This window comes from Ambystoma mexicanum, chromosome 11 (genome assembly GCF_040938575.1).
Source record: "Ambystoma mexicanum isolate Mex_15411 chromosome 11, UKY_AmexF1_1, whole genome shotgun sequence".
NCBI classification, from domain to species: Eukaryota; Metazoa; Chordata; class Amphibia; order Caudata; family Ambystomatidae; genus Ambystoma; species Ambystoma mexicanum.
Genome location: NC_090934.1, coordinates 777,872,086 through 777,944,174, shown reverse-complemented (window position 1 = coordinate 777,944,174; position 72,089 = coordinate 777,872,086).

The following is a 72,089-nucleotide window of genomic DNA, read 5'->3' as shown; positions in this document are numbered from 1 at the left end:
CGCGCCTCGGGCACCAGAAATACGTAGGATGCCATTGAGCAACCTCAGAAAGTCGAAGGCTGGGAGACACCAGGCACTTTGGAATTTGGTGACCATCTGCAGAATGTCTTGAGCCCTCACCACTAGTAATGGCAAGACCTTTCCCAGGGGTGCATCTAGGACCGCTCCAATGAATTGGAGCCTTTCAGATGGTATCATGTGGGACTTCTTGAAGTTGAGGGAGAAGGCCAGTCCGTGTAGAGAATGACAGGTGTAGCTGAGATGTTCCAGGGCCTGTTAGGGGGAACTGGCCCTGATCAGCCAATCGTCCAGGTAGGGGTAGATGTGAATTCCCCCTTCTCCTGAGACTCGCTGCCACCACTGCCATCAACTTGGTGAAAACCCTTGGGGCGGAGGTCAGCCCACATGGCAGACCTCGAAACTGATAATGAGAACCGCCAACAATGAACCTAAGGTACTGCCTGTGCTTGTGATGGATTGGCACATGAAAGTAAGCATCCCGAAGGTTCAATGATACCATCCAGTCCTGAAGCTGGAGGGCCTGAAGTATCTGAGAAAGGGTAACCATCTTGAATTTGTCCTTCCTGAGGAATTTGTTTGTCTCTTAAATCCAAAATGGGTCTCAATCCTCTGTCCTTCTTGGGAATTAGGAAGTACGGCGAATACCAACCCTTCTTCCACTCCACTACAGGTACTGGTTCTATAGCACCTTTCTCTAGCTGGGTCAAGATTTCCTGCATAAGGGGCAGATCTGGAACTTTGAAAGAGCTGTTCCCCCGGTGGGTGACTGAGGCCTTTTGTTAGGCAGAATAACATGCAGTACCCTTTGGGAACACTACATGCAATTAAGACTACAAGTGTCAGTACAATTTCACCTTTGGTACAAGCCTGTACTACACGGAAATGTGGTAGCAGTGGCTGAGCAGCCAGACCTATCTCAAGAGTTTAGTGAGCAGTAGAACACGTTACACAAAGGACCAACAAATACAGTGGTTCAAACAAACACTTAATCAAGGTTTCTTGGTAAAAGAATATACATTTATTTACACGGTCAGTTTTAAAACATTACACTAGCAAGAACTGCTCTACCACACACTAATATACTACAAATACACAACCAATAAGTTACTGAACAAGTTCAGCTTCCTTGAAGTGGCAGCAAAATGGCACTTTATATACTTTTAAAGGGGTTAAAAAGACAGGGATATAAGAATCAGTAGCACAAAGACATTCATAGGCAGGGCAAAGGGATTCAGTAAACTACAACCAGCAATTGAGTTCATAGGCCTGGGCCAAAGTCAATGGTTCAGAGTATTTGTATAGGATAGCACAGTTCTGGTAGTAAACGGTTAAGTCTTTGCCACAGAGTTTAGATGAATTTGTGTAGTTGAAAAGTTAGATGAATGTTTAGGGAAGAACAAGCCTTCGAAGTTGGGAAAGTTCCACGAACTTTCGCAATGGCCGAAAAGACTTCCGGACCGCGTTTGCACAGTACCTTGAAAGTGAAGATAGTTGGAGCAGATCTCACTGTTCCTGCGCTTCAGTCGTGGGAACAAGAAGGACGGCGTTGGGAGGTTCCTGCACTGCCCAGGGATGAGGTCACAAGCTTAGCAAAACGTTTGTTTAAGGTGTGAGTGCCTTAAAGTCCACAAACTGGTTTCCTTCCCTCTGGCTATCCGGTTTTCAACAGCACTCTGATGAAAATTCGACCAGATGGGGACGGTGTCCAGGTGGCTTGCGAGTTGGTTGTTCCCACCAAACTCAATGAAAGAAGTTAACCTTGAAGGGCTTCTGTGTCGATGGAGTTTCAGGCAATTCGGACCTGCAGCAGGGCTTCACCGGTCGTCCAGGAGTTGCAGTAGTCCTCTTCCTTCAGCTCGTCTTCGTTTCTTTCATTCCAGTGGTCGACTCAGCTTTCCAAGTCCCAGAGACCTGCTTTTAAACAGTTTTCCTCCATTCTTCCAGCCTGGCTGTCACTCACACAGCCAGCCGGCCAATCACGCCAGAGTGCATTCAAGTCTCCTAGGAGACTAAGCACAGGGAGTTTTGGGCACCTCCCTCACATCCTGTCCACCTCAGACACCCTGGCGCCAGAGGAGGGCTTCAGCACTGAAACCCGCCAAAGGCCAACAAACAAAGGGACCAAACCTGGTTTGGCGCACAGAGGCAAACACACGAAGGACCATTTCCTAAAAGAAATGGTGAAAAAAGTCGACATAGGTCTTGGATGCCATATTGAAAAACATGGCTGACCTGATTTTTAGCTACCGCTGTTCACGGTCGGGTAAAATCATGGTAGTTTGATCTAAACCACTGCCACCAGCCATTTAAAGTAGAAAAGGGTAACATTTGACTGTTACATGAGTGTTTTGACTCAGGGGATGCTAGACAACCCCACCAGCACTCTATAGGAAGATAGTGTGTGCTGGGTCTGTAAATTTAAACAGACTAGTAAAGTCAATTTACTTTACATGCTCTGGGAGACAGTAGTCAGTCCCAGAGAAGGTGTTTAAACCTTGGGGAGTCTGAAAGACACAAATGTGGCACTGCACTGAAAGTGCTGTGTGAAACACAGAAAAAGATGATGCCTATGGAGTTGTTTTAAAACTCCATAACCAAAGAACACAAAATATAGCAAAAGAGCTGGAGGGATCTAAGGTAGAGGGAATTTAGCACTAGTGTGATAAATCTACCTAACACCTTTTTAGAAACGGAAGGCAGTAACCCTGGGCATCTGTTTCCAATGCCCAATCATCTGAAGTAATGCCTCGCCATTCTTTCAGATGCAGTGAGAGTCTGTCTCCCACTGGGGTCTTGTGAACTAAGACCTCAGAGAGGTTTTGAGGTGGCTGGAGCAGTGGCTGATGGTAAAGTAGCCGCTGCTGGGACGGTCTTACTACCTCTTCACATCCACCACGGGGAAATCCTTTTTGACCTCTTTGATTGGACAGTCCTCTTCCCCCTTCCAACTGAGGAGTAAAAGCAAAAGGACCTACCTCTCCAAGGTTTACCAGTGGGGTGGTTTTGTGGCTGTCTAATAGCAGCACCAAGGGATTTTGCTGCTGCTTTGGAGGTCTGCAGGTTCTCCAGGTTCTCGTCAGCCTTGCTACCAAAATATGTGTGCCATCAAAGCGCATGTTAAGAAGTCTGGATTGCACATCTGAAGCAAAACCGGACTTTGTTAACCATGCAAATCTTTGCATTACTGTAACGAGCCGCCATTGACCTGCTGATATTGTCAGCAGTGTCGAGACCTGTCTGGAGGGATTAGCACATCGGGTCCTTCCTATCCTTGACTAGATTTAAAAATCTGTCTCTTTTGTCCCCTTCGGGGATATGTTCAGCTGCCATTGCTTTACATTCCCAAATAGTGTAAGTGAACCTGGCCAACGTGCACGTCGCATTCACTGACTTTAGGGCCATACTCACCGCAAAGAAAACCTTCTTGGCCAAAGCATTGTAACGCTTGTCATCTCTGTCTAGGGCAATAGTCGAGTATGCGTTTTGTTTTGAGGTGGATGTGGCAGCCTGTACTAACAAACTTTCAGGAGTGGGAATCTTTGTCAATTAACTGGGGTCTCTGCTGAACGCTCTAGATTTGGATGTTAGTTTTTTTATTTACTGCCGGAATTAATTCTGGAATATCGCCTTTGCAGAGCCACATGAAAAGGAAGAATAGGATCCTCCTGGGGTCTTTTATCTAGGATATTGGTGTGGATCTTTTCTACCACCGTAGACATTAAATGTCTGTAGGACCCTTCTGCATGGTCAGTAGGATCAGGTCCCCCAAATTCGAATTCTGGGGACGTATCTAGTCCACTTGAATTTTGCAGGGACTCCTGTACATTTGTCAACCTTGATTCCTCTGAGATCAAGGGTTCAGGGACCCCAGGTGTTCCATATTGTAGGCCAAAGGGATGTGAATCATCAGAGCAATACTTCTTCATAAATAGAAGAAAGTGATTTTAAAGAATCCTTTCTTGGTAGTGGTGTATATAATTTCTCTGTAATCCTCGATGGTGGCGCTGGAATTTTCGACACCGTCGACATCGAGGGATTTGCTTTCGGGGTCGAGGACTTGTTAGGGTCCGATGAAGAGTCTTTTGGTGCCGATGACATTGATGACTTCTTCCTCAAGGAAGATTTGTCCCGACTCAAGGAATCCTTCGACTGCCCTTGAGGAGATTTTTCCTTGCTTCCCGGGCCCGAGGGCGCACAGGTTTAGCCCTTATCTTTTTTTCTTATTGAGTGTTTTGACCTGGGCATGGCTTTCTTCGAGGGGGTCAAGGCCACATTCTCGAATTCATCATTTTTATTCTGAAATTCTCCCACCAAGCTGAGGAGGCCGATTTTGTCAGCCATTTAACCCGTTCTGGGGAGAAACTCGACGAAGACGGTGAATATGGTGCCTTTTCTTTGGACACTGCGAAGATGACGAGTGGTGAAAACCAGTGCATGATCTCCATCTTCTTGTCTTCTTTCGAAGATGAGAAATATTTCTCGACTCGTCTGACGACTGTCATCGATGGTGATTTAGACCTACATGCCGCTAATGTTTCTCTTCGCTCTTTCAGGGCTTTCGTTGTCATCGATAGGCAGGCCTTACAGTCGAAGGTAGCGTGAAAGGAACCGAGGCACCACAGACACACCTGATGAGAGTCCGTAAGGGACATCTTCACCCCACAGTCCCGGCACTTCTTAAACCCGATCTTGGAGTCGAAGACGCCAGTGATGACGCCATTCTAATGATTGTTAACTGAAGATTCTCGTAGGGAACTGAAGTGCACTGTATCAGAATAGATAGCTTTTGCAAAAAACAGAACTGAAGCCAACGGTCGCTGCACGCGTTTTATACCATCGATGATATCGACATCGAGACGGAGGCCTCCGAGGGACATCGAGTTGACAGGCATTGACGCTTTGCGCCCTCTGAAGCTGCATATGGAAATATCATAAGATGAGGAATACGTGGGAGCAGGGGTGTAGGAGACACATAAAATCTGGGGGGGATAGGGGACACCTTGGGGACTTTGCTACAGAAACAAACCACAGAGTAAAATGATCTGTCAATTTATTTGTAGTGAGTGATGATCATGCTCATTTGTTCAAAAAAAACGCTTTGTATGGAGGAACGAAGCTGAAGCTCAAATCAAGGTCAAGAAACATACACTATACTATACTTTCGTGTGTCATAGCAGAGTAACGACCGCTTAAAATGCATGGTCGCCCCACTATCTGCTTTAATATTTGCAAGCGAATTTGAATGGTAGCAGAGATATTGGCAGAGAGAGCCAGAGCACATTGGGGGTGGGGGTGGCGGGGCAGATCTGTCCTGCCTTGTTTAGTCCAGTCTGCATGAACACCCAAAACTGTGAGAAGTAATATAGAACACAAAGGGAGAGCCTCAACAGGAATGCAGGGTAATCCAAAGAGAGTGAATGTTACACAGCATGAGAACCTACCTATGTAGCCCCCAGAGGCGACTTCCCCACATCAAGGCACTCAGGTGAAAACTGTGCTTGTGAAAGAGGCTACAATGAGAGCACCCGAAGCTGCTTCATATAATGACAGGAAATAGGAGTGTGTAATTAATGAACTATTGCTTTCAAGCAAACACATATTCTTTCAGCAGAAGTGACAAACCCAGCACATGCTGAACCCCAAAAGCAGTGGCATGCCAGCGCTCTAAGGATCTGGCTCAGTCTGGGCTGGATGTGGGTAGCATTGCGAGGGCACTCCTAGAATATTCCATTCAGGCAAGGAATGGTTTAGTGCCACAGTCAGGGATTATTCCACAGAGCAATTCCTTACTACTGTCGAGAAAGTGTGGCATAGCCTGGGAAAGCTTAAATGCTTCAGTGAAACATTGTCCTGTGTAGCGTGGTAAGCTTTGGATTAAGGGCGGCAGTTCTGCCAGGTTGCAGAACACACGTGCCTCTGTTCACTTTCCCCATTTAAGAGATTTAAGACACTTAAAAAGAGTTTCTAGTCCTAAAATGTATTTTCAACATCCCTCTAGCCAGAAGACCCCTTCCACTAATGTGCCTTGATTCCAAAGGTAGGTAACCTCTGATTCTCTCCCAAAATTCCACCATTGTCGATTCCCATCATTGACCATTAATGGTTAGAACAAGAGATATGGGCAGTTCTGAGCCTTCGATGCCTGGACATTTTCTAGGCCCCCTTTATGCATGCACATCAGTTATGGGCTGGCCGCAGCCTTTTGACAGGTGGTGCACGTGCACACCAAAGAAATAAGGAGTGCAAACCAGCGTGCTGCTGTGAGATTACCGGCTGGCCTCTTTGCCTTGGCAGTTGCACGGGTGTTGACAGGACACACAGAGCACCTCTTAAGCCAGTGGCCAGTGCTAAGCTTTTCAGTAATCATTCAAATACCACACCTCCCCTAATGTCCACACTGTGCTGCAGTTCCCCTATTGCGTTTCAGGGTAGCTGCAGAGTGACCGGGTCACCGTGACCTGGTCCCTGATGTGGCATGGGGCCAGGGTGGGTTACGGTACGAGTACGACTGTTCTCCTTTCAGGCAACCGACCCGACCCGTTACCCCACCCATAAGCAGAGGGGCATGACAACAAGAGGCAGGATAGAAGAAAACTGGGACACAGAAGGCCGGGAGACACATAGGCAAATGTGGAAGAAATAAAAAGCAGTGTCTATATTTTTAAAGGTGGATCCAAACAAAACACTTGTCCACCTATCCAATGAACAACCACTGGCCTCTGCCCACACCCAAATGCCTGCTACAGGCATACCCCTGCCCACACCAGAACCCCTGCTGCAGGGATACCTCTGTCCACACCAGAATCCCCACTGCAGGGCTACCTCTGCCCATAGCAAACAGCCCAGCAAGCAGCAAGTGAGACTGCAACCACTTGAATTTCGCTGGTCGCTGCTGCAAAAGCAAATAGGATGTGACCGTACCTACCCAGCCTGAGACTCAGCACGCGGCATCGCTGCCTCAGTCAGCCTGCTCGCTCATGCTCCATGCTTGCTTCGACAACAGTAGTCAGCAACACTGTGACTGGACTCCGGAGTCTGCGCAGCAGTGCACTGCGCAGGGGCACGCACGGTTTGTTTCTCACCCGGGCAGTACTTGGAGTCATATGCGCAGGTGCGTGGCTCGGGCCATGACACGCCACGAGCAGAACATTCATCTTTGCATGCAAGTGCAACTGCCCGGCCAGGGCTGTCACAAGGTGTGGTGAGGCCCGGGGCAAAGAATTGGGTGAGGCCCCTTTACCATTCTTTGCACTGGGCCAGCGGCAGCACCGCCGCAAACAGGAGACGTGAGAAATCTCCCCTTGAGTTTATGTGGACCAACCCAAATATGGGTAATTATTACAACTGCAAATCAACTACAGTAAAGTTAGATTTCTATACTGAAGAAAGGTTTATGCCAGACTAACTTTTGAATCATATGCATAAAGATATATAGGATGGTATGACGGCATGCAGTGCGTCATACCAGCATTAAGGAGCATCCTGCCCCTGTGTGCATATTAAAACATACATCATAAACAGTGACAGATAGATAATGTAAAGTGGCAGTTGGTGAATTTCTGAAATGAAGAGGCTTAAATGTTTGCATCAATTATGCTGGATCGACAAAGCACAGTGAGGGAGACCAAACCAAACAAGGAGTTTGAGGGGTGTCTCTATCCTCAGAAAAAGTTTGAAACATTGGGTTAAAATTATGCATTTTACAGGACTTCCTTTGCAAAATTGGGTAGAAATCCATACAGTTTGCAATTGGTTTTGTACGGAAGCACCTAAAAAAACAATAGTTGCAAGTCACCAACCATGCACAGGAACATTTTCCAATACATGTCATGCCATTTTTGTACACAAAATATGCTAATATAAAAATATATTTGTGCTAGTTATTTCCATGTATGTCCATTCAGGGTGCACCAATATATGCCATTATTACCATATAAGGACTCCCAGCCAGTAAAATAAAGTATGTCCAGGCTGACTTTGCACCATAAATGTTATTACTGACTAGACCGGCCTATATTCAATGTGGTTCAGTTTAGCCAATTAGTATATTTGCTTTACCCTTGATGCATGGTCCTGTAAATCAAGGGCAAAGCAAAACAAGCATTGGCAATGCTAACAGTTTGGGCGTTTGTGTAGGCATGGGAAAGGCACTGCTGTATTGGTATTAACTGGGCGTTGATGGCAGCAGGCGCAAAATGGTTTGAGTACCTGAGCATCTAATAGCAGTGCCTGGCAAATGCATCATACATGTGCACAAGCCAAAACTGTTGGCTTTGCCATTGCTTGTTTTTAACAGGACTTCAGTGAAAGACACGTGGCGCTTTAAAATCAAGTGGCTGAAGACACACCTGGTCTAGGCATTTTTATTACAGCAGTATCGTGTTTACAACTTCAATTAGTCATTAACTCTCAGAAGACTTGTTTGAGAAACCACTCACAGACAATTTGAGGGCAAAGTTTGATGGTACGGCTTGATTGAAGTTAGCTCAGAGAGTTCCAATGAGGAGGTGTTTTGGGTGGGGGTAGGCAAGAACTGTGTGGGAAATGCCGTAGGGATTATTATGGCGATGGGATGTTTTCTGCACTGTGGAGCCCAGTGTGGGCGGGCAAGCTGGCTCACCTACCGCTGGACACATTAGGACATTTCTCAAAGGGTCTGTGCCTCTGAGAGGTCAACAGGGTTGGGATAGACTCTGCCAGTCTCACATCAGGCTCTGATTAACCGCTGACAGACTCTGCAACAGCCCTATAAGTCTTTCAGAGGTATTGGGGTATCAATATATTTATTCTTAGGCCAGTACATGTTTGATTGTTCTCAGAGTGGATCACAGGGTGAGATGCCTGGGAGGTTTGAAGTAGGCACATTTTACATTTTCAGATTTGCTGCAAATGTGGAAGGCTATAGCTAATTTCAATATCAGTGTTCATATGCATATTCATATGCAATATGTGGATTCTTCCCTCTGTTTCGGAGTGGTAGGAGGCACCCCTTATTAGTTTTGGTTATTAGGTGGTGCGTAAGGGCCACCTATGAGCCAAAACTATTACACTTGATTACATATAGGAGAGATATAGGATATCAGGAGAGGCACACAGCTTATGGGTGTTGTGTTATTGACTCACCCATTGACTACCCCATGCTAATAATCCCTATCGCCATACCAACCCACAACCGGTATCTTCCCAACCAAAACATATCCTCATGAGAACTCTTTGAGCAATCTCTATCAAACAGTAACACCAAACTGAGTGCAATAGAGGGCCTTACAGTGTCATTTCTAAGTAGTCTTCTGAGAGTTATTGGCTCAACTCCCCACCTATCCTGAGACTGGGGTATCTGCTCCCTCCTTTTTCCTCTCCTGTTTGCTTGCATATCCATTTCTGCCAAACTGCCTAACCTCCTCCACCCCCATTCTTTGCTCCCCGATCCGTTGAATCTCTGCTTTCCTCAGTATGTACTTTCTCCAAAGACTTGTAAATACGGTCTGTGCTCAATAAATACCCTAATTATAATAATAGAAATAAAAAAAATAATTGCAGCTGTAATTGTGCTTCTGGTGTAATAGAATGTGCCTTAACCAAGTGGGCCTTCAGCCACTTGATTTATAAGTACTGTGTGTGTCCTTGCATCTCTTCCTTGCACTGAAGTCATACAAAAAACAAGCATTCTCAAAGACAACAGTTTTGGATTGTGTATAGGTATCATAGGCGTTTGTCAAGCAATGGTATCATTTGCCCAGGTGTTCACACCATTTTGCAGCCATTGTCGTATCATGGTCAAGTATCACCATTCAGACAGTGCATGCCAAATGCCCATCCCATGGCTCCACAAAAGCCAAATATGTTGGCTTTATCAATGCTCGTTTGCAGTGGTTTCATGCAGTACATATCACACTTCCGTGTTATTGTGGGTTCATGGAGAACATATCATTTTTCCATGTTATAGTGCATTCGAAGATGGAAAGTTTATATTTTACCCATTTCAAGTGTGCTTTATAAGAGGAGAAATGTGCCTTAAAACTGAGTGTGGTTTGGAAGGTTGGCAAGAGTTTATCCCACCCTGTTAGAGTTTTGGAAGGTCGGCAACACTCATTCTGACCATGGTGTGGAAGGCCAGCAGCAGGTACGTTTTTTTCTGGTTCTTTAGCTTAATAGGAGTCACTGCACCTTCTGAAAATGATGTTCTGTAATCGATTAGTAAAATCTATGCCATCCTCAGGGTCTAACTCCCACAGCGCGTGCATGTGTGTGTGTTTTTGTGTCACCTCAGTCACAGTATACAAGCTCTCGGAGTCTTTGACTTGCTACCACCCTAGTTATCAGGGATATAAAGCGGTCATGCCAAATGCAGGGCCACTTTCCAATAGCGGCTAGGTTTGCTCAGCATTGCCAGAGCTCCATTAAACAGCGTTCCATGGGCCTGTATAGGTGTGGAATTACGGTCAGTTGTTGAATGCGCCACGAGGCCCCCCCCCAAGTTTGCCCCTCCTGCACCACCCTCATAACGGCCCTGTGCCCAGCACAGTCCTCCCCCTAAACCCCCCCCATGTCCTACACTCATGCGTGGGAGGACACAATCCATTCAAAAGGAGGATACCAAGTAGAGGATGGTGTCCGTGACACCAAGGAAAAGAAAGAGTTTGGAGGAGGGGTTGTTGGGGGGAGGGGGTTGGACCACAGTGTCAAAGGCATCTAAAGGGTGAAGAATGATTAGAATGTAGGCAAGGTGAGTGGTGGACAGTGGGAAGGGAATTGGTAGCATGGAGGAGCGCAGTCTCAGTGAAGTGTTTGGACAGGCATCCAGATTGGAAGGGGGCCGCAAGTGGTTGTACCTCGGATTGTTGACTAGATGGTCGAAGCAACTATTTTGAGAATTATAGAGTGATAGGAAAGGATGGAGAATTGTCTGTAGAATGAAAGGTTGTTTAGGTCAGCAGTTGGCCTCTTTAGAAGAGCAGTAGGACTGTGGCTTTTTGTAATAGTCTAGGGAGATACCAGTTGAGAGAGATGGGTTGAATAAGGCAGACAGGTAGTAGAAGTAGATGTTTGTTATTTATATAGCACCTTTATCCCATTAGTATGGCCTCAACTTGCATGTGGGGGTGAATGCCCTTGGGGTACCAGAGCCCAATGTATTGGAAATTGTCAGGAGGAATAGAGTGTGTGTGCTCACTAGGGGCGAGATAGGGAGATGGGTGGGCTGACCGTGCCACAGTAAGCTACCCATGATGGTCAGGCATGTGAGTGGGTGCTGGGAGGTGGTCAGGAGAGTGGAAGAGACTCTGCATGTGTCCAGCTAGACCACATTTGTGTCGTAGGTCGTAGCTGCATTCTGATGGCAGAGATATTGTGTTTTGAATGTTAGTCTGGTGTATGGAGGCAAGTGAGTGGCCGTGCCTACGGCTGGTGTCCACCGAGGTGGAGCTTAACTATTTACATTGAGACTCATTTGGAGCTTTGCCTTGTAGCTGAGTGATCCGAGTTGTCCATTATGCTCTGAGAATTGTACTTTACCTTGTTCTGTAGAATACACTATGGAGGCACAGTCTGTGACAAGGCCTAAGTATCACGAGATAAGTGTGAGAAAGGGAAGATCTTCAAGTTGCTGGAGGGAATAACCAGATTCTGAGGGCCTTTCTGTAGGAGATGTAGTCCTTAAGTGGCAGGGAGTTACAGAGGGTGGGAGCTTGGATGGAGAAGGAGGATTCTCCAATTCCAGTGGAGTTGAAAGGGGATCACAAGGGGGAGCGCAGAGCAAGATCTACAGTTTCTGACGGGATGGTAGCGTGTATGTTTGTCTTGGAGGGATTCTGGGCCAGTCTTGTGGAGGGCGCAGTGTGTAATGCGCATGGCTTTAAAAGTCTCCCATCGGCTGTTAGGAAGCCACTGTAGAACTCTAAGGGCAGGGGTGATGTATTCATTAGGTAAGAGGTAAAGGAGAAGTCTAGATGCAGAGTTTTGGATTTGTGGAGTTTTGAGCTGATGGACGGGAGCGTCAAGATAGAGGGAGTTGGCGTAGCAGGAGAAGATGATGGCAAAGATTACTGAAACTCTGTGAGGGTAGTAGAGATAAGAGAGAGTCGCCTGCAGATGCTTAGGTGGTAATGTGATGAGAAAGTGATGGGTCTGAATCCAAGATGCATCCCAGGTTCTTTACTGAGGCCGATGCTGCGTGCAGAGTTCCTAAGGAGCGTGGCCAGGGACAGGTTGGAGAAGGAGAGATGTTTTACCGCAGATTAGGATTTCAGTTTTCCCAGGGTTGAGGAGGAGGTGATTAGCCATCATCCAGTGGTCCATTTCAGAGAGGCAGGTGGCAAGGTCATGATGGGGGACGGCCGGTGACTTGGGAATCTTGAAAATGATTTGGGTGTCACCTGATTAGTTGTAGCAGGTTAGGTTATGAGAGCGGATGACACTGGGTAGGAGGCTAAGGTAAAGATTGAAGATGATGGCGGACAGTGAGGTCACCTGTGGGCCCCCTTTGGAGACCGGGTGAAGGGGGAAGGGGAGAAGGGAGGGAGGAGCACGGTTTGAGAGCAGTTGGAGAGGAATGAGGAGATCCATTTTAGAGCAGAATATGATGCCTAGAGAGTGAAGTCTGTATGTGAGGATGGCGTGGCTGATCATGTCAAAGGCAGCAGAGAGGTCAAGGAGGATCAGCGCAGCACAGCCATCTGAGTCTGCTGTTCTTTTCATGTCATCCCAAATAGAGATGTGGGAGGAGTCAGTTCCTCTGCCGGGTCTGAATCCTGATTGAGGAGGGTCAAGAAGGGAGTTGTAGAGGGGATCTATGTGATCACTGCGACGGCCGAAAATGGTGACTTTTTTTTAACCCTTTACACCACATATATATGCGGGGGGAGACCCCAGCAGGCTCCACCCATATTAATATTATACACTTACCCCCCCCACATATATATATGGTTTAAGGGAGGGGTTAAAAAGAAAAAAGAAAGTCGGCATTTTCGGCCGTTGCAGTTCCCAGGTCGACATTTTTGTATGATTCCGTGTAGAGGCAGAGCTGCGTGTGTGCTGTGCGGTTTAAGAATATGGCAACAAAGCAATTGTTTAAGATAGGGTGGTAGTTGAAAGGAAGGAGAGGGGGTAGAGGGTAGGCGTTTTAAGAAGGGGCTTACTGGCTTTTGAACACCTCGGGTAAGATGCCTGAATTAAGAGAATGGTTAATTATGTATTGTTCAAAGCTGCCTGCTCAGGTTCGGATAGAATGTTCTTAGAGAGTGATGGGGGACAGGTATCTCCAGGGGAACCGGCGGGCAGCTTTGGGATAGTAGTTTGAGGAAATCAGGAGGAGAAATAGGAGTGATGAAGGAGAGGACCGGCAGTGTGGGTAGTGGAGGGGCAGAGATAGAAAAAGATGATGAGTGATCATTCCAAAATAGAGGACAGGGAAGCAAGGTGGAAATCAAGTCCATAGAGCTGAATAAAGCCTCAAGGGTGTTCCCTGCTGTGATGGGGGTGTGATGTCAGTTGAGTCATGTTGAGAGCTTCCAAGTTATCTATGTGTGGATGGGTCATCGGGTTGGAAGGAGCGTCAAACCAGATGTTGAAGTCTCATAATATGGTAAGGGACGTGTGCGGTATCAGGATGGCTGACAAGGAGTCACTAAGGGTGTCTGAAATGTTTCTGTTGTAGCCATGAGGTCTGTAAAGGAGTAAGAAAATGTGGGTGAAAGGGAAAGAGATGGATTTTTACTAGCAATGATTCACAGTCGGTGTTGTAGGGTTGTTTCTCGATGTGTACATCTGAGAGGTGGTGTTTGTAATTGATGGCTAATCTTCCAGCACTGCTGGTTCTATTGGACAAGATCAGAGAGTAGCTTCGGGGAGGAGTGGGGGAGCCTCGTGTGCAACGGGTTTGAGTCATCAGAGAACCAGGTTTCAGTGATGAAGAGTATGTCTGGGACCTCATCAGAGATATGTTGTGTTTGTTTTGAGAGGGGTGGTGGGTGTTCGGGTGGTCGGTAAAGGTCTCAATGAGGAAGAGGGGTTTGTGTTGTGTGTGCCATATTGGTGACTGGGGGGTGGGCCGGGGATGTTGATGTGACATTGTGATTTAGTCTGGATCTAGTGTAGTTAATATTAGTTAATATTGTGTCCCCTGTGTCATCGTATATGGACAAACCAGTGACTTTGTTTGATCGTGTAGAAGAGGAACCATGGAACTACATCTCAGTTACATTTTCACAAGCCCTGATGAAAATTCCTGAGCAGTATCGACTGTTCAGCGAGACTGAGATGTTATTTTCTTCTCTCTTGGCCCCTGGTGTTTAAGCTATCACAAATGCGAAGTGGTTCCAGGTCACCCAATATGAACGTTTGTTTGTGAATTCCTCTGAGTCAGCTTTTATTGCAGTCAAAGAAGAACTGCAGGTCTTGAATCTCGTAGCCCTGCAAAATAGGTACATCTTCGACCTCCGGACAGCTATGAAGGAAGAGGTGTTCCTGAAAAATTGGGAGCTCATGTTGCGCCATACCTCCTAACAATTTGGAGAAAGGAACGTTGACTCAGACAATTGTCGCCTTGCACAAGTTTAGGGTGGTCATGTTGGATGAAGCAGGAATCATAACTGACCCTTGGTTGAACTCTTTTTGTTTTCTTGGGTACCATCTTGGATGAGCTTAGCTGTCAAGATCTTAATGCCAATTTTTGTCTTTTTTCGTATTATCTTTTGTTCTTGTCAAATGCTCATACGATGCTGTTCTGCCTAGGTACCGAAAGCAGCTGCCATGATGACTGTGACCCTGTCCAAGGCTAGAACCACTACCATTTCATATCACATGGGTACTCAGACTGAAGCGGTCTTGTGTCCTCTACCAAATTGGGATGATTGTGTGGAGCAGCGGGTAGATTGTGGATATGGTTGGGGGACGAGTTGGGTTGTTCAGCGGAAGAGTATACCCATAATCAGACTGATGTGAGAGATCGTTGTAGGGTTTTACTTCCCTGAGAAGATGGTTTAAAAGAACATAAAATTGGTTTATTAGTTAATGTATTAACTAAAGTGGGGAATGTTGGGGTGGTCGATTAAGGTCCCAATGAGGAAGAGGGGTTTGCGTTGCATGCACCATTTTGGTGACTGGGGGGACAGCGATGTTGATGCAATGTTGCGATTTAGCATGTATCTAAAAAGGAAGGCACAAGTGTTACTATTAATGTTACTTTGTGTTTAAGTTGATACATTTTAGATTCATACGTGCGCATCAAGATCATATCCAATCTGCTGATGAAATATAAGCACAGGTTAGGGAAGTGGTGTGCCATGTAGCGCCTACATAAGAAACGCATAATAGAGAAACCACTGTGACAAGATACGGTAGTCTTGAACATGCATGCACAGACATACATACATGGGGGTGTTTAGGGACATGTGTTTGGGACAGTTGGAGGTACATGGTGAAATACACAAATCTGTATGCTGCAAGTCCTCGCCTAGCTAGGGGTTGTGCAGGTCCAGAAGCATGGAGTGGCCAGATGAAGATCTGTGTGACTGGGAAAACTGGTTGAGCAAGGTTGACAGTTGAGGAAAGTCAGCGGGCAGTTGCGATGATATCAGATGGTCAGCTACGGCCAGGTTCTGGTTTTTAGGACTTGGTACTATTGTGGAGATGAGGGACTGTTATTCATTGTCCAGGAAAGCCCAGCCATCTGGGAGAGTCAGTTTGGGACTGAGTAATAAACCCGGTTCAAGGAATGCCCATAGGCAGAGTTGACAAATGGTTTATGGGTTTCAATCAATCTCTCCATGCTCGTAACTTAGGCATTCACTTTGATTCCTCTCTCTCTCTCTCTTTCTCCCACACTATCTCTCTCACTTCTCGTACCTGTCGCTACCACCTCTTTAATATTCGCAAAGTCCACCCCTCTCTCACCTTCCATGCTACCAAACTTTTAATCTCCTCCCTTATCTTCTCCCGCCTCTTCTACTGCTCTTCCTTATTCTTTGGACTACCCACTTCTCATCTCGCCCCCCTCAAATCTATCTACCATTCTGCTGTCTGTACCCTCTGTCTCCTTAACCCTCGCAACTCCATCTCTACTTCCCTCTCTTCCCTCGGCTGGCTTCCATTTCACTCCTCTGCCTTGTCTTCAAATCTCTCCATGGTCTTGCTCCCCTTTATCTCTCCTCCCTCCTCTCTTTCTACTCTCCTTCCCCTTCCCTTCGTTCAGCTGACCATTTCCTTCTTACTGTACCCCATCCCCTTGTGCCTCCTCCCGTTTCTGCTCCTTCCAACTCCTAGCCCCCCTGCACTGGAACTCCCTACCTCTCGCAATCCGCTCTACCCCTCCCTTCTCCTCATTCCACACCTCCCTTAAATCTCTCCTTCTCCATTCTCCTCCTTGAAACCCTTTCCCCTCCCTGCTTCCCCTCCCTCCTTATCTTTCCCCTTGAATATCATCCTCCCTTCCCCTACCTCCCTACTCTCACCTTTTACCCTACCGTCCTCCTTATCCTCCTTACCCCTCTCCCTCCCACACAGTCCTACTCCACTACTCCCCCTATTCCATTCAGTTAATTGCTCTTCTTACTGTTTTGTTAACTGATTCATATTGTAATTTGCTTCTACAGTTATATTGTTATGTTTAATGTATTAAGTTGTTCAATTGTGCAGTGCTTTGGTGTAAAGCGCTATATAAATAAATAAATACAAATACAAATACAAATCAGGTTCTCAGGATGTGTCCAGAGGCCATGCGTGCTGAATTGGTAGCCGTATAGATTAGTATGAAATAAGGACGTCAGCAATTTTGGGCAGATAAGATATTTATCGCCAGTTCAAAGGGAACTTGTTTGTTCCTCCCCCTCCTCATATTGTTGAAGTGTCCTTGCAGAGACCATCTGCATCACATTTGAGGTTAGAGGTCCCCGGCTAGTTGGAACTTTGTCAGGAGGGGCCTGATGGTAGAGGCGTGCCCACTAAGCTAAAGGGAGAAAGGCACACAAGAAGCGGGACTACAGGGAGTCCTGTAGACAAGAAAGCATAGGCAACAGAGTCTGTGAACAAAAAGGGTCAGGGAATACAAAGATACAAACACGCTGGGTTCCCTCTTGGGGTGTACGCAGAATGGGGAAAGAGTGCTCCACAGACCTTTGGAAACTCCAGCCTTCAGCACAGATTTCTATTACAGGGGCCCACTCTGAATGCTCATGGCTGGGAGCAACAGCAGTGGGTGTCTGCACCTGAACCCTAAGGCACGAACAAGGTAACAGTACTCACAAGACTGAAGCCTGTACAGGTCCAGCAGGAACCAAACAATGACTGCTTCCTGAAACAGGAACCAGTACACTGTAAACAATGGCACGAAGTACAACACTGAAACGCGAAAAGGGAAGGGGCAGATTTTTCCTGCTGGAATCCAACAGTCAAACTCTGTACATAGGATTTACATAAAACACAAGTGAAGACAAGAACAGAAATATCCAGGGAAAAGGAAGTCAAAGAGAGCAAGGTTCAGAACAGAGAACCGGACAAAAGGAAGGGCAGAAACCTAGTATCTAAATGCAGGGAATGGCGACCGGAGACTGTACACGGGAATCAAGAACAGTAACTCAGGGCTGGAAAGACAAGAGAAAGCTAGCAGAGGGAAATTAAGGAAACAGTATGACTGAAGTGGATAACCAAAGGGGAGGACTGAAGACTCAAGGAAGGCAAGGACAGGAATCATGAACAGAGGGCTGTAGGCAAGGAAGAGAGCAAGGGAGCAGTAGCCAGGAAACAGAGGGCTTTAAATAAGAAAGGGAGCAAGGGGGCTGTAGCCAGGGAACAGAGGGCTGCAAACAAGGAAGAGAGCAAGGGGGCTGTAGCCAGGGACCAGAGGGCTGCAAACAAGGAAGCAGGGCTGCAGTATGGAAGGCACAGAGGTGCAGGCAAAGGGCAGGGGGGGAGGGCTGAAAATCAGGGCACTAAGGCAGGAAGGCAGGAAGCACAGGGCTCTGGAGCAAGAGCAGGAACTGGAAGCCAAAGGACACAGCAAATATCCAGGGAACAGGGCAACAAAGGGCTGGTAGAAAGCTCAATGCAAGCGGCCTGTGCTCCTGCAGGCAGCTGCTTAAATACTGAGCTGCCCTGCGCTGAAGTAGGATAATTAGCAGCACCTGGAGCAGCACACCTGAATGTAATTGGCCTCCGCCCTCTCTAGTCCTGGGAAAGCGAAAGCTGCACTGTTCTCTAAGGCTTCTGGGGATTGTAGTGCTAGAACTGCTGTATAGGAATAGCCAGGAAATGGGAACTGCACCAAGGTGCATTATGGACATGTAGTTTGTAAAAGTAAATACGAAAGTTCCAAAGCCTTGTAAACGGAAAGTAAAGACAATAATATGAATAGGTGTTGTCCAGGGAGTATTACAGAAACAATTGAGTCCCAAAGAGTGCACGATGGGTGCCAGTTGGTGCGCCAGTGGCACAATCGTGACAAACTTGTAATTAATTATGTTTGTTTGAACGTGTAACTATGGGACGATGTCATGATCTACCACAGAAAGATCCCAGAAAGGGGAGTGCTGTAAATATGAGCTGATGCAACGATATGCTGAAAGGGGATGGTAGTTAAATAAATGTGGCCAATGAGAGCGTGTGAGTTAAAGAAGAATACATTTTTTTTGTTTCGGTTTGACCAATCGTGTGGGGGTATGAATTGTAATAAAATATGTGGGAGTGTTTTAACTGTTGCAAAATATATAAAATGGGTAAGCTTGTGTGTTCAGAGAGACTGCTTAGTTTGACTCCACAGCGTCATCTAGCTCCTCCCGGCCGTTTGTACAATAAACTTGCTTTACGGACCAATGTGCACTTGCTTCTTAACAGGTCGGTCTTCTTTGGGTGAAGGTGATCGGAGGTCCATCTACACATGGGGTAGGGGGTCAATCTTAGAGGGGATAATGTGGGTGCTTGTGTAGGATTGGAGTGGAATGGGGAGGAGGGTGAGCTAGAGGCTGTGGGGGAGAGAGAAAGGGGGAGAGGTGAGGTTCTGAGAAGGGTGGGGTGGGTTGATGGGCAGGTTTGGGAGATTTTGGTGGGGAGGTAAAGCAATTGACAGGGTTTGGAGTTGTGGGGAGCACAAGATGGTGTACGGGAGGGGGGCATGGAGTGGGGCATGGTCAGAGCTGTGGTGAGGATTGAGGGTGTGATGTCCTGCAGCGTATGTGGACTTTGTGTTTAGGGGTGAGTCTGGAAGCCAATTGTGTGAGTGTAGGAGGGGCTGTTGAATGAGGTGTGTTAGCCAGGGCAGTCAGAGCTATGCTTAGGTAAGGGAAATGAGAGTTGGGGAAGATGAGAAGAGGTTGTAAGGTGGAGGGAGGAAGAGTGTTGGGTAGTGTGGGGTGGGGGCAAGGGGTGTGCATGTAGATGAGTTAGGAGAGGATAGGGAATGGTGATGGAGGGGGTAGTGTTGAGTGGCAGATGGGGCCGGTTGTCTGGTTTCTGGAACGCCAGCGTGCAGCTCTATTCTCGGATGTGTGAGGCACGCTTGGGGATGGGAGATGTGGGTTGGGGAGGAAGAGAGTGGAGGGATGAGTGTTTGGTAGAGTGGGCTGAATAGGGACAAAGGGTGTGCATGAAGTGTTTTTGGAACAGGAGAGGGGGATTAAGGGGGAGGTAGAGGGGCACAGAGGGCCACTGGTCTGGTTTCTGGAATGCCCACTGCAGCTTTATTCTGGGATGCGTGGGGCATGGTGGAAAAGATGCTACCTATGGGCTTCAGGTGGGGAGGTGAAGCCTGGTGGCAGGCTGGTTCTATGTGTATACCTAGGCCTGGAGAGGGCTCGATGGAAGGCCAGTGGGGAAAACAGACAGGGGGTGAATGAGTACAGGGATGGCTGAGGGGTTGAAGTACAAAGGAATGGGAATGAAAGTGTGGCCATACGAGTATCGCTATGAGTTCACATCTCTTGTGATAGTCAATACAGTTAAAATTAAGAACAGTGCTTGAAAGATGCAGCTAGATTCAAAACGTAAATAGTGTCTGGAAATCCAGTTCGATTCAGAGCAAGAATAGGGCCTGGAAATGCAGCTAGAATCGGAGCAAGAATAGGGCCCGGAAATGCAGTTAGATTCAAAACATAAACAGTGCCTTGAAATGCAGCTGGAATCAGAGCCAGAATGGGGCTTAGATATGCAGTTGTTTTGTTCTCCCTTGTTCCCCTCCCTTGCCTCATCACGCTCTGAAACACTTGTGTATGAGCGCGATACAAATAAAATATGAATATCAATTCAAAACCTAAGCAGTGCCTGGAAAGCAGTTGGATTCAAAACATGAACAGTGTCTGGAAAGCAGTTAGATGAGCGAAAGTGACAGTTGTGTGTTCCTTAACTTGTGAAAGGGTCGATTGGAGTGTAGGGTGGGTTGACAGAGCAAAATATGGATACAAGTTCATAGGGGGAGAAGCGTGATAAAGAAAAGTGTGTGGGGAGATGGAAGGGTGGACAAGGTGTCCAATATTTTGGGTGTTTTAGTTGGGCAGTAGGAGGAAAAAGTCATTGATGGAACCAGAGGAGAAATTTAAGCAGTTCTTGGGGGTTGGGGTCCGGTGGGTATGGCCTGGAGGGTCACGAATCACTTGCTGGGTGCGAGTGGATGGAGGAAACAAGCTTGGTGTAATAGAAGGATTTTTCTGTGTCAAGAGCTGAGGTCACATTTAGTAGCAAGTCCTTGTTGGGAGTGTGAAGAGTGGGGGATAGGTCTTTGTGCCAGTTGCATAAACGGTGGCACATTGTTGTCCTGATCATGTGGAATTTGGGGTGAGCCAGGGTTAAGGATGCAGATGGGAGAAGGTAAAGGCTCTGACAGGGTAGGGGTCATAGAAGGGGGTAGATGGTGCAGAGTTCAATTCAGTAAAGGCAAGTTGAATAGTGTGAGGAAGTGCAGGAGCGAGACTTTGGAGTAATATGTTGACCTGGTCAAGGTAGGGGACAATGGAAAGGAAGGGGGACAATAGAATCTGGCTTGCATTTGAACAGTCAGGATGCCAAAGTAAAAGGTCTCCTGTCGTGTGTCCAAATTTCTAATCTGACCCTCACAATTTAAACATGAAAAGATGTGATAGAGATAATCTTCTTTAGCCACACTTTTAACGTGTTGGCCTATTAGATTAAATACAAAGTTCCAAACATGACAACACTAAATATAAATGTTTAAAAGTTCCCAAAGAAACAGGAAGGAAGGACTTTCCCTTACCATAGAATATCACACAATGTTCCAGTGCTCAGACTTTTTAACAGTCCAAGTTGCTTATTAGGTTCAGCTTCCTTTGAGAAAGCCTGGCGTAGCTCCCAGCGAGGAAATCCCAATTCTCCTTAAACAGTTACAGGTTTCGTTAAAATGCCTGGTATGCTCTCCTACCAGGATTCCCAAGTTATTATTAAACAAAACAGAGGGGCTTCTGGGAGTATCTCTACCGGCACAAACACAGCCCATTGACCTGTTCTTGGGTGGATGGCCCCCGGGAGAGTCTCAACCAAGTCTTTAACTCACTGTCCCTTTCACAGAGGAGAAATATCCCTGCATATCAGTCGTTGTCCTGCCCAGGGGCAGTCCAGCACCAAAATGATAAGCAATTCTCCTCTGAACAAGAGTACCAACAGCAACCCCATACACGTTTTTCAGCCTTGTTGGGCATCATCAGTGAGGTGGAGCTGTGCCTCTCAGAGAACAGTGAGCAACGGGGTCCACGTCTGGATTCCCCTGGTAACTTAGGTTGAAAGTTACTTAATATGCAAAACAGAGGGGGTTCTGGGAGTCTCTCTACCGGCACGAACACAGTCCATTGACCTGTTCTTGGGTGGATGGCCCCCGGGAGAGTCTCAACCAAGTCTTTAGCTCACTGTCCCTTTCACAGAGGAGATATTATTAAACAATCTTCAATTCCTTTTGGAATACCTGGTGTACTCTCTGTCTTGATATGGGCAAAATCTTCCTCGGGGCCAGCCCTTTGAGAGCAAAAATACCCAATTCAGCCCAAAATACAGGTTCTATTGTGCTGAGCAGTGATCTCATGCTAGTGACAAATGACACCCTCAAAGTTTTAGCATATTTATTCTAAGCAGTGAATTTCATATACATTTGGTATTCAAGTTAGAGAATATTACAAAGCATAAAACAAAGAGCAATGCAAAATATAGTGAAACATGGAACTTAGATAAACATAGAGAAACATAGAGAAATATAGAGAAACATAGAGAAACACAGTCTTACGTCCCTTAATCTCAGCCCTTGGAGACCTGGGTTTCTCATAGAAAAACAAGGCTGGAGGACACCGTGAGAGCCAATTCCGGGCACCTGACTGTACACGAATCAAGTCCACAGGCGATCTCCCCCTGATCCCATGTGTGCATGGATATTTTATAATCTCTTGCTGTCAGTCACCATGACGCATAGTTCCAGAACTTTCCCTGTGAGGCTGGTTCATGGAAAAAACCCAGCTCTCTCTGAGATGCTCCCTGCTCGCTCCTACCCCCTCCCTTGGTTCCCATCTGCGCTGGCTGAGGAATGTCTTATCAGTACCTTCCCAGAGAAAAGGAAGATTAGCTTGGAGCCAGGGCTACCGTTAGTGAGGCTGAATATTCTAAGGGAAGCAGGGATGTATTAACCCCATCTGCAAGCTCTAAAAGGCATGCACTCATAGCTTAGTGTTTATAGCGCTTAAGACTGGCTATCTAAGCGCTATATAGGTGCCATGATGTTCCAAACACTCCAAAAACCTATTAGCTACATAGCTGGGGGCCCTCCCTGCCTGTCTATCAACAATGCTTAATTTGACCTATTTCATACTAGGCCTGCATATCCCTTGTAGCTCACTACTGCATAATGGAAGTGCTACAACAGACTACTGTCAGCATTTTTAGCACATACTTTGAATACACTATTGGCTTTCAGCGGCTAATGCTGTCATCTAAAGCCCTGATTGGCAAGGTTGCAATTTCGTGTATCACTACATTCCACCCCTATTCAACGTTTGTGCGACAAATGCTGACTAATACCTATCAACATAGTATTTAGTGCAGCGATAAAGACCTTGGGGCTTTGCAAGAGGTTTAAGCAAACTATCTTATAGCGGTTAGTTAGCGTGGCATGCAAGGTAAAACACTACCTAAACAAAAATGTACACAAAGTGAACAGTGACATATACCCTTGCCAAAACCTGGCCTACACAAAAATACCTACACAAAGTGAACATGGACATTTACTCTAGCCAAAACCTGGCCTACACAAAAATACCTAAATCAATTTTGTATAACTGATTGTCAGTTAAAAAGCAGCATGCAGTTAAAATGTCAAGGCAATCCAGTGTAGTCTAATCTACAATGCACTATTGCATTTATGTATGGTTACCAATTCTAAAACCTGGCAGCCTTTCACCCTAAGGGCTTACCCTCCCCCTGATCCCAGGGCATTCAAGCGTGACTATGGGCTGTGTGACTAGACACTTCCCCCATGTATGTGGAACCCAACCAGAAACCATCTAATTTCGTGAACAAGGTGAACCCATGGGCACCGGGTTATCTAAATAAAAACAATTCTACTAATTTACATCAAAGCATGGCATGTGTTATTCATGCAATCAAAAGCAAGCAATTCAATCCATATGTATGCTGGTAACTGTAGCTCTGCGTGCCAGTGTGTGGAGGATGGTTGCCCCCACCCAGTAAAAAGCCAACACCTGCTGATTTAACAATGTTTGCCATACAATGCATTGTGTGTATTTAGCAGTCTTGTTGACCTGCCCTATGGCAGACAAAAATGTCTTCATGTCTAAAATTCTGTCATCTTCAGTTGGCTGTCAATACTTGTAGCAGTGCTGGGCATATCAATGGGCCCCACTAGGCCAGAGGTTCTATAGCAGAGCTGGCATCAGAACCCATAGTGGCTAGCTTATTGTGCACAGTTTCTATGTCACAAGCAAATAAAGCTCCTGCAATTAATGAATCTAGCTCCCTAGCTACGCGCACTCTAGTGATGGGCCATAGAAATGGACTCCATTTGTAGCAGCTTGGTAGTACTAAGGAAACATTGCCTCATGGTAAATCTATGTCTAAGTGTAGCACTGTAATAATGAAGGTGTGCATTACCAGTCTACAATTTACATGTTGTCTTACTACTGGAAAATCTAACAGGTTCACAGTGTCTACCTTCTGTGACTTGGAGAATACCCTTCTTCAAGTGGGATATCTACCATATACAATATTAACTTTAGCCACAAACACCATACTACTATCCGGCAGTGGCTGTTTCATCACACCATGGAAAAAATTCATTTAGTCAAGTTATAGTTCATAAAATCTTGGCGAAAACACTCGCTGCAGTTCTTGGTCAGAAAAACATCACATTAGACAAATTAAACAAATGGTATCCATTCAGTGACAAAAGATGCCTGACAATGTGCCAGGCCAGTACACTAGCAGTTCCATGTGGATACTCATTTGTAGCGCTTTTCCAAAGAATTATTCCAAATGTCTACACTCAAAAGGTGACTCTTTGCATTAGTGTGCTGGAGACAGCTGTCCCCACAAAAACATGAAACTGGTTGGTTTAACAAAAACCGTGTCACACTCTGTGTCATAAAATCAAACATCAAGTCAGTCATGGTTTCATTTACCTGCCTTAAGCTGGCTGTAAAAGTATCCAGTGTTTCAAAGATTACCATTTCAAATTATAGCTGATACACTTGGCAGCATTACTTCAATTAAGAATCTTAACCTACGCACAGGTGACTTTGATGTGCGCACTCATCTTATCTCAAAATAAATTACGCTCCTGCTTGCATAATTCTGCTGCCCCAACAGTTCATAAATCATTCTCCTGCCTACGTGCAATGTAGAATATTTTTTTTTTTTCAAAAAACAAAACATCTCTGGTTAAAGCCATTCAGTTGGAAGAGTAAAACCATTTGGTTTTTTCAGATTCATCTCAACAGTGCATTTAAAAACCATTTTTCAATGTGTTAGCATTCAATTGCTGTGTCACACAGCTGTATGTGGTGCCTGATGTTACAGTCCACAATTCATTGTCCATAGTCCTTTAAACAAGAAAGGGCAAAACATGTCATTTAAATGTGTAGCATCAAATACTTGATAATTAGCCAAGTCTGCATCGTGCCAGTTCAGCAAAAGTTATTACTCTGTTGGACACTATTCGCAGGTTACAGCATTGAGTGCGGTGCAGGGCACGTTAAAGTTGAAATAGCATGTCGCAGTGGCTCGCTTTCTCTGAGAATGCGTCTGACCCTTCTTTGATCAGTGTCACCCACAAACTGCATATTAACTTTCTGATATTGTAAAATGTCGTGCTTTGTCTAGGCAAAATACAAACAGAAATGTTAGGATTTCATCAAAAGTTCAATATCAGCGTTATCCATGTTAGGATGTCATCAAAACTTCAATATCAGCGTTATCCACCCCTTCCCATAATACCACCCCCATCTTCAAAAAGTCTCATCAGGTAACTACACACTTTGCCATTGCTACTGCAATTATTTATCACCTTTCTGCATGTTTCTGGGGGCTTATTTACACTCAACCATACGGGGTGTAACTGCCTAATCACAAACTCATTTGTGCAATGCAATCATAGCTGGTCAATGGTACCTCAGACTGATCTGTGCTTTTACAAAGCCATATAGTAAGTACCCAGGTCGCACAATGCTTTTCTTTTTCACCAAAGCGATCACCAATGCCAGGCGCCAACTTGCTTCCAGTGTCTCATGATCTTGATTCAGTTTGCCCTGCTGGCATCACTCCATTTTTCAAAGGTAAAGTCTTTCAGTCCAATACCGCTTGCAGTTGTACAAGCAGCTTTGTTTATTTATCTTTCTTTTCTTAGCAGTGTCTTTTCAAGCCTCTGGTTTTTTCACTTGTCATTTTTTCAAAGGGCGTTTGCTGTTTTTGAACCACCCCTTTGAGTGCGATAGTCTAAGCCAGTTTCTTTTGTTGCTTCAACAAATCATTCATTCTTGCACTAAGCCGTGTGGCTTCTGGATCATGGCTAATGTGCAGTGTTCATGTTGTACTTCAAAGCCCCGCTCTGCATGTTGTCTCTTGCAAACCGGCTAAGCACTTTTGTCAGTTTTGCTTCCATCTGGAATGCCATAATGTCTTTGTCAGTTACTCCATCCCCTGGCAATGTAGCTTGCAGTTTGCCAGATGTGTATTTTCTCTTCTCAAAGCGCCTAGAGGTTTCTTCTCCAGTGCACAGCGCTTTACTTCAGTTCACATCACATGGAGCATTGGAATGCAGCTTGCACAGCAATAGCGTTTCACTTCACTTCACATCACATCACATGGGAATGCGGTTTGCACAGTAATGTCTGTTGGAATGGGCAGCTGTCTTTTCTTGGCCCATTCACAGATGCATAGGTAAATGTTCAGATGTGATGTGCCCGTCTGCCATCCTGCATGAAGCCTTTGCTCCGTACCACAGTTTACTGGGCAAATTCTTTACTTTTTGAACAGCTCTCTGTTTTTTGCTCCCCCTTCCTCAGGAATGCAGGCATGTTTATCTTTCGTGTGCACCTGGCAGCGCCATGAGCACGCAGCTTATCTCTTTTTGCTCTATAACTCATACACTGTGGCACTCGTTTCAGACAGTTCATCCAGATTAACTCTTTCTTGTACTGTTTCTGCTTTTGTTTGCCTTCACGCACCTCGCCCAAGACAGCTTCAAGGCACAAGCTCTGCACACACAGCAAGACTCTTGTTTTCAAAAGCGGCACTTTTCTTGTCATTTTTCTACTCCATGTAATTTTGCAAAATGTCAAAGCGTCTTTTTTTTCTTGTAATGTGCGATCTTTCAAGAGAACTCACAACCCATTAAATCTTTGTGCTATCTTATCACACACAGATGTTTCATTCTGTTGTACCATTGCCAAACTATAACCACTCAGTTCAGTGCATTTAAAAATAAAAATGCCAATGTTTAGTGCAGCTCCCTGCACGTTTTTTTTTCTGCAAGAACAACCCACACTCTATTGCTTGTGGGCTGTTTAATGTGTCAACAACATTTTTCCCCATGTATCACAGTCAACAGGTCACTATTTCCAAATCATACATCACTTATAAGGCAACAGCACAAATCCATGGCATAGCATGGGGACAGTCAAAAATACTCCAGGGGCAATTTAGAAAAATATAAATTGTTTTTCCCCCCAACCCATTGCAAACTGGTTCTGCAATTTCAAATCAGTACACAAAAATCGAAGATCCAAATAACATTCACTCACTTTCCTTTTAAGTGAGTCTCTCACCCATTAAGCATGGCACAGCCTAAAATGCAATATAACCATTTTAGTGTGTTTCCTTTAAACAGAATTTGCCACCATTAGCACATGGAATTTTACAGTTGCCAAAAGAAAGAAAAAACTCTTTAGGCTCTCAGCACAGATGTTACTCATTCTCCTAAGCATGGCTCCTCATTATTCAGGAATGCCAACATTCAAAAGCATACATCAAAAAAGCGAACCTTCGCCTCCGAACATTACAGCCCCCACTCGCTAGCACACTGGGGCTGAGTCAATGGTTAAATCACTATTCACAATTTGCATGTCAAATCCCTGCAATTATTTTTTTTTTCCTGCCCTCATGACAGAATAGAGATGAGAACTCCGTCTCATTATGCATTCCAAATTACAACTTTAAACTTGGGAAACCACATGATAAAATTCTTTTTCTAATTGAGCATACATCTTTCTTAACCATTCATCGGAGTGCTTTAAACAAAGCCATTTCCCGCTCGTTTATTGCCTTGTACTCCCTGGCACCAATCCCATGCAATAAGTCAGTCACGACTGATTTACTGAAGGGAGTCTTAACCACACAAGCTATCGGCCACGGCAAGCCGACACAACATTGCTGCCTTTTGAAGTCTCAGAGCTGCAGTGAGACCATCAAGGAAATGCGACAGCCTGCTCCCCACTCTACACTGTGTTCTCTCACACCATTTGTCATGTCAGCATGGCACTGCTCTTCACAAATCCCACCACTGCCACCAAATGTCTTGATATGGGCAAAATCTTCCTCAGGGCCAGCCCTTTGAGAGCAAAAATACCCAATTCAGCCCAAAATACAGGTTCTATTGTGCTGAGCAGTGATCTCATGCTAGTGACAAATGACACCCTCAAAGTTTTAGCATATTTATTCTAAGCAGTGAATTTCATATACATTTGGTATTCAAGTTAGAGAATATTACAAAGCATAAAACAAAGAGCAATGCAAAATATAGTGAAACATGGAACTTAGATAAACATAGAGAAACATAGAGAAATATAGAGAAACATAGAGAAACACAGTCTTACGTCCCTTAATCTCAGCCCTGGGAGACCTGGGTTTCTCATAGAAAAACAAGGCTGGAGGACACCGTGAGAGCCAATTCCGGGCACCTGACTGTACACGAATCAAGTCCACAGGCGATCTCCCCCTGATCCCATGTGTGCATGGATATTTTATAATCTCTTGCTGTCAGTCACCATGACGCATAGTTCCAGAACTTTCCCTGTGAGGCTGGTTCATGGAAAAAACCCAGCTCTCTCTGAGATGCTCCCTGCTCGCTCCTACCCCCTCCCTTGGTTCCCATCTGCGCTGGCTGAGGAATGTCTTATCAGTACCTTCCCAGAGAAAAGGAAGATTAGCTTGGAGCCAGGGCTACCGTTAGTGAGGCTGAATATTCTAAGGGAAGCAGGGATGTATTAACCCCATCTGCAAGCTCTAAAAGGCATGCACTCATAGCTTAGTGTTTATAGCGCTTAAGACTGGCTATCTAAGCGCTATATAGGTGCCATGATGTTCCAAACACTCCAAAAACCTATTAGCTACATAGCTGGGGGCCCTCCCTGCCTGTCTATCAACAATGCTTAATTTGACCTATTTCATACTAGGCCTGCATATCCCTTGTAGCTCACTACTGCATAATGGAAGTGCTACAACAGACTACTGTCAGCATTTTTAGCACATACTTTGAATACACTATTGGCTTTCAGCGGCTAATGCTGTCATCTAAAGCCCTGATTGGCAAGGTTGCAATTTCGTGTATCACTACACTCTCCTAACAGGATTCCCAGTATTTAATTAAACTATTTTCAGTTTGCTTTGGAATACCTAGTGTACTCTTCAGCTAGGATTCCCAGTGTTCTGTTAAGCAATTTCATTTTTCCAAGACCTGGTGTACTTGCCTGTCAGGTTTTAATCATTCTCAGTGTGCCGGGTACACTCTCCTGCCAGGGCTTACCCAAACCTCTATTAGTTTTCCTTTTCTCCAGTATTGGTTCATTGACCCTTTTCTCTTGACACTTGACAAGATTACTCCAGTTTCCTTATCATCCCTTTTTGTGGTTTTCAACCTTCAATAGGTACCCAAATGTCTTTCTTTAAGGGTTTCCTCCCCTCATAAATACATTTATTTCAGTTCTTAACCTTTTGGTTATGATCTTTGGCCAATTCTTGTTCAACTCCTTGGTTCACCTCTGTTGTGCTTTTAGTGTTATAACCATTGCATCTATGTAATATTAGCTCTTTTACTTGGCCACCTTTCCAAATACTTTTAATATCATTACTATTAGCTTTTGAAAATACGTGTTCATTCAGTCAGTTTCCTTTCTGTGGAGTTTTAATGTCATTATTATTGGCTTTCGACAATGTTTGTTCATTCACCCGATTACTTATCTCTACGGCTACTTCGCAGTACATGCACTGAAGCACCCCAGTGCCCTTATGGTTTTTCTCAGGCTCACCAAACCTTCTCAGTGTCTTCTGCGTCCTCCGCTGTGTGAGAGCTCCTGCTTGAACTTCCCGCTTCTAACAACGACTAATGAAGCCCCTTTTGGCCCACTCACGGCTTCGGCCTTCACTCTGGAGCTCACTCTGCTTCCAGCCTTGCAATCACAGTCTCTTCGACTCAGGCTCCTCGCCACAGGGTTTCTCTGGTTCTCTCGCGTCTGCCTCTCCACACTGTGCTGCTTCCTGATATCCCAGTTGGGATCCAAGAGACTCCATCTTCTCAGATCTCTCTCGCTTTTAAACTTCCTGGTATTAAACACATGATGAAAATAACTAGTATGCGTCAGTTTGTTCTCAATGATTAATCTTCATTACTTTATTGTTCATCTTCGTCTCAGTACATTTTTCCTGACAAATATAATCTTAACCAAAGGTTTCCCCTACGTCTTGTATGATACAACATGACATACATACAGAGGTTGGTATAAAGTTACAGTTGTTATTCTTATTCCAATGGGAATTGTATGTTTCTTTTTCTGTCAAGAATGCAACTCCGCATAGACTATGTATACCTCCATCCCCAAGCACCAGTCAGAGAGGAAGGAAACCCACCCACTGACCAGTTATTGGGGCCACAGGTGGCTGGAACGAGAGCACCAGAACCCCAGGTAGCTGTAATGAAAACAGGTAAGTGTTAAACCTGAGTGTAATACAAAACAAGCAGTACCAATAGGATGTGCAAATAAATAGGTCACCTACCAATGAATCAGCTGGGGAGATGATGTGATGGTGGAGGTGAACCAGGATCCCTGATTGTTTTCCTCCCTCCCCCAAGGTGGTGCAAGGTGGTAAGCAAGACGTATCCAACAGCTGCAAGTTAGTACAAGGATGAATACACAAACAATGGGCAAGGATCCATGAGGTCACACTCAGGACTTACTTGATTGCCAGTTCAGAACTCAGGAAAGCCCCAATGATAACTTAGTCAGGGCAGAATGTGTCACTTGAAGGGGAATCCATAATCATTCCAGGTGCCGAGTCTGAGGTCAAAAGGTCTGTTTTATCAATATGGAAGTGAACCGTGACAAAACGTTAGGAGGAAGGCAGTCCAAGCAGTAGTAACCAAGTAGAGGAGTCTGTGTGATCAGGCCTCCAAGTCGTCGTAGCCAAAGGAATGAAGCGAGGGAGGTCTGGAAGACAAAACAAGGTCAGAATTCCAAAGAAGCAGTACTTGAAAATGAAGCACGTCACTAGCCGGTAAGAAACACAACTGAGAAGCGCTGTGTATCCCGACCGGCGTTCTTTTATCCTGATGTCGTAACAGCTAGATCACGTGAGCAGGAGTGCGTTGTTGCTGCCGCTAGGTGACGTGAAGGGGCCCAACGCGCTGTGTGTTTTTTCCTCCAATTCCATGGCAACCACCACTGCCAACACGGCCATAGCCGCCACAAACGCAGCAAATGTTGAAACGGTGCTCCTATTGCTGAGGGCAGACTGCGGCGCTTTGTCACTTGACTATCATGCTGCTTTTTGGTAGGACGTTGGGAATAATAGGCTGATGGTGAATGTGGGTTAGAAGTGTCCCGGTGTGGTGCTGTTGCTGAAGGCGTGACATTTTTCCAATATAGAAGTCTCCTCTTCCCGGGATCGCTCTTTTCCCCAGTGGTCCTCCCACAGATAGCCATGCCCAGGGTCAACTACTTTTTGGTCACCCTTTAGCCTGGCCTAGTTAGACCCATCCAAGGACTTTACTTTTGAGGATTATTTAGGTTACACCAGTTACATGTTGCATTGGGTAAAACTGTTGTAAACCTGTTGGGTTAAATTGATCTACAATTAGAAAAACAGAATGTATCAGCAACAACAGGATGCCTTTATACTTCTGTCATGTTTTGTACTAGTGACAACACACAGCATGTGCATGTTTGACTTTGCTTTATTCTCTGCTACATGTCTTTCATCTGTATTTGTTTGTATTTTTATGTGTGATTTGGGTGAAATAATGTACACCCCTGTATATTGTACTTACAACTCCTTCACAAAATGTGTAAAAGAATAAGGACAGCCACTTAATAAAAGCTGTTCTCTCGCAAACTAATGATCTAGCACATGTGGATTATTACGGTTTTTTCATGTACTGCTATCCTTGGTAATATATAAATTGTGACACCCAAAGATAGCACATTGTCTTTAAACTTAGACTGCAATTAATAAGCTGGAGTCGGCTTAGACTTCTCCAGTCTGGACACCCTGCCCCTTCTTGTACACATTTGTAAATGGCCCTCAGTCCTGAGTCTGGTTAGGGCTCTCCCTCCCGTATATAATGCCCAGGGTTGGTGTCAGGTAGCTTCTGGCCACCTGGGAACAGACTTTCCCTGAGAAGTCAGTGATGTTACCTAAAGGTTCATCACAGGAGGTTAATGTCACCTACTATGATGGCAGGGACCTCACCTGGGACCATGAGACCAACATCACTGCCTTTTTTGTCAAAACGAGATAGTGAGAAAAAGGGTCAATGTCAGTGTGGCAGTGTAAGGAATCCAGGTTTCAGTGATGAGGTTCACTGAGAGTTTGGGGTGATGGGAATCAAAATGATTTGTAAGTAGGGAGGACTTTGTTGCAGCAGAGGTACTGGGCACTCCAGACACCCAGGGTATGGCCAAGAGGAGAAGCAGAGGTAGAGGAGGTAGCTTATATTTTATTTATATAATTTACACCTGCATACATTTTCATGCGTGCGCAAATCGTGGGGATCCTATGGAGCTCGCTTGCTTTTTACACCAATAAAAAAGAGGCAACTCCATAGGAATCCATTGTAAAATCTGCCTCTCATACGTTCATGGCAGCAGCATTTACTCAATTTGCACGACGGAATGCAAAAGGCAATGTTTGTACGCCGCCGTGCAAATTATGAACATTTGGAAGCAGGGACCTTACTATGTGTAAGTCTACACCAAACGGTCCCTGCTGCCGAATTATAACTCGTATGAAATGAGATTCAATGTGATTTCCAAGTGAAATACATACAATGCAGAATAAAAAGGGACTTTTAGTACTGCTTTTTCTGTATGAATTTTTACATTTTTTTAGTTCAAATGAAACATGCCAAATATTATCATTTATTTCATTTCATAATGCTTTATTTCGACAACAAATGTCATAAAAGCAACATTCACCATAATACATTAAAACAATGCACACAACGAATACGAAAGTATTACCGTTACACATTCAGGTCAAACTGTTCAATAAAACATTCTCATAAAATATATGAACCCAACATCGTTGTCAGTGCACCAGAATTTTTTTCGCGCTTACCACACAAGATATTTAGAAGTAGCATACACTGCAAGCACATCAGTAGATTTAAGACAGACTGTCATGAACTTGTCTGGCAACCTCGAACCAAAAATAGTGGCTTTAGATATCGTTGCCTTACTGACATTGTTACTGGGCATATCATCAAGAAGTGGCAAATAGCAGATACATAATTGTTCCATTTTTGGCATAGGCTTGCAGTTGGCAAGATCCCTATACGCAGCTTAATGAACAGGGATCTTTCATATTTCGGGGTTACATAGTCGAAATACGCTTCGTAACCGCCATTGCCTTTATGTTATGTTGTGTTAAAGAGCATTTATACCACGCACTATCACCACCTGAGTGGTCCCCTGGTGCTCTTGCAGATCTGGAAGTCAAGATGCAAGGGTGGGTTAGTAGGGCATAGTGGTAATAGGCTCAGAGAGCGCTGTGATGTGCTGTTGACAGCTACAGTTCGGTTAACACTGTTCGCTGAGCATAAGTGCATTTCTTTGGTTAGTATCCTATCATGTGCTGATGTGCAAGTCTATGGGCCTCATTCCGAGTCCAGCGATAACTCTGCTGGTGCTACCGGCGGTTTGTTGCCAGACTCTGAATAATTTACCGGCACCTGACTGTAAAGCACCATAGGAGGATTATCTGTACTCCTGCTCTCTACATGGCAGAGTCAAAGCACAGAGCACTCCAGCCAAGATTCTCTAATTGGTAAAACGTGGCGAGCAATCAAGGCTTAGCTCACAGGAGGTGATACAGGCTAGTTCTTAAGTACAGTGTAGTCCCCAAGCACCCACAAAGGAATGCCCACACACTATGTTAGTGAAAACACAGTCTATCTATAAATAAGGTTCAAGTTATATGCACAATCACAATAATACACTTTGTACTCTGGCAATACTATAATGGCAAATATATACAGGTATACGTGGTACCACTCTTAACTATCGATGCCTTTGAAATGCATCAACTGCTAACAGCTCAAATGACCTACGAATCAGGTTGTAAGATGAATCCACGATAGACCACAGAAAGAAAGTAAGTTAAATCAAGCAATGGCAGAATACTGGGTCGCTACCACCCAACACCATTCTGTGTGAGGATCCCCCCCACTTGGGCAACTTGTAAATAAAGCGTATTGACAAGCCCAGTCCAGTTATGCTCAATATAGCCTCGATTCCTTCTAAAGGTTCTACGACCCCAATGTACCTGGTTTCATAGAGTTCTTCGATGAGTCGTCGACTGGCCCTTCTTGAGTGCACTCCCTTTAAGGTAGGAGCCACGGGTCATCGAGATTTGGTGAAGAAAAGGGTGAACACTGTCATTGAGGCAGCAGCTTCGGTTCTTGCGGTGCTCATTGACAATCGGTCGAAAACGTTCTGCATGGTAAGGCGTGCAGAGTACCTCAACAACGATAATTTGTTTCCGCAAAATGTTAATGAAGAACTTTGGCCCAGCAAGGGTGTCGGGTCATCAGCGTCTGGAGTTGGCAATCAGGACATGACCGTGGCGGTCTGTTGGATCTTCAGTGGCGTCTTTGAGGTCTTCGGGTGGCGGGAAACCCACCGGCGGATTCTCCTCAGCCGTCGAGGACCTTGACTTTCTCCAGCCAGATAAAGTGGTTGACGATGATGAACAAGGGGATCAAATGTCTTAGGCAAAGGGGGAGCATAGCAGATCCAGTCGTTGAGCTGCACGACGTCCAGTTGTCCCGCTTCTGGGCAACACACTTCGACGGGCTTCCAAGCGGTTATAGCAAACCTGCGAACCCTGGTCAATGACAATGGACGGATGTCCGGGTGCTTCACTTTGGATTCTGCTGCGGTCCCCTTCTACGGTCAGCAGCCTTTCGAGGGTCTGGCTTCCAGGGAGCTTTGGCAAAGATCAGCTGGTGCACGATGGTCCCTCGTAGCTCGGGAAGAGTTCTCCAAGCCAGTTCCTCTCTTGGATCAGTTTCTTGAAAACACAGCAGCTTTCAGATTACGATGAAGGGAACAGCGGTTCACCTTTGTCTTCCGCTATGCTTCAAGAGTAAGCATCAAGTATTGACTTCAGCTTCTGAACGATTTCTATCAGTGAGAGGTCCACAGATGTACTGTTTGGCCTCTCTTTCACTCTGCTGGGTCACACTCCGGCAACCAATCATTCAGAAGGGCATTCATGCAGTCAGGCAGCCAATTAGACTCACGGTGCATTCAGGTCATTATTCTCCATCCAGACACTCACAACATGGCATATGGATTCGGACAAACACCCAGCCATTCAGCACTCCACACTTCATTCATCCCATTTTCGGGCAGGGCTGTCTGTCATTGTGTCAAACACCAGATACTAGACACCCACAACATGCAATGCGTATTCGTCACACACTCCATTCCCCCAGGTCCCACCCCATGGGTGTACCCACAACATACAGTCACTGCGAAGGCTCCCGCCAGTCTGGCCTGGACTTCCCCACAATACCATATATGGAACTTCCACCCAGCAGCCAGTCAGGGGGAAGCGACAGAGTCAGGACTTCCCGGGACTTCGGGAAAACAAGGTAACAGGCGATAGAAAGCAAGAAGCCACAGGGGCCATCTTGTTTCCTATCAGGAATCCATGGATTCCAAGGGCAGGGCCTGGGTAACCCAAAATGGAGGATACTCAGAGCACCTGTCAGTTCAGCATGGAGCTGCCACCAGATCCTGGACTGTGGGCCACACACAGGTGCCCAAGAACATACACTAGGAGTACAGGGTTGTACCCCTACCCATGGGTGCCATAAGGGTATCCCAAGGGGCAGTTCACCAAACCAAAAAGAGGAAGAGCCACACCGCCAGGAGTCCCACATGTTCCTGTGAGGAAAAAAAGACAGAACATACATGATATAGCCATCAAGGACAAGGATACGGAGGCCCTGTCCCTCCAATGCATTTCCAGCATCACACTGACTTCCCGGTAACACCGGGGGATTACAACCCCAGCGGTCCGGGAAGTCAGGTGCTGGCAAATTGTAAGTCCCCATTTCCATAGAGTCCTATCAGACTCTATGGGAATGGGGACCACAGAAGCACCAGCATCTTTGCTAACGGTGCTGGTGCTTCCGTGACAGTCTGCCTACCATAGCGGCTGTGCCCTGCAGGGTCAGACCTGTGTGGCAGAGCGGCTCCCGCAGGCAGACCCATAGTTTGCCAGTCCAGAAACAACGATGACAGTGGATCGATTTAGCATGGCAGATATAGCGGTACAAACCCTGGCCCAGTGATTCGGGGGCAGGCCCAGAGCATGTGGAGGTAGCCCGCATTGTCAGCATGGCATGTTGGACATTGTGGGGAATATGCATGGGGCAGGATGTGGAGACTAGCAGGGGTGTAATGACACCTGTGTAAAACTTTGAACTGAATCAAGCTGAATCTTGCACATGGCCTCCCATCTTCCATCAGTTATATTTACCGAAGGTCCCTGCACCATGTGTCGCATAGTTTGGTGCTCTCCTGCAGTTGCGTGTACAGGCCGGAAACCGCCCCGAAGGCAACTCGCTTCCCATCACAGAGGCTAGGAGTGGTTCATCAGGGGGCTGTGAGGGAAACCCGGGCCACGACAACCTGAATGCGTGTCGCAGCCCTGCATATTGTAACCCTCGTGGAGAGGGTCTCGCTGGCCCAAAACGTAGGTCAGCCCTCAGCATGAAGGAACCTGCCTCATACATATCACCCAAAGTGGTGTAGTCATCCGCGGCCCACTGGGCAACTGTTGACTTGCCCGCTCTCAGAAACCTAGCGAGGATGTTCCAAAGTGGCAAGTCCCTGTGGAATGGACGAGGGTTGCCAGTCGGCCTTCTTATTTTGTCCCAGAGCAATGCAGTGGTGACCGCAGGGCTCAGTACTCCGGGATTTCTCCAAAGAGGGGGCAAAACCGGTGAGCGGAGATCTCTGGAACCAGCCGCGTGTAGCTCAAGCTTTACATGTGGTAGTGGAAGGCCGTCCACGAACCAGTATGCAGCATATTGAGCATGAGCGGCAAGCCAGTACCTCTCAAAGTCAGGAGAAGCAAGGCCACCCTGAGTACATGGCTTGGTCAAAGTGGACCATTTAAGTTTGACAGCGCCAGGATGCCACAGAAATTCATTCTCCGTGGCACGTATCCTTTCTAACAGTATTGCCCCGGGCCAAAGAGGTACATTCAAAAAGCAGCATAACAATTGCGGTAATATGGTCATTTTAAGAAGAGACAATTTACCGGCGAGAGTGATGGGGAGCTTAGCCCTTGTGCGCAAGTTGTTGTAGGTAGGAACCGTTGTTCTGCCCATACAGCAGGTCTTGATATCTCGTGACTATGACCCTGAGGTATTTTATTTCTATGGGAGCCCAGGAAAAGCCCAGGAGATCAAAGGGGATTGTAGTGGCGTCAGTCAGGGGAAAGAGTTCAGAATTGGCCCAATTGACCCGAATGCCGGATTACTGTCCGAAGTAGTTGATGTCATGCATGACGGGTTCTAGATTAAGTTCCGGATGCCTGATATATAAAATTGCGGGATTGGCATATAGTGAGACTACCTCAGGGGGTCCAGTTATACATATACCCCTTTGCGAATGCTGCTGACAAACGAAGTCGGCAAAGGGCTCCATAGCTATTGCAAATATAAGCTAGTATAGTGGGCAGCCTTGCCTAGTCCCCCTTCATATGTCAAACAGTGTAGAGAGCCGACCATTAGTCCACACAGCGACCACAGGCTGCTCATAGAGAAGCTGTATACATGAGATAAAGCGGGGGCCAAAGTTGCACTTCTCAAGAACTGCCCTGAGAAACTGCCAAGATACTGAGTCGATGGCCTTTTGTATATCTAGGAGAGCAGCCACCGCCTGCACCTCTGGATCGACCTGAGACAGGATATTGAATAATCGTCGCAGATTAAGGGCGGTAGAGTGGCCAGGGACAAAACCGGACTAGTCATTGTGGATCAAATGTTTCATATGGGGCGAGTCGGAGCACAATCACTTTTGCAAGTATCTTGACGTCACTGTTAATTAGCGACCGGGGTCAATATGAACCGCAATGAGTGGGTGATTTACTGGGCTTAAGAAGAACTGTTATCACTGCCTCGCTAAGTGTGGGGGTAGCACCCCACAGACACAGGACTCCTTCCATAAAGCTTCCAGACGGGGGGATAAGAGGGATATGTAACACTTGTAGAAGTCCATGGTAAGCCCGTCCAGGCCAGCGGCCTTCCCGGATGGCAAGGCTTCATTGGCCCGCTTTATTTCCTCAACTTCGAGCGGGGAGTCCAGGGTTGCCGTGGTATCAGCAGAGAGCACCGACAGCAGAAGCTCATCCAGGAATTTATCAATGACAGAGGTAGGCAGCACGTCGTTATTGTTCTTTAGTGATGAATAAAAGGAGCGGAACACCTCATCCGCCCTGGTTTCGGTATGTACCAGGGTCCTGTCTGAGTCACTGATTAGTGGAATGTGGTGCCCGCCCTCTTCCTGGTGCACTAGTCTAGCCAGTTCTCCGTCCGGTCTCTCACCCTCACCGTGAAGACGCGAAGCTACCAGGTTGTCGAGAAATTCTCAGCTTCCTATCTGCAGCGCCTCTGAATGTGTCAAGTGCTTCTTTTATTGCAACCCACAGCAGCTATCCCTCCGCAAATACATCCCATCTCGAGCTCTTCGCTCCTCTACCTCTAACTCCCTCAGGGTCAGTTGTTTTTCAAAGAAACGAGCTGGGGTAGATCTCTGTCTTCAGCTGCGGCCTCCCTATGGAACCTCCTCCCTGCCACTCTAAAACTTGAGGAGAACCATCTCCGGCTCCGGAAGCACCTCAAGACTTTCCTCTTTTCTTCCGCCTTCGCTCCCCCTCTCCCCTGCTGATCTGTTCTGTCTTGGCACCATGCACCTGGCCACCCTCTGTCCTCCAGGCCCAGGTACCTGTTCAACCTGCCACCCTCCCACACTGCCTCCGGGCCACCCCTTGCAATGCGGTCTGTATCTGTGCCCATACAGCCCCCCCCTTTTTCTTCCTGCACTTGTCAGACCTACCCTGTCTGCTGCCTTAAACCTAGCACTTGCAAATTGCTGGCTGCACTACCACTGTTTGTTGCCTTTATTATTTATTTATTATTATTTATCTGTTTCTCCTCTGCTTCGCACTTTCCGCTTCTCCCCCCTTCCATGCACTCCCCCCCCCTCCTATGCACTTGCGCATTCTCAATGTCACTGGGCCTAGTAAAATCGCTGTTTTGTTCTCCCCTGTTACCCTCCCTTGCCTTGTCGCGCTCTGAAACAATTGTGTACAAGCTCAATAGAAATAAAATATCAATATCAATATCAACTAGAGTCACAGAGGAGAGGTCAGCAGCATACATATTTTCGAGGTGTTTGAGGGAGGTCTCGCTATTCCGAATAGTCCTGCGAATATCCTTGAGGGTCCCTGATTTCTTGGAAAGGGCCATACCCCTAATGTATGCCTTAAAGGCACCCCAAAGTGTGGCAAGGGAGTCAACTGTACCTGTGTTAATGTCGAAGTAGTCACGCATTTACCTAGTTCGGACCTGTACAAAGGGTCAAGGAGTGCCTGTGATTTGAGCCTCCAAGAGTGCGCAGGGGGGTAACTTTCATTCCAGTATAGGGCCAATGTAATTTGAGAGTGGTCTGAGTATGTGCGCGGGAGCATGCCCGCATCACCTATGCAGCCTATGAGAGCACCAGACAACAGCCAGCGACCGATTCTGGAATGTGAATGATGGAAACTTGAGTAGAAAATGAAGTTGTGGGATTGCGGATGTAACATTCTCCATGCATCTGTCATGCCCAGCCTCATCTTCATGTCCAGGATCTCCCTTGGCGGCCCTAGTTAGTTAACAGGTCTTGCTCCCTGATCTATCTAAGCTGAGGTCCACAATAGTATTGAAGTCCGCCCCCCGAGAGGACCGGGATAAGGTGATACAGTGCAAGCATATCTGCAATTTGCCCGTAAAACTCCAGGTCAACCATGTTGGGCCCGTATATATTAAGTAATACAACCTCAAGCCCAGCCATAACTCCATGCATAAGTACCTAGCGTTCTGGGGGATCAATGTGTGTGGGTTTTGAAATGTATTGTATTGATTTGTGAATCAAGGTCATGACGCCTCTACTTTGAGTCGAGTATTGTGTGTAGCAGCATTGAAGGACCCAGCTTTTAGCTAATTTTTTGCAACCCAACACTAGTGAATGTGACTCTTGCAGGAATAGGATGCAAGCCTTGTGGTGTTCTTTGTAGAGCTGGAGCTTCTGTATTTTGATATAATTACCTAGCCCTCTAATGTTGCAGCTCATGCATCAGTATGTCAGCCGCCATCTAATAACTGTGTGTAAAAAGCATCGAGCATGGGAATGCCCCCTAGTAGCGTTCCGCTAAACAAGCACGGATGCAGCTAAACCATCCGACAGCCAAGTGTCCCCTGTCAAGCATTTTTTATAAACCATACCACTTCCCACCACTCCCACCCCCACGCCCATCCCCATCCCCCTCCCAATCAGGGGGATGATAACCCCAACACATAGATGAACCAAACCGTTGCAACCTAGCATGGGGGGGCTGTTTGCCGCAGCAGCCCACCTCTCAACACAGCAGCAGATCTATATTGCAAGCATAATAGGCACAGTAACATAGGAACAAGGTTAACTCAGGAAACAGGGACCAGTGATCTCCACAGGCCCGTAACAGTGGAGAGAGTGGAATAACCTCAAACATTTCTCATATACGGACACAGCAGAACACAAGAGCGTGGAGGAGAGGTGGTCCGGATCACCCCGGGAAGTGCTGGTCCAAGAACTTCATAGCCTCTTCAGGGATCGTCAAAAAGTAAGTCTTCTCCGAGTGCTCAACCCAGAATCTAGCAGGAAACATCATGGGGTAGTTGACGCTGAGATCACAAAGCCTCTTCTTCATAGCAAGGAAGGACTTTTGCTCCTGCGGCACCGTGACAGAAAAATCGGGGTAGAGATGAATCCTGTTCAAGCCCAATAAAAGTTCACCCTTGGTCCTGGCTGCCCGCAGCAACGCGTCTCTGTCACGGTTGTTCAGAACTCTTGCGATGATTGGGCGAGGTGGGACTCCCTGCCTGGGTTTTACATTCAGAGATCTGTGGGGCCGCTCTATAGCGAATTGGGGTGACAGCTTAGGGCCGTCTAGCAGGGAGAAGAGAGTATGTTCGACAAAATCCTCCATGGGGCCTGAGATATTGTCCTCTGGGACTCTGATGATGTGGATGTTGTTCCATCTAGACCAGGACTCAAGATCATCATTCTTTTTACTGATGTTTTGCACCTGTTTAGTGAGCACAGTTAGGTCGGCTCTCAATGCATGAATATCATCTTCCGCCACGCCCACACTGGTCTCGACCTCCCCAACACGAGCATCAGTTTTCTTCATTCGAGCCTTTATGGCACTGATCGTGTCATTCATATCATCGAACTTTGCGTTTAGAATCGTGAACTCATAGAGTCCATCATCCTCTGCAACTCTGAGGGTTCAGGATTGGCAGGGGTGGGGGGCCTGTTGCAATGTCACTCACTCCCTCAGAGTCTCTGGGGTTAGATTTAGCGAACATGTTTATAGAACTTTGCTTCTTGCCCCCACCTTTAGCCATAATTGTGTTAATGGTGCAGAAGAGGAGATGAATTATAGGAGCAAGAGGTTAGCTGCGGTGCCCAACAGGGGTTCAGTGGTTGTTAATTCGCCGTCTCGTGTAGCATGGGTGACAACAGGCAATCTCTGCAGTGGGTGTGTGGTAAGCACTGTGTACGAGGGCGCGCACCCGAGACAGGCGCCGGCCGCACAGAGCACACATGTCAGAAGGCAAGTGTTGGAGAGCATGCCAACCAGTACAGGTGAGAGCCACAGCAGAATCGACTAACATCCAAACGGGAGTGATAAGGGTGTCGCTGCGCCCCGTCAACAATGCCACCAGCCGCAGCCAGAATGAGCAGAAGACGTGAGGCCCAGGAGGAGAGCACCGTCAGTAGATGGAAGGCTGGATGCTTATTTGCTGAGTGGATTGCAGCGGTCAGAGTGCCCACTGAGACAGGTCGGGCGCACAGCCTCCACAGGGGTCCCAAGAGTCACTTGAGAGGACCCACCCCACGGCCAACAATGCTCTTAGAAGGAAACTCACCTCGGGGGTAGAGCAACCACTGCAGAACCAGGCAAATGTGGGGAGTCAAATGCTGCAAGCCTAGAAATCGCAGCAGCTCCACCGCAATCCGCCGAGTGGGCCTAGTGCACGATGGGGTGCGCTCAGCGCTGTGTTCAGGTATTCAGAGGCGGGAGCCTGGTGAAGTGTGCCACCCAAGGGCTCCACAGTGGATAAGGTATAGAAAGAGGACCATGAGGCCCCTGAGCTCCCGTGCAGGGTAGCCGAGCTCTGTGAGTCAAGGAGGTCCCAGCAGGACTTAGGATCCAGCCATAGAGCCAGCACCATGTGGGTAGTGGCAGGGAGGGAAGGAGTCAGGATTTCTGGGCACAGAGTACTCAAGCCAGCAAGCAGGAAGCACTGGCGCTCCAGTTGGGCGGATGAGTAGACAGAGCCTCCTAAGGATCAGCACGGGTCCAGAAGGATCACAGCCTCGTAGGGCAACAGTCCCACCAAAGCGAGGAGCCAGCCCCAAGGTAGCACCTGGGGAATGTCCATGCACAAGCGGGAGCAGCACAGCTGGGACGCGGCGGCGGGGAGCCCACCCGGCAGCATTCCTATTGCCCTGAACGGATTGGCGGCAGACCAGGTCTGGAGGCCATGGGCCAAGCGGGATTTCAAGGGCTGCGCCACAAACGGTGGTACCAAGTGGCCACTGGGGTCCTCTCACACATCGGATGTTGCTAATTCAATCACAGTGTAGCATGGGCATCGAGCCCGAACACGGGCCTGGTGGGCAGTCTCTGGAAAACGTGTGGCGGCAATTGCTGTACAGACCGCACAGGATGACCCTTTGTGTGTCTGGTGTCGGGTCTCCCCTCGGGAACCAAAGCAGAACCACAGGGTGCTGCAGGCATATGGGGTCCCTGCAGACCGTAGTGGGGGCAAAGCGTGCCCAGAAACGGTGTTTAAGATGCTGTGTTGATCCAGCCGGCTGCGGAGCCACAAAGTTATGCAGCCATCTTGTGCGCACTCAACAGCGCCCCCTTTTCCACATGTTTTTAACATTGATTCAGGCAATACTTGAAGAAGTTTGCAAATTCCAGTTGTATCTTTAAGGTATAAATAAAATCAGGCCTTGGAAATGATTGCTATCCAAGAGTCACTTTCACACTATTCAAATGTTGTTGGGCGGATGCACATTCATCTGCATTTCGCATTTACTGGGGCGCTCTTGTCATCATGGCTGCTTGCAAAATCTGCAATCCAACACAAAGCAGCAATCTATATGGAAGCAACCATGATGCTCTTGGTTTATTCCATGGCAATAACATTCGGTTACATAATTGCTGAGAGGTAGTTTCATGAATCTCCTGGGAAAAGAGGTTAGCATAATCAAAATGTTGACACTTGAAGAAAAACAGACCTATCACGGTTCAGCAGCTGGCTCACTAAAACAAAGACTACGAGAGGTATACTTTGATTACTTGCTGCTTGCATTTCAGCTAATGCATGCAGTGAGAAGGTGAATCCATGAACAAGTTTGTCACCTCTTTGTAGGCACAGGTAGTTCACTGTGAGGTTTGTAGCCTTCTCAGACGAGGAAGCTATTTGCCGAAGATTCATCAAAGGCTGCATGTGCTTTGCATTCTCCTATAACAAGTGCTAAAAAAAGGTTCTCGCCCACAGAGGCACTGGAGCGCGCAAGCATAAGTTAAAGAGTGCATGCACAAGCCACCAAGATAGAAGCCGCAAAGATCACACAAGTGTTGCAGATGCTGCCAGGATACGTATTAGTTGAGGAGAAGGCATCCTGGACCAAAGAAGCTGGTGTGCAGGGAGACAAACGAGCCTGCTCTCAGTGCAGACTGCAGGGGCGTTGCTGGGGGGGGGCTAAGGGGGCTATAGCCCCTGATCTTTTGGTTGTAGCCCCGGATAGAATCTCAGGAGCTACAGCCAAAAGACTAGCTAGTCCCCAGTCCCAACAGTTCTGACATCAGCGTAGCCCAAGGTCTTTTCCAGACCTAGCAACTCCCCTGGCAGACTGCATTTCCCACCTGACTGACTGTTGGCATTGGATAAATACTGTGGGAAGTGTGGAAGGATGAACCATATTGATATGTTATGATTGGTTATTTATAACTTGCTTAACACCCAGAGGTTTTGAAGGCAAGCGTCCCCAACCAGCACGATCCTCCCCGCAATGAGAGACAGTAAAGGACTCTCCCAAGTCGGGAATAAAGCCAAGACAGAGTGCGGGTGAGCTTAAATGGGAGTTTATCAATCAGAATTGGGCATGCAAAGAACTCTGCAAACTCAGAGAGCGCTCTGTCTGACAATAGCAAAGACAGGCGTATATAATTACAAAATTCGTCATAAGAACCTACATACTATAGGGGGCACAAGTTCAATGGGATTGGGTGCGATGACTAGCTATAGGTGCTGCTGCGAGGTGGTTGGCCTTGGCTGGACGACGTCACTGGTCAGCCTCGTGGGTTGGGCTGGGCCTGGCGGGTTGGCTGAGTTCATCCGGGCGGTGTCGTTGTGCCATCGCGGCCAGTGTCAGAGATGAATGTCTTTTCCTGACTTATTTGCCCTAGGCCATGCACACCGCAGTCATTCAGTCATTGCAATATTATCTCTTTTAGTAAATCTTCCAATAGGTTATTCTACAGGTTAATGCAACACAGGAGGAATGCACCTTATGAAGGGTCTGATGGTAATACGTCAGGACAAGGTTACCAGTGTCCTGTTGACCGGGGCCATAGGTCGAGGTGCTAAGCTTCAGGGCCTGGGACGGGCGGTGCGGGTCTTCCTACCTTGTTAGAAGTTGTTATGGATGTGCCGCTGTGTGTTGTCAAAGTATTGGGCGTCCTGATTGCACAGGGCCATAATCCGGTGGGTTGTGGGGTTTACGAGGGGGCGCCTTTGGAAGTGTGTGTTCAGGAGGAGGTTTACTGCTGTGCTGTAAATAATGCAGGTGGCGGGCCGCGGCCTTGGGTGCTGCAGAGGGGGCTACAAATCTTTGAAGCGGCTCCAGTCTGGTTGGGGGAGGTGGGGAAGCGCAGCGCGGGCCTCTGTTCTAATGTCTTGGCAGCCTTCGCAGGGTGGGAGGGGGAATGGCCTTGCACGCATTCACAAAGGTATCTCCCTCGTGTGTTGCCGATTTTAGGTAAAAACATCACAAACATTTGAACACTCTATAATACTTATTCAAATCACTTTAGAACATGCATTTAAACTCTGCTGGATGTGTCTTGATTATACCCAGTCTGAGCACCGTATTCGTACACTATGTTTTAACAACTACAGTATTTAGTTACATGCATATACATTTGCAGTAAGTGAGGTAGTAATCGGGTTGGTGGAGTACATAGAAAATAACCCGTCACTGTACGTGACGGTGGTGGCACATAAAGGGCTTAGACATACACACATGACGAGTGCATTCTCGCGCATCCTTCACATGAGTCCACAGTATGGTTACATTCGTCTTCTCGTGTACTCTAGCAGCATTAGTTTGGTTATGGCGCAAAACCATGGAGTGTAGGTTTCCCAGTGATACACGTAACAAATAGATCCCAGGAACGCTCCTTTGTTATTAGCACCCAACTGCAGTGGTGTGGGCTCGCCATTGCTTATATCGTGGAAGCATGCTTTCTTATGTTCATACATTTTACGGGCTTTTGTAATATAAGAGATTTTGTGGAGAAACCATTTTACTGTTATTTTCATTGCCCAGGCCTGCTGGCCGGGTCATGCTGGGACCGATGATACACTGCGGAAGGCGAACTGTTACAATGTTAGTGTATTATGCTAGTTCATGTCCGTCTTGTTCGTGGGAACGGGCTCGCAGCGGATCTGCCAGGGTGCCGCGGCGACAGGGATAACTGAAACTTCCCAAAGGTGGGGGCCGCGCTACAGTGCGCTGAGCTCACACCATCTTCAGTTGACAAAATGGTTTCTGAGGCCTAACTAAATTCAATACGTCCGGGCAATGTCTACAGCAGGTGAGCCATCCACCACCTGGGCCCTGGTGGTAAGGAGGGAACGCCCGATGAGCCATGGCCCTCACCTGGGGTGGAGGTGCAGGCAAGGGGGGGTCTTTTGGACCACTCCTCCCCTACATTTCCCCCCTTTCGTTACTTAAGTAACGAATACTTTAAGTCCTCCAACCGTCTACATTCTTCTTTGTCCATCACTACCTCATCCCATGCAGGTGTGCCTTTTATGGGCATCCATGCTCTACACACTCCCCGTAAGCTTTCCCCTCTTCTGGCATATTCATCAGGGGTACAAGTCAGGTATATGCATCCGCCATCTCCCGCCAAATCTACCCACACCTCCTGGTACCATTCTAGTACACGGGGCTCTCTAATGGTGGTGTGCCATGCTTTATCTATGATATCTTTGTCGTGATAGATAGGCACTAGCTGATATCTTGGTCTGTCATCTGTTCCTGTTTGTACCTGCACTTCCTGCATGTTTTGTGTTGTCCCACGGGTGTTGCCCATTGTCACCATCATCATTGCACCATTTGGTACTGCGTTGGCACAAACTCGAAGACCCACCTGGCACAGGCAAAAAATTAAAAGGAGGAAAACCACAGCTGGCATCAAAAATTTCACAGTAGTTCCAAGCCAGGAGGGGACCCAGGAGAAGATGTTATCGAACCACGTACTGTCTTCTGCTCCACCTTCCATTTTCATTTTTTCTCCTAGGTTGTGGACTGCTTCGATCACATGGGACAGGGAGCCGTTCTCTGCGTCTTCAGAAGGTACGAAAGTGCAGCAGGCACTTCCTATTTTTCGGCAAACACCTCCATTCATTGCCGTCAACAGGTCCAGGACATACCTGTTCTGCATGGTCATCAGTCGTAAAGCCCTTAGTTCCACTTTTATTACGTTGAACCCTTCTTCCGTGTCGTTTGCCAGCTGAATCAATTCCCGGCTTGTTATCTGGAGCCATTTTGCGTTTGCTCTTGCTTGGACACTTGAGACGAGTGAGGCAAAGAATGTTTCTGCTGAGCTGAATAATCGATATTTATCTGGGATCTGAGCCAATAGTTCTGATGATTCCTTTGATATGTAGTTTGATGCACGTTTGTTACGGGTCAGCACTTCTCCCTTGTTTCCGGAAGACAGGACATACATTTGTGACTCCGCAGTTGGCTGGGCTGCACTCTGTTGCAGGCGTTCCTGTGTCTTTTTGCTCCCGTCGATGTGGCTTTCTGGTATTACCATTAGGGCTGAGTGCAGAGTGGCCATTGAGCAGCTGCCACTCCATGACTGGGGGAGGTGTAGGTATGCCCGGTTGCCGCATACCCAGTACGTGTCCATAAGGGCCGCTGTCCCTTTTCTTAGATCTGGGATGGTGAGGGTCCTGTTACAGTTCTTGTTTGTTCCCATGGAGGTCTTCCCCTCTCCTTTAAAACATAGTTCATAATCTATTTCGTTCTGTAGTTTGAAAGGTTTTTCAATGGCGGTTAACCAAGTTAGTTTTGAAATGTGTTCTTTCCATATTGGTGTGCATGTTTCTTCTATCCACTGCAATTTCTCTGGTGCCACACCTCTCAGTGCTTCAGGTTTGCACATTACTTCTTCATCCTTCCATTTGTTATCAGAAAAAAGTGTCCCTTGTATTACAAAAAACGGTTCTTTCAAACATACCACCCCTGCCGTCTTTGGATAGCACGTTTTCTCGTTCTGCAGCATTTGAAAAGTAACTTCATGTGCCTGGAAGGTGTTCTTAATCCTGCACAACGTGAGATGAAGGAGACATTGGGCATCTATAATGGGCAACTCTTTGGGTAGCAATACTTTGGGTGTACCTGAAGCGTGAGGGATGAGGGAGCAGACATAACAGCTCTCGTTTGTTGTTTGTTTAGCTGTGGCACTCATATCCGCATACCATTTGTTTGTTTGGTGGGGGTGTCGTGGGTCTTCCATCTTATCTAGACCTAGCCCGTAATACTCATCATACTTCCTCCTCCCTGCTTCCCTCTTCCGTCTGTTGTTCTTGTTCCTCATGTACTTCCCAACTTCCTGGGCGAGGGATAAACTAGACCCCCCTTTCTCATTCCCGCCCCCCGTGACCCATGCATCATATAATATTTCATGTATTGCTAGCAGCTTTTCCTTTTCGTCCCTGACGTTATCTTGCAGGTTCTTTTTTAGGATGGGGGCAGGCTGGCTGGTGGGGGTGTTATACAACCATGATATGGCAGACGGGTTTCGGTCATTTAAACTGCGGGCATTGTAATTCGATATCCCGGGTGGAGACACTGTGTTGTTTTGCATTCCACCCTGTGGCTTTTTCTTTTGTAAGATGACAGCACTGGATGGTGTGGTATGATAACCCCATACAAGTTTAGTTCCGTCCCACACCAAAAAATCACCTTCCCTAGTATTGACACTTGTAGTTGTATTGGTCCCAGTAGTGCTGTTAATCCCAGTGCTGTTAATCCCTCCCCCCTCGTTCATCTCGATAGAGATGAACGCTACAAACCAATATGTAACCAGGCCAAACATTAGTAAAAAAAACAACGTAATGCACACAGATAATCCACATACGAATATCTGCATCTCTCATGTAATAATTCTCTCATTCTACTAATTCTATCCGTTGCAGGCTGCCCGTTAGATGCCATGGTAGTTCCTGTTTGAGATATAAAAGTGCATTAAGTGCATGCATGTAAACATTTTGTTGGCACCATTAGTGCCAATATATATTGACGGGTAATGGAAGCGGGTGGGGTTGTGGGGAAGGGTATTCACAGACAAGGGTGTACACATGTCATGATTTGTTCACTTCAATAATCACATATAAGTCTTAAAAAAAACTTTTTTTTTTTTCAGCAATATATATATAAAAAAAACTGCAGCAATACTTCATCAGTCACTTTACCATTTGCGTTCATTGCTGACGTACATACACACACGTCAATATTCAGACATTTTGTTCAGTTGAATTGGTTGCTGTTGTCTGTGCCTCCTCATCTGCCTCCTCTTGCACATTATTATAAGCTCTTCGCACATCTGTCAAGTGTATCCAGTACCTCAAGCCCTTCACTTTTACAGCTGTGGGCGTGCAGTACACTACCTCGTATGGGCCGTGGAACCGTGGTGCATTCCATCGACGCACAAAACTCCTGACATAAATTAGTTCGCCTGGCAGTAGCTGTAGCTGTTGCTCAGGCTCTGTGACAGACCCTGTTAGATTTCCCTCCTCTCTAGTGAAGGGTGGGGAGAGCTGCTTTGATATTGCGCGCGCTGCCCTTGTTAATTTTTTCAAATAGTCCGTGAATTCTTCTCCCAATATCGCGGCGCTCCTGTGTGCATCTGAGTGTTCGCGCAGTGGGGAGTGTGCTGTGTGCATTCGTCTCCCAGTCACAATTTCGTGCGGGGACAAATGGTGGTCTTTACTTGGCTGGTTTCTCAGTTCAAATAGCGCAAGGGGCAGACAGTATATCCAATTCTTCTTCAATGAAAAGCATAGTTTTGATAACCTGCCCTTTAACAGTCCGTTCATCTTTTCCACTACGCCATTACTTTGAGGATGATAAATCGAACACAATTTATGTTTTATTCCCAATAATGTAGTGACTTCCTTGAAAAGTTCATTCACAAAATGAGTGCCATTGTCTGAGCGAATCACGTCACAAATTCCCCTGCGCGGGAACACTTCCCTCACTAGGAACTTGGCGGCGCTTTTGGCATCAGGTCGTGCACATGGTCCAGCTTCCACCCACCTTGAGAATGGGCACACAACCACGATCATGTACCGTGCGCCATTACACCTTTCCCCCATGTCTGCGTAATCAATATGTAGTTCTCTGAATGGGCCAATGGATTTAGGAATTGTTCCCCGGAGTGTGCGTAATGTCATTCCTGAATTGTAGATCTGACATGTTGTGCATTCCATTGCTAATCGAGATACGTGCTCCTGGAGACAGGGCACGAACCATTCTTCCTGTATTTCTGCTGCAATGTGCTGTTTGGTATTATGTGCGGGGAAGTGTAGTTGTTGAAACGCAATTTCTAGTAATTGGATGGGCATTACCACTTTCCCTGAGTTATTTTGCCGCTACAGCAAGTCTGTTCCCGACTTGCTGCACCCTCGTTTTGTCCACATCAATTTTTCGTCTGCACTAGCTCCTTCCTGCAATTCTAGTATTTGTGATATGGGCATCATGTTGTACCCTTCTGGGGGCTCTTCGTTTGTCTTATGCTGCAGCATGTATTCACCTGCGTCATATTTCTGAAAATAGGAGGCCTCCTTGGTGGCAGCGTCCGCTGCCGCGTTCCCCAAAGACACAACGTCTGTGTTGGATGTATGTGCTTGGCACTTTACTATTGCTACTGCAGTAGGGTTTTGTAGGACCTCAATTAATTCTTTCAACAATTCTGCATGCTGTACTGGTGTCCCGTCTGCCCGTCGAAACCCCCTACGCCCCCATCTTGCTAGACCTCCATGTACTGTCGTTGTCATGTAAGCTGAGTCTGTGTATATTGTTACTGCGCAACCCTTTGCTGCATGTAGTGCTTCTATGAGCGCAATCAGTTCTGCTGCTTGTGCGGAGTAATGTGATGGGAGGCGGTATTGTACTAGTGTTTCATACTCACCGTCTTCTAACCTTACTACTGCCATACCAACATGTTTTTCTCCTGTGTCCACGTCAATCGATGCAGACCCATCCACGAAGTACACTTCCCCCTCGCTCAGAGCGTTCTCACACACCACCGTGTCCTCCCCTTTTTCTCCTGTGTAGGTTGCGCAATCGTGGTCCTGCATGTCCTCTAGTGTGCACGCTTCGGTAATGAATGTGGCGGGGTTCACTGTCTTGCATCTCACCACATGGATGTTAGCGCTAGACAATATAATCTCGTAGGCTGTCGCCCGCTGTGTTGTCAGTGTGCTTTTTGACCTTTCAAGTATTGCAAATAATGAATGTTCCACAAACAATGTCACAGGGCAACCCATTACTATTGTGGCACTTTTCTCAATCGCGAACGCGGCTGCAGCGAGTGATGTCTCGCACGTGAAATGGCCTTGCATCACGGCATCCAAAGTACCACTATAGTAAGCCAACGACTTGTGTCCTAGGGACGTCTTTTGTGTCAGTACAGCTGTCATGAGTGTTCCCTTGCAGTGTGAGAATAGGTAAAATTTGCGTCCATAATCAGGGTTTGCTAGTACTGGAGCGCTTGAAATTAGCTCTTTTAATGATTGAAATGATGCGCTCATCTCTTCTGACCATTCTAATTTTTTGTTCTCCTGTTGTGCGTCCTTGAGTGCTTGTAGGAGGGGCCTCGTGTATGCTGCATAGTCTAATATCCATGCTCGGCAATAGTTGCACATCCCCAAGAATTTCTGCATGTCTTTCACTGTTGTGGGTTCTCCTACTGATCTTATTGCTTCTACCCTGTCGGGAATTATTCTTTTTCCATCTTTTGATATCAGCTGTCCCAGATATAAGACCTCTGTCAGGCAGTACTGTAACTTCTCCTTGTCTACCTTGTACCCCTTGTTGGCCAGTAGAGTCAGGGGTGTTGTTGAATCCTTTCTACATGTTACTTCGTCTTGTGCACACACTAATAAATCCTCTACATACTGAATAATCGTACTCTCAACTGATAGGTTTCCCAAGTCTTCATGCAATATGCGGTTGAATATGCTCGGGCTCTCACAGTATCCATGTGGTAGTCTGCAGTGTTCATATCTTTTACCCCCCAGTGTAAATGCTGTAAGGTATCTGCTCTCTTCAGCCAGGGGTATTGAGAAAAATGCGTTTTTCAAGTCTACTACTGTGAAATGTGATGCCACTTTCGGGATACTGCATAATATTGATGCAGGGTTCGGGACCAGAGGGAACTCCTTCTGAATTACATCATTTAGGGGGCGTAAATCCTGTATCATCCTCCAAGACCCTCCTTTTGCTTTTTTGATTGGGTAAATACATGTGTTACATGGGGAGTTTGAGGGCACTATTATTCCTTGTGCTAGTAGTGCGTTTATCGTCTCTTTTATCCCTTCTTCAGCTTCACGGGATAATGGATACTGTTTAACTCGGGGTAAAATTGTTCCTTGCTTTAGTTTTATTACCACAGGTTGTACTCCGTGCAACAGCCCTACATCATGGGGGCCTGTTGTCCACAAATTATTTGGTACGAGCCTCATGTCGTCATCAAAAAATGACGGCGGTGCTCCCACCACTGCCATCAATTCGACTGGGGTTTCCCTGGCTTGAATCAAAATGTCACAGGGCATCGCTATTTCCATTACTATCTCACCATCCCCTTCTGTGTCTGAAAAGAGATCCTCATCTGTTAACTCTCGTAGGGCGATGTTGGCATTTGTACACAGTACTGTACGCCACTCACATCCCTCCCTATCCATTCCAATTACAGCGATCCTTTTCGCTGACACCTGTACAGCGTGCAAGTCTAATGATACCACCGATCCTGGTGCTGTGTCGGGACACACTATGGGGCGGAAGAGGAACTCCGCTGGGATCCTCCAGTCCATTTTTCTCAGTTCTGGAATTATGAGGGCCAAAGTCTTTAGCCCTTCAATAAACATTTCCTCATTTTCCGGCAGCCCTCGTACTTCCTGTGTGGTCGTGTAGGCTTGCACTACCAACATCGCACGCAAGGGGCATATCCCGGGTGTAGAACACACTATTCCTCTCTCGGTAAATGATATGGTCATGTTAAGTTTACTCAGGAGGTCCCTCCCTAACAAATTTATTGGTGAATGTTCATAATACAGTAAGGGTGCCTTTACAGTTTTACCCCCCACTGTTACATCCAAAGCTTCTGTGTAAGGAACTTCAATTACAGCCCCAGAGAACCCCTGCGTCTCTAACTTCCGGTTAGATAACGGGAACCGGCCCTCTTTGATACATGATTTCTCCGCTCCCGAATCAACCATGAATATGAACTGCTTGTCTCCTATCTGCGCCCCTACCAATGGTTCCTCTGCTGCATTGTAGGTGGTAGATAGAACTGGACACGCAAGTGTTCTCTGTGGGCTGTCCTATGCGGGGTGTCTCATGGCCCCCCCTTCATTAAAGACACTTCCTGAAACCACTGACATGCCGTTGTAAGGTGCTGGTGCGGGGGCCCCGTTTGCTGTTGTCGCGAAAGGGTTGCCTGGCGTATACTGCATATTGTCATTGTTTTGTGGGTGGTTCTGTGTTCTATACTGGTGTCCCTGTTGCTGCTCAGCATTACCTTGGCCTGGGTTTCTCAGTTGTTGTTGTCCCATTGGAAGACCATATGGACTCCCCGGGTGGGGATGGCCATATTGTTCTACCTCTTGGAACCCGTTGTTGGATCTAGCTCTGCACTCCCTAGAGTAATGCCCCCACCTTCCACAGTTCCAGCAACTCCCTTGTGCACCTCTGGGGCCCTGCCATCCATTTCCTCCCATTCCTCCGTTTCCCGGCCCACCTCCTCTACGGCCCCTGTACCCACCTCGTCCCCCTCGAGGGGTCCACTCTTGCCACTGCGGACCTCCGCCTTGCTCCTGCTCGTTCCACTGCCGCTGTCCTGTTCCCGCCCAATTAGTTGCCATCCTTCCTTGTACAGCTATCAGCCCCTCCTCTTCGTCATCTCCCTCCCTGCTGTGTGGGAGCGCGGCTACTGCTGCTGCAACCTTCACCAACTTTGTCTGTACTAACTTTGCTTCGTCTGCCAATCTTTTCTGCGCCACCTCCTTCTCCCTTTCCTTTATTCGCTTACAATGGTGTACTATTATGCTCTGAATCGCAGGCCATCCCTTTGCTTCAATACCTGCAATCTTGTCGAGCGCCTTCTGCACTTTCTTTGGGAGCCCTCTTTTTATAATGAAGTAAAATAAAGATGTCGATTGATACCAGGGCGTGCCCGTTTCTGCTCTCCACATCTCTTGGACCCGGAAAATGTAATCCATAGCCTCCTCCCCGTCATTCATTGTGCACTGCATTACTGACTGTAAGTCTGGCGTATCTGGGAATGTTTCGCGTAAGGCATCCCACACCCTGGCACGCACTGTGTTAAAGGAGGCCCCATCATGGCGGTCACAGTCTAATGTTACTCCCGGGAAACCGGCCTTAACCCATACTCTCTCAGCCTGATCTCCCACTGCTGATACGAGTAAGCTCTTCACATCTCCTATTGCTAGGGGTACCCCGGCAGTATGTTTCCCGAAAGCGTATATCCACTTACTTGCCCCTCCTGATAACGGGGGCAATAGTTTTAATAAATTGGCTTTATCCATCTGAGCCCATGGGATATAATTCGGCCTCCCTCCTCCCCTGTGTATCAATGGGAGTTGTAACCTTCCTTTTGTCGTTGAATCTACACCTGTTTTGGCTGCTGATGTTCCCAGTGATGCCATTTTCCCCACCCTGTTCCTTAATCGCCCCGTCCACTCATCATCCAGTGTTCTCAGTGAACATGTACCATCCACCCCTTCACTTCCCCCTCCCATTGCCATGCTCAACCTGTCGCTTTCTTCTACATCGTCCCTTATATCACATAGTAGTTCCTCTCTGTCCCCTATAGGCCTCTCTTCATTATCGATACCTCCCTCTTGTGCCCCTAGTTCAATTATTCGCGTTGGTTCTTCCTCAATTCTGAACAGTATCTCACCTTTTTTCCACCCGTCTTCAAGTGTTCTATTCTCATTCGGCGCTCTAGACGTGCGCCCTGATCTTGCAGCATTAAGTGCTGTTTGTTCACATATGTCTCTTATCCTTGAGAACTCATCTTTCGCTATTGAGAGTCTTGATTGTAAATCATCTGTTAGCTTTTCTATGTCCACCCTTTGTGTACTTGTCTGGGCTCGCTCCCTTGTACTTTCATATGGTGGGGGTGCCGTTGGTCGGTGGGGTGTAGTAGTTGCCGGGGGAGGCACATAAGTGGGGTCACTGTACCCCTCTGCGGGCACAGGTTTGTTCAATATCGGGTACAAACTTATTACCTCTGTTGGTGGCTCTACTTTTGACAATTCTTTAGTATCTTTCTGTATCATCAGTGGGTTGTCTGTGGTGGATGGTAGGTCAGGGTTTACTGCTGGTGCCTTAGGCGGTGGTATCTCTTCAAATAATCTCCAGAGATCCAATATTTCCCTCCTATTATGCAAGTGCTTCCCCTTGTATTTCAACCAAATGCATGTGGCCACCGTATCCAGAACACTTTTATCAAAGGACCCTCCCTTTGGCCATATCTGGGGTAGCCCCTCTCCCTTCAGCTCTGTTATCCATTGATCGTGATATTTTTTAATCCGCTCCGCGTGCCCTGGTAGATTCTTACAAATATGCGATAAGGGTGTTTCGGCCCCCATCTCTATGGCCTCCTAGTACTTGTGTGTCCCTGTGTGTCTGCAACCACTATGTAGATGTGTTAGCAATATTATGTTTCGTTTTCTACTTCACATTCAATAATGGGCTCCTTTGTGCTCTTCCCCCTCCCTGCACAATACAAAACTGGCTGTACACAGTTTCTATTCTATTCTCTTTGGGGGGCACATATAAGAGCAAACCATCATTTATTTTGACAATATCAACCCGTAAATCAAAAAGGTACCCACTCACTTCACTGTGTCATTTTTGTCTTCGAAAGGTTCTATTCGGTCACACTTACCATGACCATTCAAGTACTATACATTTACAACCATTTTACACATTCACAACATCAAATTGTCGTCTGACACATACGAGGTGCACACACCTCTTGGTTCACACTTCAAGCTGCCCTCCCTTTCCTCCCTAGCCAGCTGTCCCTGTCCGTCTTACTCGGATATATGGATGCGCATATATATATATTGGTCTGCTCTACCCTCTTCTAGTAGGACTCTTTCTCTCTTCCTTTCTCCCTAAGTTTGTGCCAATCTCACTTTTTATTTTCCCCCTAACCCTAAAGAAAAGAAAAGAAAGAAGTAATAGCGGTCACTAATATATTCTCAGTGCCCCCTTTTGCTGGACACTTATATTCCACTTCTTCATATATTCCCAGTACTAGTCAAGATAGCACTATGCGGCGCCGCCTTCCACCCCCTTTCGGAGCTAGGTTCCCATCACTTTTATCTCTTATTCACCTCTTAATCCTAATGGCCATATGCAAAGAGAAAGCAAGGAAAGTTTAGGATGATCCTTAGTAGATCTGCGCACCCCCTCTTCGTTCCCTGTCTTACACTTCTTCCCCCAATCCCTTTACAGTCGCTCGCACTCAATACTCACGTGCCCGTCTTGAACCGATAGTCTCCGAAACTGGGTCCGTCCAGGCAGTGTTGCCGTCAGCTCAACAGTCAGCCCCGGCTCCGGCGAGCGGTACTCAAAGGGGATTTTTCAACCGGGGTCCCGTACCCTCTCTCTCTCTATTGAGTGCGCACTTCTTAGTGTACCGGTCGCCGTTGGCGGGCAGCCTCCCGGAGCCGGCTCACCGTGCGTATCCCTTTTCGACCGGAGATTCTCATGCCAAAAGGGGACGGTAATGTTAGGTCGGGAAAGAATAATAATAATAATAAAAATCACGCTTTCGGGGTCACCACTGAAGGCAAGCGTCCCCAACCAGCACGATCCTCCCCGCAATGAGAGACAGTAAAGGACTCTCCCAAGTCGGGAATAAAGCCAAGACAGAGTGCGGGTGAGCTTAAATGGGAGTTTATCAATCAGAATTGGGCATGCAAAGAACTCTGCAAACTCCGAGAGCGCTCTGTCTGACAATAGCAAAGACAGGCGTATATATTTACAAAATTCGTCATAAGAACCTACATACTATAGGGGGCACAAGTTCAATGGGATTGGGTGGCGATGACTAGCTATAGGTGCTGCTGCGAGGTGGTTGGCCTTGGCTGGACGACGTCACTGGTCAGCCTCGTGGGTTGGGCTGGGCCTGGCGGGTTGGCTGAGTTCATCCGGGCGGTGTCGTCGTGCCATCGCGGCCAGTGTCAGAGATGAATGTCTTTTCCTGACTTATTTGCCCTAGGCCATGCACACCGCAGTCATTCAGTCATTGCAATATTATCTCCTTTAGTAAATCTTCCAATAGGTTATTCTACAGGTTAATGCAACACAGGAGGAATGCACCTTATGAAGGGTCTGATGGTAATACGTCAGGACAAGGTTACCAGTGTCCTGTTGACCGGGGCCATAGGTCGAGGTGCTAAGCTTCAGGGCCTGGGACGGGCGGTACGGGTCTTCCTACCTTGTTAGAAGTTGTTATGGATGTGCCGCTGTGTGTTGTCAAAGTATTGGGTGTCCTGATTGCACAGGGCCATAATCCGGTGGGTTGTGGGGTTTACGAGGGGGCGCCTTTGGAAGTGTGTGTTCAGGCGGAGGTTTACTGCTGTGCTGTAAATAATGCAGGTGGCGGGCCGCGGCCTTGGGTGCTGCAGAGGGGGCTACAAATCTTTGAAGCGGCTCCAGTCTGGTTGGGGGAGGTGGGGAAGCGCAGCGCGGGCCTCTGTTCTAATGTCTTGGCAGCCTTCGCAGGGTGGGAGGGGGAATGGCCTTGCACGCATTCACAAAGGTATCTCCCTCGTGTGTTGCCGATTTTAGGTAAAAACATCACAAACATTTGAACACTCTATAATACTTATTCAAATCACTTTAGAACATGCATTTAAACTCTGCTGGATGTGTCTTGATTATACCCAGTCTGAGCACCGTATTCGTACACTATGTTTTAACAACTACAGTATTTAGTTACATGTATATACATTTGCAGTAAGTGAGGTAGTAATCGGGTTGGTGGAGTACATAGAAAATAACCCGCCACTGTACGTGACGGTGGTGGCACATAAGGGGCTTAGACATACACACATGACGAGTGCAATCTCGCGCATCCTTCACATGAGTCCACAGTATGGTTACATTCGTCTTCTCGTGTACTCTAGCAGCATTAGTTTGGTTATGGCGCAAAACCATGGAGTGTAGGTTTCCCAGTGATACACGTAACAAATAGATCCCAGGAACGCTCCTTTGTTATTAGCACCCAACTGCAGTGGTGTGGGCTCGCCATTGCTTATATCGTGGAAGCATGCTTTCTTATGTTCATACATTTTACGGGCTTTTGTAATATAAGAGATTTTGTGGAGAAACGCATACTTTGCAAGTGGTCCTGGCACTAATATGTAGAGATTTTCTGCCATCTGAGGACCATTTTACTGTTATTTTCATTGCCCAGGCCTGCTGGCCAGGTCATGCTGGGACCGATGATACACTGCGGAAGGCGAACTGTTACAATGTTAGTGTATTATGCTAGTTCATGTCCGTCTTGTTCGTGGGAACGGGCTCGCAGCGGATCTGCCAGGGTGCCGCGGCGACAGGGATAACTGAAACTTCCCAAAGGTGGGGGCCGCGCTACAGTGCGCTGAGCTCACACCATCTTCAGTTGACAAAATGGTTTCTGAGGCCTAACTAAATTCAATACGTGCGGGCAATGTCTACAGCAGGTGAGCCATCCACCACCTGGGCCCTGGTGGTAAGGAGGGAACGCCCGATGAGCCATGGCCCTCACCTGGGGTGGAGGTGCAGGCAAGGGGGGGTCTTTTGGACCACTCCTCCCCTACAGTTTCTAAGCACGACCCAGGATCGAACCTGTGTTGCTCCGCATCGTCTTGCTTCCAAGGCAAGCACGTCGCTGCTGAGCTATCCTCCTGAGACCTCAGGGAATGTGACAAGAATGCCGACCCAAAAGTGTTCCAACTGGGCCCCCTATGATGGAAACCGCCTGTCCAGACCAAAACATCAAGCAAGTGGGCACTTGACCACTGACCAGTGTGTCTCCAATGTCAGCAGCCTTTCACCAGAATCATCCATTTTTGGGTATGTGTATGTGATGGCAAAGAAAGGAGCAAAAGACAAAAGCTGTGATCTGCAAATACTCTCTGAGGGGCAACCAGTCATGTTCTTAATAAATATGAGAGGCACAGTTAACGTCATGATCAGAGAAGACTTCCACACATTAAAAACATGTGTAGCCGCAACAATCATGTTTCTTATCAGTGGGGTGCAGAAACCCCTCTCAATTGTCTTGAAATACCTGAGGGTATTTTCACTCCTACTCCCCTTGGATCCTCTATGGAGGTAGCCACGGAAAGGCCATCACTTTTGGATCCTGACCCTGGGGGCGGAGAAGCGAGGTAGGATCACCTGGGTGGAGGGTCCTTGAGGATTGGGAGCAGGGTGCCCTTGGGCAAGGCATGGTATCCCTCTTTTCCTATTGATGACCAACCTAACCCTCCCCTGACTTCTAGGGGTAATTGTAAGTCAGCTCGCTTTATTTCCCCTCTTGTGACACTTGACAGTACTGAGACAAGGAAGAGACAACTGAGAGTAATAAACACTTCACCATTTTCCAACTTTGGTACTGGGATGAAGAAGGTGCCTGCAAGGAATTGTGAAGGTCAGGCATGTCCCCTTAATCATGATCAGGCAAAACCAATTGAGAGGACACAACTGTAACATGTTAGAAGGTTGCAGGTGTATAAAAGGTGTGTCAAAACAGGTCCACCCCTGTTCCTCCAAAACTATCAAGGACCACATTGACACTCTGGCTCCTGCTCTGGCTGATTTCTGCAACCACTCCTTCGCCACTGGAGTCTTCCCCTCCCCCTGAAGCACTCCCTTGTGCACCCTCTTCTTAAGAAACCCTCTGCCGACCCTTCCTGCCTGGCTAACTATCGTCCAATCTCCATCACTCCCTTCCTGGGCAAATTCCTGGAAAAGCTTGTCATCTCTCAGCTTAACCTTCACACTGAATCTGTTGGTTGTCTCCATGACCATCAGTCTGGCTTCGGAGCTGCCAGAAGCATGCAAACTGCTCTCCTGAACATCCATGAAGACCTACTCTCCAACCTTGACTCCAACACCCCCTGTGTCCTCCTCTTACTTGATCGCTCTTCTGCCTTTGACACTGTCAACCATGCCATCCTGCTCAACCGTCTTCGTGATAACCTAGGTATCACTGATCAGGGCCTGGTTTGGCTGACCTCCTTCCTCTCTGATCGACCCTCCCAGGTCCAACTTGTGTCCTTCCTCTATCTCTATCTCTACCTGTGGTTTTCCATAGGGGTCTAACCTCTCTCCCTGGCCTGTTCAACCAATACCTGGCATTTCTTGCCCACTGCATTGCCACTCTTTGCTCCAACTTTCAGTGCTATGCGGATGACACCCAACTCATTTTCAGGTTCCTTTCCGCCACTTCCTCTCCTTCTCTCATCTCTGACTGTCTTTCTGCTATCAAGGAGTGGTGTGCCGCCAATGATCTCTGCCTTAATGCCAGTAAGACCGAGATTCTCCTCATCGTCACACCTGCTCCTTCCTTCCCTGTCACTCTCTGGCTGGCTTCCCTTGGCCCTCTTCCCGCTCCGACCTGTGAGGCTAAGAACCTCAGGGTCATCTTCGACTCCACACTTTCCTTCTCTCCTCACATCTGACGTCTCTAAGAAGTCATATTACCAGCTGCACCTCGTCAAAGGTATTCTTCCTTTCCTCTCCTTCCCCCAGAAGCTCACTGTCTCCAGAGCTCTGGTTCTCTCTAGGCTGGACTACTGCAACAGGCTCTTTCTCAATCTGCCTTTCTCTACTCTCCGCCCTCTGCAACTCATCCAAATCAGGACTACAAGACTTGTCCTGTGCCTCAAGCCCAGGGATCATATATCTCCAGGGCTGAAATGACTGCACTGGCTCCCAACATCATATCACAAGTGAAGGCTGCACACATGTGGATGAGACACGAAGAAAGGCAGACCCGTGATTGAACTTTCAAGTAAAATACAACTGCAAGATCAGCAATACTTAGCAACGAAAGAAAGAAACTACAACAAGATGTTTGACATCTCGAAAGAACACCAAGATGAAGTGAAAATGAGAAAACTGAGAAAATATTACCAAGATGAACGTGACTACAGATATCATCGTACCTATACATTTCAAACAAAATATGATTCAAAATTAATCCCTGGCTCGGGAGCAAGTAGTGCTAATGCATCTACAGCAAGCTCAAATGCTGAATCAGATCCAGAGGGTGGAACCCCTAGTCTTGACGTTACAACAACACCCCATAAAGGGTATATGAATCAAATTAAAAGATACAAAAAAGGAAACAGAGTATTATCAAGCAAACAAGTCAGTTTTCAGATTCATACTCCAGAATTTACACCAATACCATTCACAGAAGCAGAGGAAGGAGGGGGCGCAAACCATCTCAGAAACCCAGGAATGAACCAGAATTAAAGAGAACGTAGCTCTAAGGATGAGGTTTGTGGAATGCACCCATTGATTGGTACACCTAAGAATTATGGAGCGAGACGAACAGTAATCAGCAACTTGTAAAATATGTCCAGCTGAGAAAAAAGCCAATGGCCAAAACACGTGTCGCCAACAGACACTACTTACACTAACAATAAAATCAGGCTCACACTGGCGCAAATTGTGGTGTGTCATTTGTAAACTGTGTGTAAAAAGAGGTAGTGTGAATCCTTTGGCCACATGCAGTGCGACAGTGCATAACAGGAAACAATCTCAACAAATACAAGGCAATCTGGCACACGAGAAACCCCTCACAGCAATCCTACAACACTAAAACATAGAAGGTATTAGTCCTCTTACCTACCTCTAAAAATAAACTTATCTCAAAGTGGCATGGGCCATGTGAGGTGCTAGAGCAAACAGGAACCTGTACATATAAAATAGCCCAACCATATAGAAAACAAAAGACTCACCTTTACCACATAAATATCCTAAAGGAGTGGAAAGAAAATCCTTCCGCTACCTCCTCCGTATTGTCTTGTTTGGTACCGGAGTAGATAACTCTGAACATATTCCCCACACCTATCTATCTAGACAAATACAAGAAAATTTGAACAACCTTATTATGGCATTCCCTGATGTATTCTGTGAGAAACCAGGGAGAGTACAAGGTACTTATCACTATATCAGAACTCCAAAGGGAAAGGTGGTCCATTTGAAAACATATAGACTCCCTGAAGCCCGAAAACAAATAGTGGTTGAGGAAGTGAAAAAAAGCTGAAGGCAAACATTATCAAGCCCTCTTCAAGTCCATGGTTCTCCTCCATTGTGTTGGTAACTAAACCTCATAATTCTTGGAGGTTTTGCATAGACTTCCGGCAGGTTAACGCCATCTCCGCCTTCGATGCCTGTCCTATGCCACGCATCGATGAGTTAATAGATAATGGAAATGCCACATTCCTATCAACCCTAAATTTAATCAAGGGATATTGGCAGGTCCTAGTATGTGGACCTGATAAGGAAAAGACAGATTTCTCGACACCCCTGGGACTATTCCAGTTCAAAGTCCTCCTTTTTGGCCTGCATGGGGTCCCAGCCACGTTCCAACGACTTATGTACAGGATATGACAGCCCTACTCTGATTTCTGTGGGGCCTATATTGACGACATAGTCATTTATAGTAGAACTTGGGAAGACCATCTTTTTCATCGTTCAACTATTATGAGGACCCTCAGAGAGGCCGGCTTAACTGCTAGCCCATCCAAATGCAAGCTGGCTAAATCGGCCGTGAAATACCTAAGCTTCTTTGTAGGGAATGGCAGTGTCCAGCCCCAACAAGAAAAAGTGAAAGCTGTCCTAGATGCCCCTACACCCAAGACCAAGAGAGATCTCAGGGTATTCCTAAAATTGATTGGTTATTACCGTAGGTTTATCCCACATTCCTCAGACAGAATGGCTAGGTTAACAGACAAACTATGGGGCAAGAATGGGAATGGGGAAGGGCAATGGGGGAAGGGGGAATTACCGCCCCGCCAACCTTGGAATAGGGCGGTAATTCCTCTTTCCACCAAGGCGGTGCCAGTATTTTACCGGCATGGACCAAGGTGCTAATAGCACCTTGGTCCTCTGCCTACCGTGTAATGAGGCCCTAAGACTCCCCAGATCATGCACAGTCAAACTATATAAATGTTAAAAAGCAGGGGGGAAAGACATGCCCCCTGGGGGACTCCGCAAGTGGTGATTTCAGCATCTGATGCACTGTCACCCCAGTGAACTCATGAGCTACGTCCTTACGAAAAGACTGAAGTCAATTCATTGCCTCAGCTAAGGGACCCCCAATAGTGGCCATCCGATCCAACAGGATCCCATGGTCTAGCAAGTCGAAAACTGCTGATAGACCTAACAGCATCAACATCCCCGACTTGCTGGACTCCAGCCCTGAGAGCATGTGTGTCTGCAGGTCCAGTAATACACTCTCGGTGCAATGGTGGCTACGGAAGCCTGATTGTTTTTTATGTAAAATAACCATTCTTGAAACATGAGTCTGAAGTTGTAGCATAGCTACTTTGTCAATTAGTTTCAAGAAAAAGAGCGTGTTGGTGATTGGCCTGAGATTGCCCGTGTCGTTGGGATCTAAACCGGCCTTTTTTTAGTAGTGGCGTGACAACTACATTTTTTTATAGATAGTGGAATACTGCTCTTTCGAAAGGAGGAGTTTACAAACCTACAAAGGAACGAAGCAAAGATATCCTTATGTTTTAGTATTGTTTTAGATGAAAGGAGTTTGCCTGGAAAACTGGTAGGGTGCATAGTCCTCAGGACATTATGGATTTGTGTAGTAGTATGCTCCCTAAACCTAAAACCGGCCTGGGATTTCTGCTGATTTTTCTCTTCGTTATTCAAAGATTGGGAGCCTGTTTTGAGATTAGCGTTACCTTCTTCCTTCCCATCATTGCTGGAATTTTCCTGGGTAACTATGGTGTGTAAAGCTTTCCTAGTTAATTCTTCCAAGATTTATTTTTGGGCAATTTTTAATTTGTCGGAAAATGCTTTCTGCACTCTTGCACTCTCCATTTGTTGGTTTAATGATGGGGTTGGTGCTCGTGAGTTTCTCCCAGGACCTAAGGAGTCTATAGAGTTCCTTAGTTTGATTCCCGGCCTGTAGAATTTGTTCATTGTAAAAGTTACGCTTAGCTTCCACAACTTTAGTCTTATATTCCTTTTCCTTGTATTTCCATGCTACCAGATGTTCCGGGGTGTTATTTCTCAGACCAGTGTGTTCTGCCTGTCTTTTTTTGGTTTTAAATTCCGCCAGAGCTGGGGTGAACCATTTATGGTGGTTAGGAGTATCTTTAACAGATCTAGGCCCTCATTACAACACCGGCGCTAAACCATGGCGCTATTAGCACCATGGTTGGTGCCGGTGTTGTAACGGGTCCGCCATGGTTCAATGGGGAATTACCACCCCATTCCAAGGTTGGCGGGGCGGTAATTCCCCATTGAACCATGGCCCTTCCCCATTCCCATTTTCGCCCCATAGGGCTCTATGGGAATGGGGAAGGCGCTAAGTACGGTACTGCAAATTGCGGTACCGTACTTAGCACCAAGGTCCCTTTGCGGGTCCCTACTTTAACGGCTGGTGTAGACCAGCCGTTAAGGTCGGGTCCCGCAAAGGGACCTCGTAGTAAGGCGCCAAGTGTTTAACGGCGCCGCAGCCTTTCACAGCGCCGTTAAACACTTAGCGCCAGGGTCGTAATGAGGCCCCTAGATTTCAAAGGTGCCACTTGATCTAACCTACTTAAGCTCTCCCTGTTATAGGTACTGATAAGGACTTCCAGGCTGTCTGAGTCACCAGTTTTAGTTTTATGGTCTCCAGACATTTACCAAGAGTGGGTGCTGTAACACACAGGTTCATGCTTTTTAAATGGGCGGGGGTGGAAGTGTCAACTGAAAAGAGACGGAAAAGTGGTCCGACCAAATACATGGTGTATTGGTTATATTGTTAAAGAGAATATTTGCACTTCCCACCCAGTCAAGGATGTACCCTTTTATATGTGTCTGTTCGGAGTTGTGGATTGTTATCTGATGGCTATTTAAAGCCTTCTCAAGGTCGAGAGCTTTATTGTCTTTAACGTGACCTTTCCAAAGCTTTAAATCTCCCAATATAACCAGGGCAGAGTTAACTGTTAGAAGAGGGGCTACAGCATCTAAAAAGTCCTTGTTAAACTTAGAAGATTCACCTGGTGGGCGATAAAGCAGGACCAGGTTAATACTGTGGTTGAAATTTGGAAGCAGTTTAATATGCAATGCATTGCAGCCTTCACGCTCTATTTTGGCTTCATATATTCCAAGCTCCTTCTTGCATATAACATCCACACCTCCTCCTAAGCCCCACTCTCGGTGCTAAAACAAAACAAAGTCGTGAACATCAATCATGTGTTTCACAAGTGACCTGGTATTTAATAATGCTAGCGTTAATTTAGTCGGGAACAACCTCTTCTTAAGTGAGGCATCTGTTCTCTGAGCAGTCTTTGTGCTCGGGGTATGTCAGCTGTCACGGCAAGGTCTAAACCAACATGCTGTGTACATTCTGCTCTCACCGCCCTGCCCCGGCTGGGTTTGGGGTAGCTATACTGTAGGCTACTCCCTTTCCCATATTGAGAACGGAGGTCAGCCAGGCCAGTGCTTGATCAGTGATAACCAGGAAATTACAGTGGCGATTGACCAGGATGGCATGGTTGACCGTATCAAAAGCAGAAGAAAGATCGAGGAGAATGAGGACAGAAGGAAGGTTAGAATCAAGGTTTTCTCCAATATTCCTTCCAAATTCCCAGTGTCCACCCTTCCCATTTACTAATCAGACCACTTTCTTCTTTTCTTCTCAGTTTCCACTTTCTGAAATCTCACCACCCTACTACATTTCCTCTGTGCAATTTGTGCAGAGTCTTGCTATCTTCATTCTCCTCTGCTATCTCCTCTACTTTCCCTTCTATTGACCACTTCTCTACTCTTTCTCCTGTCCAAGCTATCTCTACCTTAATCAACAATCTTTCCTCTACCCTGGGCTTCCTCTATCCTTCATCCTCTTTTCTCTCATCTCAAACCCCCCCAGACCCTCCAGCCCTGGCTCTCTCCAGGCCAGTGCTTGATCAGTGATAACCAGGAAATTACGGTGGCGATTGACCAGGATGGCATGGTTGACCGTATCAAAACGAGAAAAAAGATCGAGGAGAATGAGGACAGAAGGAAGGTTAGAATCAAGGTTTTCTCCAATATTTCTTCCAAATTCCCAGTGTCCGCCCTTCCCATTTACTAATCAGACCACTTTCTTCTTTTCTTCTCAGTTTCCACTTTCTGAAATCTCACCACCCTACTACATTTCCTCTGTGCAATTTGTGCAGAGTCTCCCTTTCTTCATTCTCCTCTGCTATCTCCTCTACTTTCCCTTCTATTGACCACTTTCCTACACTTTCTCCTGTCCAAGCTATCTCTACCTTAAACAACAATCTTTCCTCTACTTTGGGCTTCCTCTATCCTTCATCCTCTTTTCTCTCATCTCGAACCCCCCAGACCCTTCATCCCTGGCTCTCTCCTGCTCTTCGATCCCTTTGCTCATCCCGTCGTAAAGCAGAACGTTGCTGGAAGAAATCTCATTCTCACAGTGATCTCCTTCATCTGTCCATTCTTCACTCCTCATACGATTCATCTATTCTTGTTGTCAAAAACTTTATTTCTCCTCTCTTACCACTTCCCTCTTACATAACCTTCTTTCCCCTCCCCCTTCTGACCCATCAACCTTAGAGGATTTCTGCATCAGACGTTGTTGATTATTTTACCTGCAACGTCTCTACTCTCTGCTCCTCCATGTCTCATCACAGCTCCCACCCCTTGCCTCCCTCCCCTTTCCTCCAGCAACAGTCTTCAATCTCTTCCCCATTTTCCTTCTTTTCTCTTCTGAGTGATGCTGACACCGCCCTCTTTCTCTCTTGTACCTTCCCCACTGCGTCCCCTCTTGACCCATCCCAGCTTCTCTCATTCCCCAAGTCTACCCCCGCTGATACTCCATTTTACGGAGATTATTAATGTTTCTTTTCTTACCTCTACTTTCCCTTTACCTTTCAAACATGCTGCTATCATTCCTATACTAAAGAAACCCTCCTGGGATTTCTCTATCCCAGCTAGCATTTGGACTATTTCACTCTACCCCTTCCTCTCTAAACTTGTAGACAGAGTTGTCTACTCCCAAGTCTCGACTCACATTAATTGCTACTCTCTCCTACCTTCTACTCGATCTGGCTTTCGTCCCATGCACTCCACTGACACTGGCTTTCTTCACGTCACTAACTCACTTCTCTCTAATCAACACATTAAACCTCCATACTAATCCTCCTTGACCTCTCTGCAGCTTTTGATACTGTTGACCACACCTCTCTTCTGTCTGCTCTTTATTCTCTTAGTTTTTCTGGCTCTGCCAGTGGTTCCACTCCTACCTTTCTGATCAGACCTGCTCTCTCTCCTGGTCTGACAATACCCCTCCTCCCTCCTTTCCTTTCTATACAGTATTCCCCAAGATTCTGTCCTTGGACCCCTACTATTTTCCATCTATACCATCCCTCTCGCATTACTCGTTGAGTCCTTTAATCTATCCTGCCATTTTTACGTGGACAACTCCTAGATCTTTTTCCTCTTGGTTCCCTCCACTCCCGCTTTTCCTCCTGACTTCAAGCAGTTCAATCCTGGATGTGCTCTATGTTTCTCCTCTTTAACTCATCTAAAACAGAGATTCTCCTCTTTCCGCCTTCATCTCCCTCTCCCCAACCTCCTGCGTCGTCTGTCTTCTTTCTCCCTTTATTTCATTCTCTCCTACTGCCCACAATCTGGGTATTACCTTTGGCTCTGCACTTACATTGTTTCACCATATGTTTTCTGCTGCTCAAACCTGTCGTCACCACCTTTTTAATATTCATAAGATCTGTCCTTTTCTTTCATTTCATGAAGCTAATTTATTTTTCTCCTCTCTTTTCTTTCACCTGCACTATTTCTCAATTCTGCTTTCGGCCTTCCTTTTTCACACCTTGCCCCTCACTGTTCTATTTTCAACTCTGGCACCCGGTTCCTTTTTCTTTTACTTCCAAAGTCTTTTATCACTCCCTCACTTCTTCTTAGCTTTCTTCTTCCTTTTAATTCCTGTCTCCAATTCCATTTTCGTTGTATTATTTTCGAGTGCTGTCACGCCGCAGCTCCTCCTAATCATTCCTTGTTCATCTCCCTGTGTATACATTCTAATTTATTTATTCATTTATTTATAACATTTATATTATGCCGAAACCCTGAGGTATCACAGCGTTTAGTACAGTAAGACAAAAGAAAAGGTTTAATACAGAGCATTATTTACACTTATCAAAGAGCCAGGTTTTTGCAAGCTTTTTCGACACCCTGTAGATTGTTCGTTTCTGCTGGCCGTATGAAGAGTGTTGCCGAGTGTTTGTGCGGTAACCCCAAAGCTGATGCCTCCTGCCCTTTTGCTCTTGTAGCGAGTAGTAACCAAGGAGGTACTGGAGCTGGATCTTAGTGAGAGCACCAGCACTTTCTGTGAGAGACTGTTGTTGAGGTAAGTGGGCGGCTCTTTGTAGATGCACTTGTGCGCAACAGGGTTTTAACGTCCATCATTCTAAACATGTGCATTTCCTTACCTCTCCCATACCTCATTGTGCCACTTGACAGTTCTGCTCTTTTTCCCTTCTCGCCCCTAAACTCTGGACCTCCCTTCCTCCTGACATCGCTCCTCCCCTGGCTCCATGTCTTCTGCTCCCGTCTCAAAGTTCACCTTCCCTCACTGATTGTTATTCTGTAAACCTAAACGCTTATTTTATGTACCGTTTTTATCACATTTGTAAAGCACTTTGGTGAAAGTGCCCAATAAATGTCAGTAAAATGCAAAAAATACAAATTATAGCCAGATTAGCTTTGAGCAGGTGCTGTCTGTCATGCAATTTATAATATCTGTGTCAATGCGCAAGTGCTTCCACAGCACTGACCTGATGTAATGGGGAGGCGTCACATTTTATGCATTGCTGGGGAGCGTGAGTAGAGCTTGGTGTCCCATTCACAAGCACTGACACAGCAGCAGTATTTGCAGGTGTAATTGCACACACTGGTGGAGTAATGCTGCTCGCGAGGGATGCACCTGGCTGAGTGCGTAAGTGTCCAGATTTAGTTGCTGTGTATTTTGAGTGAAGTACTGCTGCACGTTTGACTTAAGTTGTTGTCTAACAACACACAGATCTGTGGCAGAAGACTGTACAGGGGTGCCGATGAGCTTCTATTTCTACAGCAGCCTCCATAACTGTGATGCCATTCCCCCACTCCTCTTCAGTATCACTTCTTTCCAGCAACAATGCCAGGACTCTGATGGATCATAATCTTTGTTTTGATCATCATATTGCACGTTATCATCTTCATCAGCGTCATTGTCTTACTTACCAGTTGATGGAGATGGTAGAGATAGAGACCTAGTATTTTTAATCTCCTCCCACTGTTCAACTACGCTGTGTTTTGTTCTTCTCTGGTCTTTGGCAGATATGATCTGTAACTATTGTGCTTCTGCCCCTGAGATGGTGGAAAGGACTGAAAGTGCAACCTTCTCCTGTTGGTCTCCGTGTATATTCATAGTTGTGGTGCAATAACCGTGCTTGTACTTGTACTCGTGCATTTTCTCCAGTATGACTTGTGACGGGGTATCGAATGCGAGTGCATTATAGCTTCAAATGACTACGTGCAGTTCTGACATCCCCAGTGAACACAGCAAGTCCTGATTCAGATGTGAAAACTCAAGAGGCAGCTTGTCTTCCCCTGCCTCTGCCTTATTTGGGTGCTGCTTCCATGGTGTCCAGTGTGTTGTTAAGCTACTGACTAGTGTATCATTACCCCGACATAACTCTGCTGCTTGCTTCAACCAAAGTGGGAGTCTCCCACAAGATGCCCTTAAATTCCCAGCTCCTCCTTCCAGATGTCACCCATCAGCATGTGTTTCATCTGCTCACCATAAGAGGCAGGCAGTGGCTATTTCATCACTTGCCTACCCAACTCTCTTTTGCTTCCTCCCACCCAAATCCTGAAAGTGTGACTATCCCACAAGCGGCCCTTAGGCATTCCCAGCCCCTCCTGCTCTATCCTAGTGTGAAGCACAAGCTGAACACAGGCTTTTCCCCTCATGGCACATATGTTACTCACATACTCTTAGACGCAGAATGCCTAGCTTCTTCTCCTGCTACCAAATTACTGCTAATGTATCCAGACTTCTGGAGGTGTCACACAAAATCAGGAGACACGTCTGTTTGTGTGCGTGTTTGTGTGTCAGTGACACAGTCACAATCACCCAAGCTGCTCTCCCTCACAGAGATACCCTCTCATTCACTTCAAATGCACGGCACAGGGGGCTGCCCTCTCCTGTCCACACAAGGGTGGTTCCAGCCAGGGACATCCACTGGCCTCATTTTAAAAAGTGTGAAGTGTTAATTACTCCATCACTTTCTCCATTTACAATCCCTGCTGACTGCTTTCCTTTATTATTGAATATGGCATGATAAAAAGCAGCACTGTTTTTATTACCAATTTGGGTGTAATACGGTTGTATGCTGTGTTTAGCAATTACAAGAACACATATAAAATGGGGAGGCTCTAGAATGGCCCAATGTCTGTGAATGGCTAATAGGAATGGGAAAAAGTCAGACGTCTGTCACTGTACCCAGCCCTGTCTCTTATCTCATTTGACAAAATGAATAAGATATTGCTGGAGAATATAGTCCAGCAAGATTTCATGACCAGCCTATGACACTAAAATATTTGTAGGATTGGAAAGATGGAAAACAAAAGAGGTGATTGCTGGAAGGTTTGGAATTAATCTTATCCTCTGGCATTGCTCTGGGCAACCCTCCAGACCATCTTTCTTCAGCCTGCCAAGGCATTACAGTAGGGTAAAGACCATGTGCAATATAGGCTTGACCATATCCCAAAAGGGGCAGTCCAGCCTGCACTGTTAGGGCCCATCCCTTCTGCACGAGACCACACGCATCCCCAGATATGTTTCAGCCTCGTAGGACATCATCAGTGAGGAGTAGCTTGGATCTCTAGGCCGAGCAGGCTTGGGACCCACGTCTGGGTATACCCGTCCCACTTGGGGTGACTTATGCAAAACAAAAGAGGTGATGGCTGGAAGGTTTGGAATTAATCCTGACCTCTGGCATTGCTGTGGGCAACCCTCCAGACCATTGTTCGTCATCCTGTCAAGCTATTACAGTAGGGTAAAGACCATGTGCAAATCAGGCTAAGTCCTACCCCACAATCATGTGACAATGGTCAACAGAGTACCATTCCCACTGAGCAAGAATGTACTTCTACAGAGGAGATTTCTGTTGAAACTGCTACTAGAAACACATGCATAAATTCCAATATTATAAAAATGTCCCTTTTGAACACAAGATCGCTACCGTAACACGCCATTGATATACATGATTATATTGTGGATAATGGGATGGATGTTATGTGTATAGCGGAGACATGGAGGCAGGACTATAATGGTCCCAAGATAGACTTGGTAACACCCCCAGGTTATGATTCCTTCTGTAAGAACCTCCAGCAGGGCAACAGAGGGGTGGGGGTTCTTGGGGAAAAAAAGAACTCTGCATTTTTAAGCTAATGTGCACTCTGAAGGATGTGAAATCATCCACATAAAATGTACCCCAAATGAAAATAACTGTGTGAACTTTGTTCTAATATATATTCCACCGGAAGATATGCCTGTCTTCAACAAGGAACTGGTACCTCTCCTGACCCCCCTAAACAGACCCAACTGTGCTACTGTACTGTTAGGAGATTGTAACCGGTGGCAGGGAGATACCTCCACTAAGGAGGTTCTAAGCTTAGACCAACATCTCAACAACATGGAAATTAAAATTAAAAATAAAGAATCAACACATGTGAAAGGGAACACTCTAGACCTTGAAACACTTGTGTATAGGCGCGTTATAAATGCCATATCATATCATATCATAGACTGGATGGCATTACAAAACGTTATCATGGTGAGAGTTGGCACAAAACCATGCATCTGGTCAGATCACTCCTTTATAGAATGTCTCCTACCTTTGCAGGAGAAACCATGGCCCACATGCAATACCCCTAAGAAGGTCACTAGTG